A 68,218-nucleotide genomic window follows, 5' to 3' on the forward strand; every position below is an offset into this window, starting at 1 on the left:
GCTCAAACTCACAAACCGTGAGATCATGTCCTGAGCTGAAGTCGGACACTTAACCGACTGATCCACCCAGGCGCCCCATAAAACGTAACTTATTAACCGACTGATCCACCCAGGCGCCCATAAAACATAACTTATTACGCTCGAAGAATGATCTATTCTTTAACTTGTCCTTTTTCTAGGTTAAAATCCTTTTTTTTTTCTTCTTTTTTTTATGAAATGAAATGCTAGTTATTGTTTTAAGTCCTTTTTGGTCATTGTGAAAAGTTGGCAGCCCCTCTTTTTGCCTCCCTCAAATTTATTAAATACTTTCAAATTATAAAATGTTTTATTTTCACATTTTAAAAAATGCAGACTAAACACCCCTGTGCGCCTGGCATACTCCTAGGTGCTTGGGTTATGGTCACAATAAAACTAGAAAATAAATTGAAAAGGGGCACCTGGGTGGCTCAGTCAGTTAAGCGTCTGACGCTTGATTTCGTTTCAGGTCATAATCTCACTGTTGGTGAGACATGAGATCGAGCCCACATCTGACAGGGCAGAGCCTGCTTGGGATTCTGTCTCCCTCCCTCTTTTCTTCCCCTCCCCCATTTGTGCATGTGCATATGCTCTCTCTCTTTCAAAATAAATAAACTTAAAAAAAAAAAGAATTTAAAAGAAAGTTCCCACCCCCCGCTAATTGTCCAGCCACTGTCCATGAACACTTCAACTGTGTCTTGTGTGCTCTTCAGAAATTGTGCTTGTGTCTGAACATATCAGGAGTTTTCCTCCAGTGAGATCACACCACACTTTTTCTTCACAGAATGATGTATTTTGGAAACCTTTCTTGTCAATCCCTCATTCTTTTTAACATCAGCAAAGTTCTCCATTGGGTGGATAGACCAGGCTTGATTTTCCCGGTCTCCTCTGGATGGACAAGGGGGTCTCTAGCCTTTTGCCAGTACACACACATTGCAGTCTGCATCTTTGGGCGTTTGTCAATCCATCTGAAATTTCCTCAACATGGGATTGTGGAATCTGTGGATATGAGCATTTTGTATTTTGAGAAAATTTCCCCAGTTTTTGTTGTTGATGTTAGAAATGTCACTGGTCTGGGATGCCTGGGTGGCTCAGTCGGTTAAGTGTCCAGCTCTTGATTTTAGCTCAGGTCACGATCTCAGGTTTTGTGAGGTTGAGCCCTGCATAGGTCTCTGTACTGACAACATGGAGCCTGCTTGGGATTCTCTCTCTCCCTCTGTCTCTTTTTCTCGCCTGCTGTGTGGGTGCATACTCTCTCTCAAAAGAAATAAACTTAAAAAAAATAAATAAAAGAAATGGCACTGGTTTATAAACTTCTAAGGCCTAGGAATCCTGGTCACACCATCTTCTTACCCCTCCTTTTCCCTGACCCCTCTGACCTCCATTTCTGAAATTTTGTCATTTCAAAAATGTTCTAGAAGTAGAGTCATTGCTGTATGTAACCTTTGAGGATTGACTTTTTTTTTAAAGTTTATTTACTTTTTTGAGAGAGCTCATGCACATGCAGACATGCGATTAGGGGAGGGCAGAGAGGGAGGGAGAATCCTAAGCAGGCTCTTGTGCTGATGGCGGGGCTCAAACCCACGAACTGAGACCATGACCTGAGCCAAAATCAAGAGTTGGTCGCGTAACCGACTGAGACATCCAGGTGCCCCTGCATGTTTAATTTTTTAGGAAATTGCCAAACTATTTTCTAGAGGACCGTACTATTTTACATTCCCATCAGGAATATACAAATGATCCATTTTCTCCACATCTGAGCCAGCATTGGTTGATCACATTTTTAATTTTAGCCATTCTGATAGGTGTGCAGTGCTTCTTATTGTGGTTTTAATTTGCATTTTCCTAATGGCTAATGACGTTGAACATCTTTCCATGTCCTTATTTTCCATCTGTATAACCAGTTCAGTGAAGCATCTGTTCGCATCTTTTGCTTGTTTTCTAATTGGATTGTTTCTTTTCTTTACCGTTGAGTTTTAAGAGTTTTTTTTTTTAAATATATTCCAGATACCAGTTTGTCAGATATGTGTTTGTGAATATTTTCTCTCACCTGTGGCTTTTCTTTTCAGGCTCTTCATAGGGGCTTTCACAATCAATTTTAAATTTCGATAAGATCCAACCTATTGTGTGTGTGTGTGTGTGTGTGTGTGTGTGTGTGTGTGCGCATTGTATTTTTTGGTGTCAAGTTACCTTTTAGTTTTGAAACATGTAAATGTATTCATTTTCTAAATTTTTTTAAATGATTTTTTATTTTTGAGAGAGAGCACGAGCAGGGGAGGGGCAGAGAGAGAGGGAGACACAGAATCTGAAGCAGGCTCCAGGCTCTGAGCGGTCAGCACAGAGCCTGACATGGGACTCGAACTCAGACCGCAAGATCATGACCTGAGCCAAGGTCGGGCGCTCAACCAACTGAGCCACCCAGGTGCCCCTATTTTCTAAAATTTTTAATTAACAAGAATGATAAATTAAGAAGTGAATAGCAATGTTAAAATACCTGCTACATACTATTTCAAATCACCTTGCATACCTGTACACTGTTCCAGGGGCTCCTGGATGGCTTAGTCAGAAGAGCATGAGACTCTTGAACTCGGTCGGGGTCATAGGTTCAAGCCCCACATTGGGTGTAAAGATTACTAAAATAAATTTTAAAACTTTATTCTTTCTTTATTTACTTTTCTAAATGTTTATTTATTTTGAGAGAGAGAGAGCATAAGCACAAGTGGGGGAGAGACAGTAAGAGAGAGGGAGAGAGAGAGAGAATCCCGAGGAGGCTCAGTGTTGTCAGCACAGAGCCTGACATGGGGCTCAATCCCATGAACCCGTGAGATCATGACCTAAGCCGAAACCAAGAGTCAGATGCCCAACAGACTGAACCACCCAGGCACCTCTAAATAAAGAAACTTAAAAAAAAGAGAAAAACACTAGTCCACTGCACAGTAGGTGCCCCAGTGCATGGGTCAGGGGGAGAAGGTTCCCGGTGGCTGGGCCCTCCTGTAATCCCCTGTCATTCCCTTCCTGCAGATCAACATGTACCTGCTGTCACGACTCCTGTTTGCCCTGTGCCGCCTGGGCGTGGAGAAGGGCTACATTCCCGAACCCAGGTGGGACCCTTTCCCTTTGCTCACTGGGATAGTGTGGGGGCTGGTGCTGTGGCTCTTTGAGTACCACCAGCGCACTCTACAACCCTCACTGCAGTCCTCCATGACCTACCTGTATCAGGACAGCGATGTATGGCACGATATCTCAGACTTCCTCCTCTACAACAAAAGCCTTCCCTCAAAGTAACGTGCTCCCAAGGTGCTTATGGGGGCATCTACACCCGAGATTGGCTCTATCGGTGAATCCTCCCAGTGGATCCTTCTTCTCAAGATCATGGTTCTCAGACTCCAGATTCTATTGTCCCAGGGTTCCATTTGCTGAAGCAAAAGCACTGATTTCCAAGTCCCGTTAGGTACTCCCAAATGGTGGACCAAGTGGCGATTTGGGCTGTGAAGCCTTGGACATGATTCCAGCTCTGCTGCTGACTTCTGTGAGACCAGGGAAAGACATCCCCTCTGGGCATCAGAGGAGGGCCCTGAAGTCTCTTACTGGTGTGTACGGTCTTCAATCATTCTTAAGTAACAGAGTGCTCCTTGCTGGTGGGCAGTGGGTTGAAAATACGTTTTTAGAAAATATTATATTCCTTGCTCAGGTGTTCTATTGGAGAAGCTCTAGAATTCCACTGTCCAGTGGAAGCACAATGGGATCCATATATGTAATTAAAGCTTTTCTTAGTAGCCACATTAAAAAAAGTAGAAAGAAACAGGTGATTATATATTTAACCCAATATTTCTAAAATTTTATCATTTTAACATGTAATTAATATAAAAAGTAACAAGCTATTTTACATTCTTTTTTCTTGTACTAAGTCATCAGAGTCACGTTTGTGTTGTATGCTTATAGCATGTCTCAATTTGGGCCAGTCATTTTTCAAGTGCTCAGTCAGCCACATGTGGCTAGTGGCTACACAGATATAGAACACTGCTGTCCTTACAGAAAATTCTAGTGGACAGTGCAGATACAGAGCTGGGGATATGGGTTTGAGTCCCCACTCCACCACTATGTAACCTTGGGGAAGGTACTTAACCTCTCTGAGCCTCAGTTTCCTGTAAAATGAGGATAATCATAAAACACAGCGGGTGTCCTCATTGGACTTATATAACTACAACAGCTGCTATTACTACCAATTACTTCCATTTAGTGAGCTCCTGCTTCCTCCCGGTGCTTTGCACATATTATTTTTAATCCATGCAGTGACCTTGCAAGTATGTATTCTGATCCTTATTTCACAGATGTAGACACAGGATCAGAAAGGGGAAGTAACTTGCTGAAGGTAATACAACTAGTATGGTGGCCAAATCAGGGTTTGAACCCAGAGCTGTCTGAGTTCAAAGCCCATGGGTTTTTTTCAGTGCCTTATGTTAAATTTAGAAACCTAAGCTATGCAAACGTTAGCTGGTTATAGGATCGGTTCCAGGCCGGGGGTGCAAACTCAGGTGCCCACAGGGACCTGGCAAGGGGCATAAATGAAAATGTGCACTAGGGAGTGGTGGGGACACGGTCAACTGGAGACTCACGGGCCAGTCTGATTTTAAAAATCAGTGTGCTGGATAAATCAAACAGGTCTCCAGGAAGATTTGGTCCATGGCCCACCAATTTGAGACCCTTGGTCTAGTAAGAATACTTCAGTCTCTTTTTATATTTTAGAAATTACTAGTAGAAATGTGCACATGAGTCACTGGTGATCTTATTAAAATGTAGATTCTGACTCAGTGAGTTTGCGGTAGGGCCAGACATTCTGCACTTCTCACAGGCTTCCAGGTGCCGCTGGTGGTGCTGCTGGTCTAAGCCATACCTTGAGTAATGAGGCAGTAGGGAATGATATGCAACCAGCCATTATCCCTTGTTACAAGTGAGGAAACTGAGTCACAGAGCTGTTAGGTAATCATGGTGGCATCACATCTGATGCCAATAGCAGTGTTCTCAGCCATGGTGTTGTACTACACGTTTGGAGAAGGTGATCTGGAAGGTCTCTGAATTCACTCTGTGGAGGCTGAATGAGATCCCAAGGTTACGTGGGGGAAGGGGGTGGTCATCAGCAAGCAGATGCTGGGGGTGCTGCACCCATATCTCCTCCAATTTACCACTTCACTGCACACCAGCCAACTTTTCCACCTGCCACCCCTGTGTCTCTGCCTGAAGGCCCTCTCTTGCTACTGGCGTCTGCTCCGTCGCCCCACAGCAGGTCTGGAGGATTACCACATCCCAGGAGCAGCTCTCAACCAATGACTGATGAATGCCCCCCCCCCATTATCACCGGGTGGGGTAACTCCGAGGCACATGCTCCACACTGGCTCCCAGAGTTCCCCAGCGGGACTGAACTCGGGCTGCCCACAGTGGTCACTTGCTTGATAACGCTCCCTTCTCTGTCTCCCTTCCTCATGCCCCTATGAGTACTTCCTGGGACCATTTCCCAAATAAACCGCTTGAACTGAAATCCTTGTCTTGGGGTCTGCTATTGAGGAAACCCAAACTAAAATTGGCCTCCAGTTCAGCAGGTTGAGAGTCCGTATAACATGCTGATTGGGGACAGCAAGAGCGCCTGGGCTCAGCCCTGTTTCCTTAGGCAAATGGCTTAACCATTCTGTACCTCTGTTTCTTCATCTGTAAAATATGCAGTCTGATAGCACTCACCTCACAGGATGGCCTGGGGGATTAAAAAACATGACGAATATAAAGTAAGCACTCAATAAATGTTTGCTGTTATTTCTAATATAGCATCCCAACGTAGGAGGAAGTGTGGTCCTAAGAACTGAGTACCCCCCGCTTTTAGCCTGTCCTACCCACCCCCCCCAGTTAAAGGTAGAGCCTTGGCTGTGTGCCTGCCTAGCATCCCCCCACTGCTGTGGGGGCCTGGCCAGCTACACCAGCGACTGTCTCTGCTCTCTAAGAATAGGTTTCCCTCACAGATGGCATCTCTCTGGATCCTGCCAGAGCATCTGGTGCCTCCAACTGCTCACTCCAGGGAGGAAGGCTGTGTGGTCCTTGCTGAGGAGCAGAGCTCTGGCTTCCAGCAGACCTGGGAGGAGTCCCCACTTGGCTCCCTCCTAGCTGAGCTTCCATTTCCTAAGATCCGTAAAACGAGCATTGCCAAAGGGCCCTTGGCACACAGTAGGCACTCTATAAATGCTACTTCCTGAAATAGTACAATGGTTTAATGTGTTTATTAAGGACCTGCCACATTCCTATGAAGTCTTCTGACACGTAAGACTATACAAAATAATTTTTCAGCAAAACTCACAGTACAAAAGGTAGATCACAAGGAAAAGTCAAGTTCCTTCGTACCCCCAAGCTCCACCCTCAAACCCCCTCTCTTGCCAGGGGCATTCACTGTTAGCACTTACTAGTACAGCCTTTCTGAGATATTCTGTACACAGCCACCTATCTTTGTCTTATGAGAAACGTTTAAAAAAGATTTTATTTTTAAGTAATCTCCACACCTAACATGGGGCTCGAACTCACAACCCGAAGATCAAGAGTCACATGCTCCGTCGACTGAGCCATCCGGGCACTCCTGTCTTATGAGAAACTTTTATATCACGCTGTCATCTCAACAAGTCTTTGGCATTTCTTCCTTGTCCTCTGCGTGTTCTATTTCCCTTTAATCAATAATCTAATATGAAAGTGAGCCCTTTCTCTGAGCTGCTTCCCACCCCAACTCTACCCCATCACCCCCTCAGGCACGCTGTTACTGTGATCAGTGTAAAGGTGAACCTCCCTAGATATCCAGATATTACCATCGGTGACACCCCACGTTCAGGCCGATGGAGCTCCCAGTGAAAGGGAAAGGACAAAACGGAGATTAATTTGGGGCCTTCTGCTGCTCCACTTTCAAATTAGAGACGGGTCCGTGAGGCCCATGTGAGAGCAATGATTCATAGGCCAAGATGCCAAGAAACTGCCTCTTGTGACGCTCCCTGCTCCCTGCTCCCTTCTACGTCGCAGGCCCTAGAAAGAATTCTAGAGATGGTGTTTCTTTCTCCATCGTTTGCTCGGGTTTACAAGAATCAAGCTTTGAACCTGACGCTCTCCTAAACCAGAACATCGTGCTGCATGCATTCCACCCCCCAGAGCGAACCCCATGTCGCCACAATCTGTGACTTCAGCTGGGCTGCTTTCTTTAACGAATTAGAGGGTATTTATAAAAAGAAACGTTATTTCTTTTCCCCTCCCCTTGTCATGTTCCAGATGGATAGGGAAAGAGTGTGTCTTCCTTCAGCCCTGAAGAGCATTTGGGTAAGAGGGGTTTCGTTTTAACCAGAGAGTCTCCTACAGGACTCGCTCATGAACTACAGGCTGCAGGGGCCCAGGTGGACGACAGAGGGAAAGCTGGGCTCCCTTCTGGCATTGTTTTTAGAGACGCTTCCTCACGGAGGGTTCCCTGCTTTCTGCACCAGGTCTCCGTGCCCAGAGCTTTGCAGGTGTCACGATTTCACAAACAAGACGGGAAAACAGGCAAAATGGAAATGTAGGTCATAGGGTCTCCATCCAAAACCTTGTTCCCATTGCTTTTCCAGGCTTCCTCCGTCAGACTGTCCTCATGGGCTGGATGTCAGCTGAGGGAAGGATCAGGGCCAGACCACATCAGCTCTTATTACTTTCCTTTTTAGGGGGTCTTTTTAGTGTGTGTCATGAACCCCTTTGGCATCTGGTGAAGCCTATGGACTCTTCTCAGAATGCTGTATTTAAACCCATTAAATAAAATACATAGGGACGCCTGGGTGGCTCAATCATTTGAGTGTGTGACTTCGGCTCGGGTCATCATCTCATGGTTCCTGGGTTTGAGCCCCGTGTCGGGCTCTGCACTGGCAGCACAGAGCCTGCTTGGGATTCTTGCTCTCTCCTCTCTCTCTGCCCCTCCCCTGCTCACACTTTCTGTCTATAAATAAATAAATAAATAAATAAAACTTTAAAAATAAATAAAATAAAATACATAGGATTATTGGGGTGCCTTGCTTGCTTAGTCAATGAAACATGTGACTTTTGATCTTGGGGTTGTAAGTTTGAACCCCACATTGGGTGTGCAGATTACTTAAAAATAAAATCTTGGGGCACCTGGGTGGCTCAGTCGGTTGAGTGTCCGACTTTGGCTCAGGTCATGATCTCACAGTTTGTGAGTTCGAGCCCCGCATCCGACTCACTGCTGTCAGCATGGAACCTGCCTCAGATCCTCTCTTCCCCTCTCTCTCTGCCCCTGCCCTGCTTGCTCTCTCTCTCTCTCTCTCTCTCTCTCAAAACTAAACATTAAAAAAATTATTTTTAGGGGCACCTGGGTGGCTCAGTCGGTTAAACGTCTGACTTCAGCTCAGGTCATGATCTCGCAGTTCGTGGGTTTGAGCCCCACATCGGGCTCTGTGCTGACAGTTCAGAGCCTGGAGCCTGCTTCAGATTTTGTGTCTTCCTCTCTCTTTACCCCTTTACTACTCATTCTCTCTCTCTCTCTCTCTCTCTCTCTCTCTCTCTCTCTTTCTCTCTCAAAAATAAACATTAAACTTTTTTTTAATCTTTTTAAATAAAATCTTAAAAAATAATACAAATAAAATGCATAGGATTACAAAAGACAAGAATTATATTGACTATAGAGTTAATTATCAAAATATTTTTTAAATTTGTGATTTAGTATTATATGTTCTTTTTTTAGCACACTAAATAAATAGTAGCAGATCTAAAAGTGTCATGATTTCACAGGTGCATTAGGCATAAACAGTACCTCCAGATCCGGCAGCAGCTGTGACAGGGCACTGATGTAGTTGTGGTTTCTGTTGCTGATAAAGTTCTGGTGCTGCTAATTTGCCTCTGGTCTGTTGCCTGCATGGAGTTGAAGGAGATGTTACATTGCAGTCAGAGGCTGGTGAATTAATAGATGTAATATTTTTTTCCTGTCCAAGTTCCTGGAACTTGGGTTCATGGGTCACAGATTCAGAACTTATGTTTGAGAGTGACCTCAGCCTGACCACATGGCAGCTGTCCTTAACCTAGCCCTGAACATGGGAATAATAAAAATACTGGCTGATGTTGTCTGAGTCTCTGCCAGTACCAAGTACCTGGTGACATTGGACGCTAGGACTCGGCCATGGAAGAAGCCAGCTCCTGCTCACCGGGGGCTTAGAGTCAAGGGAGGGAAGGCTGCCACATGAATACACAAATACGATGAATTTGGAGAGCAGTGGGTGCTCTGAAGTCAATAGCACAGGGCAGTGTAATAGAATGACGTGGAAAGGGAGAACAAGAGGGTCTGTTTTCCAGGGAAGGTCTCTCTGAGATCCACGGTGAGGAGAGAGCAGAGATACAGAGGAAGGGTGTTCCCAGCACAGGATCTGCAAAGTGTGCAGAGGAGGGAACCAGCTGAAAGCATTCCAGGGCCTGGCAGGAGGCCCGTGTGGCTGGGACAGAGTGCAGGGTGGGGGTGCGCTGGAGTGCTGGAGTGAGTGTTGGAGATGGAGGCTGAGAAGCTGGCTGGGCCCATCAGGCAGGCTTTGTGGGCAGAATAAGTGGTTTGGGTTTTCTTCTAAGTGTTACGGGCAGCCTCTGGCAAATTTAAGCAAGGGAGTGATATGATGCGATTTACATTTTGGAAAGATTCTTCTAGCTACAAGTGGAGAAGAGTGTAGGGGGCCAGGTTGGCAGTAAGGATCCGTAAGGAAGTTACGTCATGGTCTGGGTGAGAGACCATGGCAGCCTGGACCAGGGTGGGGCTATGAGGTGGAGAGGAGTGGACAGATGTGGGATATAATTTGGAGAGAGACTTTGTGGCCCAGGGCTGGGGGCGGGGGGAGCAAGAGGGGTATAGTGAATGACCCCCATGTTCCTCCTCCTTAGGCCTTGCCCCCCCACCTGAGAAAGGAAAGCCCTGACCTTGCCCCCCCACCCTTGCCTCCTCAGCCCCCTACAGCCCTGGGGCCCCTGGCATGCGGGCTTCCCAGCTGGCCCCAATTGTTGTTACTCCCCAGGGAGTCATGGGAACACACTCCCCCTGCCCCTTTCAGCCCCCTCTTCCCAGACAGGGCCAGGCCCTAACAATGCCCCCTCAGCCAGCCAGTGGCCTGGACACAATGCCCCTGATTCGGTTCATTGCCAGCTCTAGGAGGCCTGCTGGGTTTCCTGGCCTGTTTGGCATATATATAACTCTGGCTTCCAGCAGGGATTTTTTTTTTTTTTTTTTTTTTTTTAATAACAACAACAACAACAAAAATCCCTGGCTCCTCCTTTCTGAATATCTTAATATATTAGAAAAAGCTTTTCTCTTCCTATCCTGAGCCCTCCGTACTCCCCTCCCTAACCGCACTTGCATGTGCCTGTCAACCCCCCCCTCCCCCGACCAAATGCAGGTCAGCAGGTGTCAGCAAGAAAACGAGAGAAAGAAAGAAAAGCCGCTTGCTCCACCATGGCCAACCTCGAATGTGCTGGTGATGCTGAAGATCCTGAGAATAATCTGAGGGCTTGTGACATGGCAGGCACGGCGCCCAGCGCGTTTTGTACACTATATCTCACTACTTCTAGGACACCATCAAAGATGAGCTACAACATTATTTTGAGCCCCTGAGAAAGAAAGGAGCTACCAATGAAAAATTTAGGATAGGCCATTGATTGTATGATGCACCTCAGTTTGAGAGGTATTAAAATATGGGGGGGGGGGGGAGAAGTCTTAGAATCCATGGAATTACGAGATCGCCTCATCTACACACCTCATTGCCCTCTGAACATATTTTTCTCCTCGTCTTTGTGCCTATCTGTGCCAACCAGAGTTTGGGGGGGCAGTGCAGGGATGATGAAAACTAGCCTGATGAAAACTCTCCTAGTCTGCAGCCTCCCTAGAACGATTTTCCTTGCCTCCTTGAGAGGAGATGTAGGCAAGCTGCCTCGGTGATTCATCTTTCATTCCTAATAACAGCTGACATTTACTGGGCCCTCTCTCTGTGCCAGGTACTGTCCTAAGCGCTTTAATGCCCCAACAGCCCTATCAGGTAAACACTATTTTTGTCCTCCTCATTTTACACATGAAAAAAACAGAGCCCCTCCCCTCTAAGGGTCCCTTACTGACACTGCAGCTCTGGTCCGGGCAAGCACAGCTACTGTGTCTGGTTTCCCCCCTCTCCTTGGAAAAGCATCATCCCTTCTCAGAGGTTGGAGATGATGTAGAGAATGGAAGTGACACTGGGTGAGCTTTGAAGGGAAGAGAGGTCCCCAGAGCCTGAGTTCAGTGGGTAGTAGGGTTTGGGGGAAGGGAGGATGGCTTACCAACCTGGGACCTGTCCACTTGCACTGTTGTACCTTGAACCCTCTGACCCACACCCTACTGAACTATGGACCGATGGATGGACCAAGAACTTGGCCAAGGCCATCCAGCTGGGTAACTGGTGGCTGGCACCAAGCCCCGTGTCTCCTGTTTCACCATGAATGCCCACTTTTTCTGCTCTTCCACACCCATGTCTTCTCTGCAAAACAGAGGGGCTGTGCAGGTGCTAGTTAGTTCCTCGACAGTAAGAATATCACTAATGCTAGTTAACATTTATTGGGCGCTTACTCTCTGCCAGGCACAGGCATCAGGGATTGCAAACTCAGATATCTGGAATGGCAGGGCAAGTAAGGTCACTAGGTGAGGCAAGCCATACAGGGACTATGGTGGCCTAGAGGGTCAAGGCTCTGGTGAAATGGGGCAACAGCAATTGCTCAGCACTGTGATGGCATGGCTAGTGTTGCCAGATACTACGGTTTTAAAGGAAAGCCAGACATTTGAATTTTTATATAGCATTTTCCGGTTTAAGAAAATTTTTAACTAATTCACAATTCAGGGAAAAAAAAAAACAAAACCTGTGGGCAAATTAAACCATACTTGTGAGCCAGTTTGCACATCTGCTTGTTTGCTTATTTAACCCGGACACCCATCCCATGAAGGAGCCTTTGCCCCTTTTTGTACAGATGGGGCGAGCTCTTTAAGAGCATAAATCATCTACTCAAGGTCATCTAGCCAAGCCACGTAGTTGGGGTCTGACTCCTGCAGCTTGCTCCTGTGTTTGATGGCCTCTCAGATGGGTAAGAGGCCTGTGTTCAGACACAGCCAGAACTGGCATGGTGACAGAACATCTCCAGGGACAGCAAACCGTCAGTCAGAGAATTCAGTGTAGCAGTGAGGGATCATTTGAGACAAATGTGATGTTGCAGACATAAAATTCCCCACCTCCCTCTGCCAGAACTCAACAATGGATGTCTCTGTGCCCCTTAATAAAATTCAGTCACCACAGAATCGTTTCTCCCAATTAGGCACTCCTTATAATGATGGGATGTTCATGTTTGGAGACTTTTTTTTTTTAAAACCTAAGAATGTATGTTTAGGTGAGGTGGTGTATGTGGAATAAATAGGCTTGAATTATTTGTGGTGTTTGTCAAACTTCTTAATGAGCATATTGTACACGTTCATGTAAATAATTCTGACTCTCCCACTGGACTGTGAGCTCCAGGTATGAGAGATGGGTCAGTTTTGCTTCCAGCTGTCTCCCCAGCACCTAAGCATGATGTCTGACAGAACTGCTCAATAAATATCTTGTAGATTGAATGTCTGATACAATTGCTCAATAAATATCTGTGGAAGTGAATTGACTTGTCCAGGGTCACACAGACCAATGTTCCCATTTATATCCACTTGATTTAGAAGTTCATGCTGTCACTTCTGCACAATCCTGCCTCTTGGAAAAACTCAAAGGAAAGATGTCTCCACACTGAGGATCATGGGCCCAGGAGCTTCCACACCTTTGGACTCTTTTAGAGTTAGATGTTGGTAGAGATGTGATGATGGGGGTGAGCGCCTACTAAGTTAGGCCACTATCCATCATGATACCTTTTGGAAACCTCACATTATAATCTTGACAGACCTGAGCCTGGCTCGTGGGGTATTTATAGTGGGTCTTGAGGTATAAAGTGCGGGCCCTAGGGTTTTGCCGTGGAACAGGCTAAGTTCTCATCTCATTTCTGCTCCCTGACCTTGAGCTGCGAGTGGCCCTCCCTGAGCCTCCTTCTTCCTGCACCATGTGGATAAATAAGCTTCACTTAGGGGATTATTGGTTGAAAGGATATCATCACTGGAAGTGGCTGCCCAGTAATTGTGGATTTTTTGGAAGCCTACCAGCCAGAAGAGAACTGTTGATGTTGAGAACAGCCTTATCAGTATCTCCCAGGCTTGAGGCCAAGGGGCCCATCTTTCAGGCCTTTGCTGCTTTCAAGTGGGTATTAATAGATACAGAAGGACCTTATCTCTTCCTTGAATTCACACTGGGAATTCTGGTCTTCCCTCCTTTCTGCTGCAGCAGGACAGGAGGGATTGTGGGAAGAAGGGCACCTGATTCTACCTGGGAGGTTGGGTACTTGAATACTTTGGGGAGAGCAGGGCTTTGGTAAACTTCTAGCTTTGACCTCACCAAGCATGAATAATAGCCTTTCATCTGCTAGGTAAGCTCATGCCCTTTGGGCCTCAGCTTGTCCATCATGAAATGGGGCAATAACAACATCTGTCTTCCTTCTCCAGCAACCAGTACAGTGCTTGGTGTATGACAAGTGCTCAATAACTGTTTGTTGAGTGACTATTGGGTATGAGAGGACTTTACAAAGAGAATGTTGCTGTTATTGAGACCCTTTGGGAAGATATGGAGAAAAGAAACTCCCATCTGGAATGGGACTGTTGCTGATTTCTCTTACCCTCTGTCAGAGTCTGGCTTGGTTATTTCAAATGAGACCTACCATTCTAATAATGATGGCTTATCTGGGGAGAAGGAACAGGATGATCCCATGGCTGGCAATCCAGCATAGGCCAGATTCTATCACTGGCTGGCATCACAGGTCTCTACTCCCGAATGGGCCTCAGTTTTCCCATCTCTACAGCAAGAGGCTTGTGCAGTCTCTATGGTCCCTTCCAATGCTGACACAATCTAAGATTTACAATGAGCAATTTCAAAAACTGCTTAGGAAACTCCTCCTGCTTACCTAAACCACCTCATAGTTTATAAAACACGTTCAGCTCCCTTATGCTTCTTATCCTCATGGCAAGCCTGGGAGAGGCCAAGGTAAAGTGCCCATTTTACAGATGAGGAAACTGGAGCTGAGAATTGTCCTCAAGGGGCTATAACTTGAGGCTGCACCACACATTTTGGTTATACAGGTATACTATTTGTTCTCAAACGTGAACCTGCATAAAAATCACCTGGAATTGAGGGGTGGGGTGGGTAGGGTAGTGCTTGTGAAAATGTAGGTTCCTGGGCACTTAAGAGACTCTAAATTGGCAAGGCTGGGGTGGGCCCAAAGGTAACAAGTGCCCAAGTAATTCTGAAGCCTGGTGCCTAAGGACTACTCCTGGAGAGTCAGGGCCTCCTTGTATGCTGGGTAGCTTCAGGCATCAGGCTGTTTCTTTCCTAACCTTTCTCAGCATCTGCTCCAGGCCGACCAGTGTTGGGAGGAGGCCCTAATGGAGCTCCCTGTCTTGGTAGGAGAGGCAGATGGAGAAATTGAGTGTGTGGTGAGTGCTGGAACAGAGGCAGCATTGGGCAATGGCGGCAGTGAATAACTAAGACTCTGGAGGGCTCTCTGGAGGAAGTCATGTTTATTCTGGGCCTCAGGATTTGATCCTTGTTTGTGTATTACTTGTTTCAGTTTTGTTTTTTTTTTTCCCTGTGGGTCATCCCCACCAGATGGCAGGCAAGTTCACAGAAACGATCAAGTCTCAGATCTCTGCCCTCAGAGCTGGCACAAGGCCTGGCACAGAGAAGAGGACAATATTGGTCAAATCAGCTGACCTGAGCAAAGAGAAATGGCTGATGGAGAGGTCACAGGGCCTCAGGATTAAATGCATTTTCATGCTCAGCACCCTCACTTCCTCCCTTTGTGAGATCTAACATGGAGTTAATGGTGGAAATTCCTCATCATGTTGTAAACATTTGTTACCTCTGTTCCTCTCCTCCTCTTTTCACTAGACTGAGCTGTTCAAAGTCTGAACTAGGAATGAGGCACAAAGCAGACTCTCAAAACGTTTGTTGAATACAGGAGTGAATGAATGAGTTCAAGGAGAAGCCGTGCATTGGCTATTGAAGATTCCAGCTAAAAGGGGGCTTATAGGAAAGCCCCAAGCTGTGTTGGGCCAGATGTCCCTCCCCATTTTCTAGCAGCCCCCTTCTGCTCAAGCTGACAAGGACAAGGCAGGTGCAGGATTTGAAAGTAAATATATAGGTGGGGCAAGTTGAGGATGGGAGCAGCAGCTGGGACTTTGGAGATGGGCTTGAGAAGCTAGAAACGCGGAACAGCAGCACCTAGTTATCTAGACCGAGCTTGTTGGGGCTACAGGTGGAGGAATCTGGGGGTCACATGAGGTCTGCGTATGGTGAGAAGTGCAGAACGGACCCTCTGTCCTAAAGGTCTCCACACACAGGGATCAGCAGGATGCGATGAGTCGGGGCGGGAACCTGGCCACCACGCCTGGGGTAGGGACAGTCCCCGCTGGGGGCGGGGAGTGCGAAACCTCCTGGCACCGCCCCGACAAAGCCTGCGCGCGCCCGGTTCCGCGATTGGCCGCGCCTCCTCGCGCCGACGCCCCGTCCCGCCCACCGCCGCCGGTCCGGTGCGCTGCAGCCAACGGGTGCTGTCGCCGTCGCCCACGTCACAGTCCAGACAGCCAATGATGGGAGCGCTCCGCGGCTCGTGGCTCTTTCGCGGCAAAAAGGATTTGGCGCGTAAAAGTGGCCGGGACTTTGCAGGCAGCGGCGGCCGGGGGCGGAGCGGGATCGAGCCCTCGCCGCGGCCTGCAGCCATGGGCCCGCGCCGCCGCCGCCGCCTGCCACCCGGGCCGCGCGGGCCGTGAGCGCCATGGCCGTGGCCGGGGCCCCCGCAGGCGGCCCATGCGCGCCGGCGCTGGAGGCCCTGCTCGGGGCCGGCGCGCTGCGGCTGCTCGACTCCTCGCAGATCGTCATCATCTCCACGGCGCAGGACGCCAGCGCCCCGCCGGCCCCCGCCGGTCCTGCCGCGCCCGCTGCCGGCCCCCGCGACCCCGACCTGCTGCTCTTCGCCACGCCGCAGGCGCCCCGGCCCACACCCAGCGCGCCGCGCCCTGCACTCGGCCGCCCGCCGGTACGGACAACACAAGGGATACTGGGCCGAGTGCGCGTCTGGACCCCCGTCCTGACCCGGGCGGGGCGCGGTTTTTGGCCAGGAGGCAACGGGGGCGGGGGAGGGGGGTGGGCCGAGGCTCCCGGGCTGGGCGGGGCCGAGCCTGGGTTGGGCCTCCGGGCCCCGCCCCGGGGTGCGGGGTGACCTCGGGCCAGTCCCCGTTTGCTTCTGTGCTCTGGGCCTCGGCTTCCCAGAGCCGCTCGAGAGTCAGACTCAGTGATAATAATGGCCCACGTGTATTCAGCTGGCGCTGCCTGTATGCCAGGTCTCTGGCAGACTTGGAGCCGGCTAAAACTCACAACCATGCTGTGAGCTCAGTGTTGTCACTGTGCCCATCTTGAATTGAGGCCCAGAGAGGGGAAGTGACTTGCCCCCGGTCCTACGGCTGCAAGTGGCGGGTCAGGGATTTGAACTGCGGCCTGCTGGCTTCAGACCAGAACTCGTGGCGGGGTAGTGGCCACGGCGCCTTGGGGAGGTGAAGGAGGGGTGTCCTGGAGCCAAACTTTTGAAGAGTCCTTGAGGAGACCCTCCTTCCTGCCTAGATGCTCCACTGCCAGGTGCAGGCCTGGGCCTCTGGGGACAGGCCTCCTGGCTGGGAGGCCTTCTCTGCAGGGGCGGGGTGGTTGGGCCAGCTGCTGATCCCCTCCCTCTGCCTGTCCTTCCATCTGCCACCCTCCACCCTCACAGGCCCTGGTTGCCATGGAACCTCATTAATGAGACAGGCAGACCCCTAGGCCCCCAGGGAAGTACTGGGTGGGCTGGGCCTCAGGGAGCTGGAGTGGAAGCCCCCAGTGCCAGGAGAGAGGAAACATCCCAGGGAGATGCTTTGATAAAGTGCTGCTGGAGCAGCAAGAGGCTCAAGACTGGGGGGGCGCAGAAGAGGTGGCTGAATTACAGGGAAGAAGGGAGTAGAGGCCCAGAGCTTGGACCCGTGGGCTTCAGGACAGGGTGTGGAGACCAGTTGGACTGGCAGAGCCTGTGGGCGAAGGTGGGGCTTGGGAGGCAAGCAGGGGCCAGGCCAGCCTGGCAGGATGGGGTCTCAGCAGGGGGCTTGGAACAAGTGGGAGGGGTGAGGCAGAGCCCAGGGCAAGGAGGTGGAAGCTGTCCAACTGCTTATGGGGGCCTGGGTGGCAGCTGGTCCCTGAGGCATCCCAGCAAGTCTCCCCTAACTCCCTTGGCCTCACGCCCAGTTCTGCCTTCCTTCCGGAATCACCGAGATGCTAATAATAATAACAATAGGAGCCACCATTGTTTTGAGACTGTTTTGTGTGTCAGGCTCTGTGCCAAGCACTTCACCCAATTAATTCTCAACAACCATCCCCTTTTACAGATAGAGAAGCTGAGACCCAGAGATGGTAGGTCATTCAGCTTAGTGAAATGGTGGGGCCAGTCCAAACTTCCTGAGCGGTTAACCAATTAACCACCGAGATGCCTTGCCTCCTGGAGATGCTAATAGAGGGCAAAGGAAGTTCACAGACCCTTCTAATGGGTGAAAGAAAGGAGGAGGATTCTACCAGGGGTGGGTCACCTATATCCCAGTGACCTGTCTCTGCCGGTGCCAGCTTGGGTCCTGGACATGAAAACTGCATTTAGCTGACTGAGAAGTACTTAGCAGGCCTGGGGCTGTAGAAGCTGAGCTCCGCGCTCAGAGGGACTGCCGGAGACTCGGCTGAGGAAATGTCCTCCACCTCACCCCCAGTGGTGTCAGAGGCAGCCTCTGTGAGCCTGAGCATTCCATTCATTCAGCTGTTGTTGGGTTAGTGAACACCCAAGAGGTACCAGACACAAGCAACTAAAAACCTCTGCCCTCAACAGGACTTAAGTGCTAGTAGCCACTTCCTGTCAGTGGATGGTAGGGGCGAGGGCTGGCACCATCCTGGAGCTAAAGCCCAGAAACATGGGCCCAGCCTTTGCCCTCCAATACCTCCCAACTCCTGTACCTCTGGGTAGCCACTGGCCATATGAGCTGTGGCCTCCACTGACCCTCTGCACTGACATTTGTTTGGGACAGTCTTTGAAACAAGCTACAGGTTCAGCTTCTGCATCAGTGAGCATTCATTGAGCATCTCTAGTGTACAAGTCTCTCTGCAATTCAGCCATTCCTCCGGGCCCTTCCTGTCCACCTCTATCCCGTCATGGCTATTAAAAAACAAATTAAATATAATGCACATTTACTGGGGTGCCTGGGAGGCTGTCGGTTGAGCCTCCAACTCGAAATTAATTTCTATTTAGGTCCTGATCTCTGGGGTGAGATTGAGCCCCACGTCAGGCTCTGCACTGAGCTTGGAGCCTGCTTGGGATTTGCTCCCTCTGATCCTCCCCCATGCGTTACTCCACGCGTGTGCGTGCTCACTTTCTCAAAATAAACATTTAAAGAAAATACACATTTACTACAGAAAAAGAGTTAGACTAAAAAGTTGAAGGGGGCAGAATGCCAGCCCCATCCATTTTTCCTTCTGTTTTCTTTTCCTAAGCTTTTTTTTTTTTAAGGTGGTTGTGACAGCTTTCTTTTTCTTAAATTTCAAAAATTGTAGTTTTTCCTTTATTTCTGTGTTCAAACAGTGGATCATCCACACCTTACAGATATGGTAACAGTCCCCCATGATTGTCCCCCACCCACACACCATACAGAGCTGGCTCCTAGAATGGATTCTAAAAAATATTTTAGATATTTAGAAACTGGAGAAAAATGTTTCGTGAGCTTTTTAGTCCAAAAAGGGATCATACAAATGCATTGCCCTCTAACGTTTTTCTTGTCATTATGTCTTCGAGAGGATTCTGTGTCACCCTGCCTCAGTCCTGGACAGCTGGGTGGTATTCTAGGGGTGAAAGAGCCATACTTTTTGTGCCTCCCCTTCCACGGATGGGTATTTGAGCTGTACAGATTTCCTTTTTTTTTTTTTGCCAGTGTTCTGTGTTTCTTCACCTCTGCCTTCCCAGGCCCCTGTGCTAAGATCTTTAGAGAGCAGTGGTAGAAATTGACATTTGCTTGAGGCCTTGGTTTAGGGTGTGGCATTGACCTGTCTTCAGGGTGGGCAGGGGCCTGCAGAACAGGGAGAAGAGGAGGGGAGGGGTGCCGTTGGCAAGAGCATGCTAGGTTCAGGCGCCAGGGGCAAGGCTGGAGAGGAGGTAACATTCTGGTTGGCTTTTCGGGGCTAGGTTCTGGACTAGGCTCTAGGGAGGCAGGACTCATGGTAGATAGGAACGTGGGCTCAGTGCCAGCCTGTTAGGACTCACATCCTGGCCCTGCCTCTCACTGTCTGTGCAACCTTTCCGAGGTACAGTTTCCTCGGGCAGTGGAAGTCATCATGGCCTCTGCTTGCAAGGTCCAGGCAGAAGCTTTGATGACCGAATGCAGGCAAAGCAATGATTTAGCAGTACCCATTACACAAGAGGCACTCAGCACGTGTGAGTGCTTCTGTCCCTGGGACACCTGAGGGAACCTGTGAATATGCAGTCAGAGGGAGGGTCTGTGTGGAGGTTCATATAATAAACAGTAGTTGATGCCAGGCACTGCATCCAGTGATTATTTAGGCCCAGTGCCTGCCTCCGAGGGGGCCCTGCCCTCCAGGTGAGACAAACACGTCTGCAGAAATTTGTATTGAGAGATAATGTGGGGGAAGATCAGGTATGAGGCACTTCAGTGGGCGAAGGGACCCGGTCTATTGCGGGATCAGAAAGTGATGGGGAAGGTGCCTGCCCCCGGAGGTGGAAGGAATTGGTGTGAAGAGTAGGAGGGAGGGAGGTGAGGGCACTCCCGGGAAGGAACCAGTATGGGCTAAGGCTTAGAGACCTGTCTCAGCAGAAGTGCAGGTGGAGAAGTGGCAGAGGAGGACACTAGGGTAGAGAGGGACAGGTGGAGGTGGGGAGATCGCTGAGTGGTCCACATGGGAGGAGATAGTGGCTGTGGTGATGGGCTTTCTTGGCAACTACACGTGATGAGGGCATGGCTGCCGAAGGTTCTAGCTGGGGTTATGCGTGAAGGAAGGGTATGGCTGGTTTGGGTCAGGCTGCACCTGAGAGGCCTGTGAGACTCCATCCTCCAGTGTGGGTGACTAACCCGTGGGGTGTTCTGGGCGGAGATCCTGGCTCAGCCGCTTCCGGGCAGTATGACGTTGGGCCTCTCTGAGCTTCAGTTACGTTATCTGTAAAATGGGGCCATTATTGTGCTGCTAGTCCCACAAGACGGACCGAACATGCAGAGCATGTGTGAGCACCAGCTGCCGCCATGTTCAAACAAAAACCAGAGAGAGGAGGCAACTCGCCCAAGGGACCTATATCCTAATGGCATAAAACAACAAACAACTAATACAATACTGTATGTGAGCTATACTAGAATTGAAATTAAAAGCTTAATTAAAAAAAAAAGAACTAAGCATTTATTATCACACAGTTTTGGTGGGGCAGGAATTCAGAGGAGATCTCTTCTGAGGTTGCAGCCCAAATGTCCAGCCAGGTTGCAATCATCAGAAGGCATGACGAGGGTTGGAGGACCTGTTCCCAGGCTCACCGGTGGTGCTACTGCAGGAAGCCTCAGTTCCTTGTCCCCCTGGGTCTGTGTGACATGGCAGCAGCGGTCCCCAGAGTGAATGGTCCAATTCAGAGAACAAAGAGGAAGCTCCAGTGCATCTCGGACCCAGTTTGAGAAGTGACTGGTCACCACTTCCATCACGCTGCTCATTAGAAGCAAGATACCAGATCAGAACTATATGTAAGGGAAGGAGAATTAGGCCCTGTCTTTTGAAAGGAAGAGTACCAAGAAATATGCAGACAGGGGTGCCCAGGTGGCTCAGTTGGTTAAGCAACTTGACTTTTGCTCAGGTAATGATCTCACTGTGCGTGGGATTGAGCCCCGCTTCGGGCTCCGCTCTGACAGTGTGGAGCCTGTTTGGGATTCTCTGTCTCTGCCCCTCCCCTACTTGTGCATGTGTGTGTGCATGCGTGCTCCCTCGTGTGTGCGCGCACTCTCTCAAAATAAATAAATAAATAAAAAAAGAAATTTGCAGACATATTTTTAAACCACCACAGGCCCCCAGGGAGGTAGTGGTGGAGCTAGAACTTGAACTCGGGTCTTCTGCCCTCCACTTGAGTGATCTGTCCTGTGTGGTAGGATTGTGTCCCCTGGGATCCCTCACACACTTAGATGTCCTGGTAGAGAAAGTGGGGCAGGGGTGGCCCAGGAGCACCAAGCCCTAAATTAGGTCTATTGTGGCCTCACTTCTGGTTATTGGGCATCATCCCATTGTTTCTACCACAGGTAAAACGGAGGTTGGACCTGGAAACTGACCATCAGTACCTGGCCGAGAGCAGCGGGCCAGCCCGGGGCAGAGGCCGCCACCCAGGAAAAGGTACCCACAGAACTTGGGCTGGGGCAGGCCCCCTTGACCCAGCCCAAGTTGGGGGTGTGGACAAATATGCTTGCAAAGTGAGCTCTGGTCTGTCAGGCCTGGACCTGAGCCAGGCCTCTGGAGGCCCCGAGGGGCAGCTGGAGTGGCTGCCCGGCATGGCTTTCCAAACCCTGGGGGGTGGGGAGTTCCCCAGCCAGAAAAGGAATGCCATGTGGTTGGCAGGCGGCAGCCCCAGGGCCTCCCCGTCAGCTTTGCCAAGGGGAAGGAGCCATCTATCCCTCCCACCCCTATCCCTCTGCCCTGCATTGCCAGGAAGGCTGGCCTGCCTGGGGTGGGGGGGTGCTGAGGGAGCCACCTCGCCTGGACCCCCAGGTGTGAAATCCCCAGGGGAGAAGTCACGCTATGAGACATCGCTGAATCTGACCACCAAACGCTTCCTGGAGCTGCTGAGCCGCTCAGCTGATGGTGTTGTTGATCTGAACTGGGCGGCTGAGGTGCTGAAGGTGCAGAAACGGCGCATCTATGACATCACCAATGTCCTCGAGGGCATCCAGCTCATTGCCAAGAAGTCCAAGAATCACATCCAGTGGCTGTAGGTACCAGCCAAACAGGAGGGCAGGCAGAGACTGAGGCACAGGGCTGGACCAGCCTGGAGGAGCTGAGAGCAATACCCACCGTGGCTGCCCGCATCCTTGTCATATAGCTGGGGAAACTGGGGCTTAGGGAGTAGAGGAAGGTACACAGATCTCACATATGCAGCTTAATGCACCTTCATGTATTTCTTTGCCTGGGGAGCCACCATCCAGATCAGGATAAAGAACACACCCAGCACCACAGAAAGTTCCCTGTGCCGCTTCCCAGTTGTTGCCCACCCCTCACACTGTTAGGTGATCACTCTTCTGCCCTCTGTTGCCATCAATGGGATTGTCTAACACATCTGTTTTGTTCTTGTTAATTCTTGTTTTGTTTTTCTCCTCTCCTCTCCCCCCCGGCCATCCTACTCCTCTCTCATTGACACATCTGCCTTTTCAGTTTTTAGCAGATGATTCCATTCTGCATCATTTTTTTTCTTTTTACTTGACTACGTCTTGGAAGTGCTTCCACGCCTGTACATCTGATGCATTCTCATCCTTTTATACAGCTTTATAGTATTCCACAGCATGCCTGCACCATCATTTACTTATCCTGCCCCCTGTGAGGGATATGTTGGTGTTTACAGACATTCAGGCCCAACTTTAGACCCCTGCCAGTCTGACTTGGAGCCCAGTTCAGCCCTCTGCTGCTTCCCAGCGAGAAGCCAGACCCAGAGAGGGACAAGGGCTCACTTAGATCTCACAGAACAGGCAGCAACAGACTGGGTGCTGAGGGTCCGGGCTCCTGGGCCAGGAGCTACAAGCCCTCTCTTTGCCTCCTGCAGAGGCAGCCATGCAGCAGTGGGGATCGGTGGGCGGCTTGAAGGACTGACCCAGGACCTCCGGCAACTGCAGGAGAGTGAGCGGCAGCTGGACCACCTCATCCATATCTGTACCGCCCAGCTGCGGCTGCTTTCTGAGGACTCTGACAGTCAGCGATATCCTTGGATCTTTGGGATGGCCCCCATGGAGGACAGGACTGGCGGGTGGGCATCCCATCCAAGTGGGACTGTGAGGTTACCCTGGGCCCTGGATTCAGGAGAGGGGTCTCGCTTTGGATGCAAGTTCTGGGCTCAGCATTTACTTGTTGTTATGCTGGACAAGTTACTTAACCTCTCTGAGCCTCAGCTTCATCTGTAAAAGGGGAAAGTAATCAATTCTGAAATTGCACAGATTAAAACAAGAAAACTTAGTACAAGCAATAGTAAACATTTATTTGGCAGTGATTCAGTACATGGCCATAGCTTCATAGCTAGATATCTAAGTTCTTGTTTGTCTTTCATCTAGAAAAATAGTAACTTATTTTTAAGATTTTATTTTTAAGTAGTCTCTGCATCCAACATGGGGCTTGAACTCACAACCCCGAGACTAAGAGTTGGCTCCACTGACTGAGCCAGCCAGGCTCCCCTAGAAACTTTATTCTAAAATAAGGGGTTTGTTTTGTTTTGTTTTGTTAGTAAATACCCAAATTATGTTTAAAAGTTTTGGAGACAGCCACCAATTGACACCAAGATCATGGGTCAGAATGAATTCTCAGCACCAGGCCTGGAGTTGTCTTATGTAACTTACATGAAATTATTGCAGGCAACCATCATTACTTTGGGATTAGATGGGTAGAATGCTCTCACTGTACACATGTGGAAATTGGGGCTCAAGGTGTGAGATAGGCCCAAGCACCAACTATGTGCCAGGCCCTGGGGTGGGGGATGGAGAAGACAAGAGAGACAAGGTAGGTGTGGGCTCTTATGAATCCTCTGGGTGGGTGGCCTCAGAGGTCAAAGATCACGTGGTCCTTGACTCCACCAACCCTGGCCTACGTGACCTGCCAGGACCTTCGTAGCATCGCAGACCCCGCAGAGCAGATGGTTATGGTGATTAAGGCTCCTCCAGAGACCCAGCTCCAAGCCATAGACTCCTCTGAGGTGAGACTCGGGACTCCAGACCTGACCAGGACAGGCTGGGGTGGGCTGGTGGTCAGCTGAGCCTCAATATACCCTGCCTGCTGCCTCCACCCAGACCTTTCAGATCTCCCTTAAGAGCAAACAAGGCCCCATTGACGTTTTCCTGTGCCCTGAGGAGAGTGCAGGCGGGATCAGCCCTGGGAAGACCTCATCCCAGGGGACAGCTTCTGGGGAGGAGGACAGGGCAGTTGACCCTGCCACCACAGTGCCACCACCATCATCTCCCTCCTCATCCCCTGCTGCGGATCCCAGCCAGTCCCTGCTCAGCCTGGAGCAAGGTGGGTGAAGGGTGGGTGGCTGGGTGGGGTGGGTCTGGGCTCCTCTCCCAGCTGGGTGGGCAGGCGTGACAGCCCCCTCTGCCCTCCCCGCGGGCCGTCCCCGGCCTGTGATGCTCCCCCATCTCCCCAGAACCTCTGCTTTCCCGGATGGGTGGCCTGCGGGCCCCTGTGGACGAGGACCGCCTGTCCCCGCTGGTGGCGGCCGACTCGCTCCTGGAGCATGTGCGGGAGGACTTCTCCGGCCTCCTCCCTGAGGAGTTCATCAGCCTGTCCCCTCCCCACGAGGCCCTCGACTACCACTTTGGCCTTGAGGAGGGTGAGGGCATCAAAGACCTCTTCGACTGTGACTTTGGGGACCTTACCCCCTTGGATTTCTGACGGGGCTTCGGGGGACCAGGGCCTCCTGAGATCCCACCCTGTCTCTGCAGCCCTGGAGCCCCCTGCCCCTGGCCGTCCCCCCAGCCCGATTGGAAATGTTTAATTTATACCCTATCTCCCCTATCTCCGGAAGCTTCTAGCTCTGGAGTCTGGCTATGGCCAGGAGGCTGAGCAAGCCAGGAAGGGAAGGATTCTGTTTGTGGTGTGTATGTGCATGCACCCAGCACCCAACATGTGTGTACACGGGGTGAGTGGTGTGTGAGCATGTGTGTGTGCATGTACCGGGGAATGAAGGTGAACACATCTGTGCGTGCACTGAAAACACGCCCCAGTGTGTCCACGTGTGTGTGCATGAGTCCATGTGTGCGCGTGGTGGGGGCTCTAACTGCACTTTTGGTCTCCTTGCTCCAGGGGCCCCACGAGGCCCAGGGTGGCCACCTGCCCCCAGAATCCTGCGTGCTGACCAGGCCAGGTGGAGAGGCCTTGGCCTGCTTGTTTGCAGGACAGCGAGAGCACTTCTGTCGTCTTAAAAGGTTTTTCTGATCGAAGCTTTAATGGAGCGTTATTTATTTATCAAGGCCTCTTTGGCAAGCCTGGGGCACCAGCTAAGGGTAGGAAGGATGTGGGACTGATGCCCCAACTCCCTATACGCCTGAGCGAGGGCGGGGGTCCCTAAGCTGTAATTTGCCCCACTCCGAAGGAGCTGAGGCCTGAGCGGTTTATTTATTGGGATATTGAGGGAGGGAGACAGACTGACTGACTGACAGCCATGGGTGGATTGAGGGGGTGGTCCCTTCCCAGGGGGTCACTGCAGGACCCCATCTGCCCCCCAGGATGGATGTGAGATGGGAGAGGTGAGTGGGGGACCTTCACTGACAGGGTGGGCAGGAGGGGTGGGTGAAGGGCTGCTCCTAGCCCAGACCACAGGGGCCCCTCCTGTGGCATTTGAAGTGCCCCCTCTACCCCACTTCTTGCTCTGCCCCACCCTCCAATCTGCACTTTGATTTGCCTTCCTAACTGCTCTGTTCCCTCTTGCTTTGGTTTTAATAAATATTTTGATGGTGTTTGGGCTGGGTTTTGGGACTGTGTTCTGGGAGCAAATCTGAGAGAGGGAGAGGTAAAGGCTGCTGGGAAAACACCCCTTGTCTACTTCCCCACTCCCTGCCCCTGCTTGGTTTCATTTCATTTGAGCCTCCCAGCCACAAGAAAGGTAGACTTCATCACCATTTTTGTCCTAACTTAAAAACTGATCCAGTGAAGTGGTAAGTGAACTCCCCTCCCTTTCCCAGTCCCAGAGAGGCCACTCTGATTGCTGTGTTCCTTCCAGATGTTTCTGGGCATTTATAAATATGGAACAAATAATTACAACAGGCTGATTATGTGTCAGGTTCTTTCAGGTTCTGGGGACACATTCCCTGCCCTCATGGGACTCTTGGGATCTGTTGGAAGAGACTTACACAAATGGGAAAATCAGAGGGTTTCCTGGAAGAAGTGGTGCTTGAGCTGAGAGCTGTAGGATAGTTACCTGAGGAGGAAAATAAGAACCCACTTAACAGACAGGGCATTGTGGTCAAAGGCCCCAGGGCAGGAGAGAGAGGGGCACAGAGGACCTCAGAGAAACCAGTGTGGAGTTCTGATGTGAGGGCTAGAGTGGAGAGAAGTTCAGTGTTGGGGTTTATTCAGGGGACAAGGACTCACTCGTGAGCCTGAGATAGCAGTGACATACCCTGTTTTATATTTTAAAAGCTCCCTTTTGCTGCTGTGTGTTGGATGAACTGCAGAGGGGCCAGAATGGCAGAGGGGAGGGTAAAAAGGACCGAGTTGAGTTTGAAAGGGGAGGGGAGGGTGACTGGGAGGCGATCCACACGGATCTGTTTAACCCTTAGGTGAGCTTTCTCTGAGCCAGGTCCTATTTTAAGCCCTTTACAGTCAGTGAGTCCCCACAACAATCCTATATGGTATCTACTATTACCCCCATTTTGCAGAAAAGGATACAGACGCTCAGCTGAAGTCCCTTGCAGGTCTTACCCACAAGGTGTCAGTCTGTTCTGCAGTTTGCTTTGCCGACCCTACAGTGGTGTGGGACCTGCCCTCGGTGCCCCCGCCCCGCGCAGCCCTCTGTTCTGTTGCTGGCTGTGTAGTACTCCCAAGCAGACCGTCACTTGTCATTTACGCAGCAGTCCCGGCTGACCGTGACCCCTCGGGTTGTTCCTTACTCCACAGTTGCCAACCCTCCGGGGGCCTCTGGTAACAGCTGCAGAGGTGAAAGGTGTTGGGAGTTCTACGTTGTGCAGCTCTTGCCCACCTGGAGGCTGGAGTTTGCCTTTCCAGTCGGGAAGGCGAGGCCCTAGAGAGGGGCGGGCGGGGAGGGGGGCCTCCGCGGCCAACGGGGCGGGGGGTGGAGCCGCGGGGGGCGGGGCCCCGGGCGTCCGCGCCGGCGCCGATGGGCGGGCGTCCCCCGGAGTCCGAGGCGGCGGCGTCCAGAACCCGGAGCCGCAGCCCAGCCCGAGCCGAGTGGGTGGCGGCGCCATGGCGTGCGCGGGGCTGCTCACCGTGTGCCTGATCCGGCCGCCCGCGCCCGAGCCCCGGCGGTCCCCCGCGCCCGTGCCTGCCGCCGGGCCCGCCGGACACGCGCTCTTCCAGGACGTGAGTGGGGAGCGGGCAGGGGGCGAAGGCTCTCTAGCCCTGGGGTTGTCAGTCTCTCCAGGTCTGTCTGCTCTCTCTCTGTGTCTCGCTGGGCTCTCAGTCTTTCGCTGTCTCTCCTTACCCCCGTCTCTGCATCTCTCAGTCTCTTTTTCTGTCAGTGTCTCTCTCTCTCTCCAGGTCTGTTTGGGGCCCTGCTTCTGTCTCTGGGTCTCTGCCTCTCACCATCTCTCTCTGACCCTGCTGTTTCCATTCTCCCTTATCTTTGTCTCCTTTCCTTTGTGTCCGTTCTCAGTCTCTCACTCTCCTTATCTCCTGGTTTGGTGTCACTGCCCCTGCTGCCCCCCCCCCCCCCCACCGCCCCGAGTCCACCCCATGTGGATGATGCAGTGGGGGCTGTCAACACTTGATCACAGGAGCAGTCCCCTCTATGGCAATCCCAGGCTGGGCTGACCCAGTCAGGGGAGGCTGGAAGAATAAACAGCCCCCCAGACTGCTGATCCAGGGCTGATCCCAGAGTCCCATAGATCTGACCCAGGGGCCATGGAGTCCCATGGTTCGTCAGGACTGCCCACAGTGGTCTGTACCTCCCTCCTGTGTGTGGCAGGTGGCCCTGCAGCGCCCCCAGGGGCACCAACTAAGGGCAGCCTAGCCAGGCCTCAGTCACTGCCTCAGGCCCCTTCCTCCCCTAGTGCTCAGCCCCATCCTGGCCCATTCACTACCCCCCGCCCTCAGCTTCAGAGGTCTCTGCCTGTGGGAAAGACAGAAAGACGGCACTCCTGTCCACTCCCCGCTGCCCCCAGTGACTCAGCACCTTGACCGCAGTCCTGGATTGAAGGAATCTGTCCATCCCGCTTCCCAGATGGAAAAACCAAGGCCGGAGGAGTTAGAAACATGTCCACAATCACACAGAGGCAGAGGCTTGTTTGAGTGTGGCCCCAGGTGCCCTCATTCACAGCATAGCACCCCTTCTTGCCATCTCCATCTGCCCCAGCCAGGCCACACTGGGCTGCTCTGTGACCCAAGACAGTGGCAGACCTCTGAGTCAGGCTTCTGGCTAGGGGTTAGATTCATCCCAGTGCTTCACTGACCCAGAGGTAACAGCTGGAGAGGAGTGGCATTCAGGACATGGAGTTGTTAAGGGTTCTTTGTCCAGACTTTGGCCGGCCCCTCCTTGCCAGGTGTGCTGGTCTCCCATTTGCTGGGCTGCTTTGGATGACCTGGGAGTCTCTGGTCCCTGATCATGTCTTGACTCTATCCCTTTCTGCCTCTGTTGCCCTTCATCTCTGCTTCTCTGTAAATACAATCTGTCCACCCTTGCTTTCTGCCACTCCCACTCCCCTTTGCACATGTGTGTGCGTGCACACACACACACACACGCGTGCGAGCCTGCCCAAGGCCTTCACACTGAATCAGCCTCATAAGAAGCCCTGGCCCTGGAATGGTTAACCCCAGACACCCACAAAGAAAGGACTAGCCACTGTTTGCATATCAGGGTCTTAAGCACACAGGGAAAGAGCCTTGAGTGGGCAGAGTCTGGGATGGACCATGGCCATGCTGCAGAGTTAAGGGGTTCAGGTCTGGGACAAGTAGTGCCCAGGAACTTGGCCCATTTCCCCACCTTCTTCAAGCTGGGACTGTGGCAAGGGCTCATACTTCGGACAGAACCCTGGGTAGCCTCTGGGTGTGGGAGGTGGGGGTGCTGGAAGCTGGTGTGGAGCACCCCCTGTGGGGCCAGGACCTGCAGGAAATGTGAGCAAGTGGTGAGACCTGCTGTGTGATCTTCCTGTGCTCCCCTTGTTGGAAAGCCTCCCACAGGGCTGATCTGGGCAGGGGTTTAGGACCAGGCTGGGCAAGAGGAAAGGCAAGGTTGTGGGGGGGTAGGCTGGCCAGCTGGGGCCCTGATGAGCTGGGTGGGGGCATCCTGCCTCCTAGGCGGCACTCACAGCTCCTGTCTGTGCCCCTTTGTCCTCCAGGTTTTCCGCAGAGCAGACAAGAATGGTGAGTGTGCCTTCCCTTGAGTCTACAGTGTGGGGAGGGGTGGGGGCCATCAAGGAGGCTCAGGGGAGTGTCACGGGTTTGGGAGCACAGTCTAGAATGGAGAAAAATCTTGGGAAGACCCAAATCAGGAGAATCAGTCAAGCCGTCCTTCCCAGAGGGGGTGCCATTTGGAATTCAGTTTGGCAGGATGGAGAGTGGAGGGAATGTGGTTTAGCCAGAGGCTGGAGGTGGGGGCATACTCTCCCACAATGCCCCGGGCACAGGTATGGATAACTCTTCTATATGATTTCATGTTGTCCTCACAACCAACAGCTAGATGGGAATTCTTCATCCCATTTTACAGACTAAGGAGCACAGGCCCAGAGAGGTGAAGCAGGTTGCTTGAAGTCACACAGCCTTTAAGTGGTGGGTCTTGAATCCAGGTCTGTGTGATGCTTGGTTCCAAGCTTCCTGCGTAAGGGGCTTGGAAAGGTTGGGTGATGGAGATGAGGCTGTGGGGGATTGTGCTGTTAGATCTTTAGAGGGCTCAGTAACTTCCCATATGACCAACCACCTGGACCCAGGGAAGGCTTGCACAGGATGCTGCTGGGTCCAGGGAATCAGCTTCCCCTGCTCTGGGTCCTGGGCAGTCTCAGACCCTGGTTTGGGAAAACCTTGAAAGCTAAAGCAGGAGCCCTCAAGGGAGCCCACGATCAAGTTGCTGCCCACAACTTGGAGCAGCCCACTGTGTCCTGATTGGCCAGGTGAGGGTCTGAGCTGAGGCAGCCGGTCAGCCTTGGCCTTACTTCCATCTGGGGTCTTCAGACCCTTTGGTGTTTCAGCCTCCTGGAGACAGGATCGTGTCCCAACCCATTGATCAGCCAGCACACATTTGGATCATAGCACTCTGTCTGGGGAGGCTCAGACCACCCCACCCCCCCAGCTCTGCTCCCCCAACCCCATCTGCTTAGAGACCTTACAGGCAAATTCCCGGTGTCTTTGGCCATCCCCCTGGTGCTCTTAGACTATTCCATAGCCGCTGTGAAGAGAAGGGCATTCCCTCCTGAGCCTGCCAGCCTGCGGCTTCTTGCAGGGGCTCCAACTCTTAGGAAGATCTCATCTGCCTCCTGGTGGCTTCTCTGTGAAGGGTGTGGGTACAGAGCAGCCTGGAGCCAGGCTTGGCGGGCAGAGACTGAGCCCCCAAGTCCTCCGAGTGATGTCTAGGTTCTGCCATGACCTGGCCATGTCCCAGGCTTTCCATTTGCTTCTTCATTTGGCAAGCATTTATTGAGTCCCTATGCAATGCCATGTGTGTGCTGCCTTGTCCTTTGGGTGCCTGAAGAGTGGGCCCTGTTGCCTTAAGTGAGCACCCCTGGAGACTCTTTTGTCCCCAACAGCCAAGTCCCCGCAAGCTCAGAATTCCATTCCACCTGGCCAAGTAGCTTTAGGAGGTCTGAAGCTGGTGGCAGGGGTGCAGCCAGGGGTCAGGGATACCAGCTCTGCTCTCTGCTCCCACCCCAGATGATGGTAAGCTCTCATTTGAGGAGTTCCAGAATTACTTTGCTGATGGGGTTCTCAGCCCTGGGGAGCTGCGGGAACTGTTCAGCGGCATTGATGGGCCCTCCACTGAGTGAGTACGAGAACGGGTGGGTGAGCTGGGTGTAGATGTGAAGCTAGGCTCTCCCAGCCCCACGGTGTCCCCTGCCTCCTTATGGAGGATGGGGGGTTGCATAGGGAGAGAGGTGCTAGGGCTTGATGACAGCTTTACCCGCCCACTCACTCCCTCCCTGGCTCCAGCCTTGTCCATCACACTCCTTCCAGCTGGGACCCCAAAATAGCCCGGTCTGAGTCACCAGCCGTGGTTCAGCCCACAGGTGTCCCCCCACCCCCCTCCCCATTCCCGCTTCCTGCAGGGACAAGGGGATGCCTGAGGATAGCTGGGCCTCACCTGCTTCCACGCATCGATGCAGGTTCATGAACACGCACATAACTCCCCATGTGTGCTCCCACATCTACGGGCCTTAGCAGGAGTCTGCATGCTTCCCTCCCCATGCTTCCTCATATGGGTGCATACACATACACAGCTGTCCCTCCCTCTCCCCCAACATCTCCTTAGAATAAATTTCAAACTCTGGGTCAGCGTTCAAGGCTTCCATGCCCTTCCCTACTCTGAGGCTTGGGCTGGACCTTTTATTTGCAATGTTGCCACCTCCCCACCACCAGACACTCTGATCAAATTCCTTGTCCTTGCAGGCCTAACTTAAGCACCCTCCTTCTGGAAGTCCTCCCTAACCTACCAAGTAATACCCCAGGCCTTCTCTGAACTTCCCCGGACCTGGTTTTCCCTTCCCGGCTCTGATTATACTCCTCTCTGGCCTGTGTCCACATTTCTCTCCCTGGTCCTGAGATCCCCTTGGAGGCCAAGAGTGGGTCTGAATTTTTGCCCTCAGTAATACCCTTGCTGCCCCCATTGGCCCACTGAGCAGCTTAAATTGGGTGGAGGCAGAAGCAGCCTCCTCATCAGGCTGAGCTGGGGTGGGCAGTGGGAGGAACATTGGCTTCAAAGTCTCAGGTCACCAAGCTTAAGTCTGTGGGACTGAAGCGTGCCTCCTCTTTTTCCTGCAGCAATTTGGAAACGGAGAAACTGTGTGGTGAGTAGGTCCACGGGAGCTCTGGTCTCCTGGCGCCCCTGGGCAGGTGGGCATGATGTTCCTTGGAGGCTGTTCCTTCTCTCCTAATGGAACAAGATGGGCTTGCCTCAGGATATGAGGCCTGGTTGGCTGTTGAGGAATCCCAGGTTGGGTAAATGAGGCCGCGTAGCAGGAGTAGGGCGTGGTCTGGGAACCTTTGAGCACCTTCTCTGCCTGCAGACTATTTCTCAGAACACCTGGGTGTCTACCAGCCTGTGCTGGCCGCACTGGAGTCACTGAACTGTGCCGTGCTCACTGCCATGGACACCACCAAGCTGGTGAGTGGTTGATGGTGGAGGGCCTGGAATGAGGGCAGGGTGTCTGCTGTCCTATGGGAGCCTCTACTGTCATGGCTCAGGGCTGTGAAGCTAGAGGCTTGGGTTCTCTCCCACATTCTGGCTGTGTACCTTTATCTCTCTGGGCCTCAGTTTTCTCATCTGTAAACTGGGGATGATAATAGAGCTTACCTCCAGACATTTGATGTGACAGAGAAATGAGAATGAAGGGAGGGATTTTTGCCTTTCGTGTTCTCTATTCCCAGCACCCAGAGCTGTGCCTGGCACACAGCAGCCACTTGCTACCTGGAGCTCCTGCTGCTGCTGTTTTTATTATTGGCCAGACCTAACTATTGTGGGGTATCAAGCCCAGGACCCAGCAGGGATGGGCTGGGAGGTGGGCATACTCACACACAGCCACAGGCCCATGCTGGTGTGTGGAACCTGGTGGGGCAGGGCCTGGCCTGAGGACACGTGTAAGGCAGGCAGGCATGTAGCACCCAAGTGTTTGTATGCATGCGTGGCCACATGTGCATACAAGCACAAACAGTGCTCACAGCCAGGGCTCTAGGCTCTTGGAGAGCGACTTCAAAAACACAAGCCACCCCTCCCTTTGTATGTTTCTTTTAAGAAATGTCTCCACCTCCCTTTGTCCCATAGCTCTTAATAAGGAGGCAAGGAGGGAACAGTCAGGATTGTGTGTGACCCCATATTTACAGAAGGGGAAACTGAGGCCTTCAGTGAGTCAATGATCAGCTAAGGACAGGGCTTCCTTTTCTGGTTGCTTCTCCATGGGTTTTAGTAGGTTTTCTGCTGTTGAGGCTTGGCATAGGATGGGAATCCAAATGGTACATGATGAGCAGTTGATGTGTTGTGATAATTTCCATATCTGTGGCCTGGACACAAGTGGGAGTGTTAGCTTCCTTGTTGCCATGGAAACGGGGCCCTGGGGGTAGGCACCTGGACTGACTGGCACTGGTTATGGTAGATCCAAACTGCAGGTCAAAGTGAGGGTCCTTGGGATCTTGACCACCTCCTCCTGGCTCAGTAAGGGGTAGGAGTGACCCATCAGCACATGATGACTCTGCCACCTCCAATCACTTGAGACTTTTATTTGGCACTCAATGCCTCTGATAAAGCTATAGCTCAGCCCACCGTGTCCCTCGTGTGGCACCTCCCCTCCAGTCCAACATGACTCAGTTGAACACTTCGTGCACCAGCCTGGAGCCACACTCCTGGTACATGGCCCGAGTTATCCAGCGCTGTTGGAAGGAACGCAAGGAGGCCACCATGGAGCCACCTGTCCACACTGCTGTGCCACGCCCAGGCTTGGCCACCAGATGAGGCCGCAGTGCCCCATAGCCGTGCCTCCGGCACTGCGCCTCTAGCTCCATTTCCAGGCGCTCAGTGAAGCCAGGGAAAAGCGTGGAACCACCGGCCAGCACCACGGTATTGGCCAGCCGCGTCCTTAGAGTCGCAGGGACCCTCTGCAGTGCCTGGAAGGCCAGTGCAGGCAGTCCTGGCTCGGCCTGGCCTAGCAGACTCGGCTGGAAGATGGGTTCCGGGCAGCGGAAGCGCTCGCTGCTGAGGCAGACAGAGCACCCGTTGCCTAAACAGAAACTGACCGGATGGTGGCGGTCAGAGTTATGAAGGTCACCCTCAAAGTCCAGCGACACATAGCAGCAGCGCTTCTTGAGCTGTGTGATGGCCTTACGGGGCAAGGCCCGCAGCGATGGATCAGGGCACGTTGCCACCAGCAAGTCCCGCAGGTAGCGCGACAGGGTGCTCCCTGCGATGTCCAGCCGGAAGGTGGCCTCGTGCCACGAGTGGCCCGCATAGAGGGGTGTGGCGTGGCACACGCCTGCACCTGCCTCTACGGCCAGCCCGCTGAACGCGCCAGTGGAACAGAGCGCCAACAACGCCGTGCTGGCCATGTGGCACGCAGGCACCACCAGGGCCTCGAACAGCAGCTCGGCCACCTTCTCGCGGCTCGCGGGCGGCGCCGACGGCGAGTCACTCACTAGCACGGGCCACTGCTCCGGGCACACCCGCAGGCCGCCCACCAGCAGGCGCTCCCACAGCCCCTCCAGTGCCTCCCAGTCCACCACCACACCGTGCTTGATGGGGTGCGCCCGTTCCACGCCACCCGCCAGCCCGCAGCCGGGTGCGCGGGTACACACCGGCCGGTCCCAGGTGGGCACCAGGCTGGAGCTCTTCAGCACCAGGCGGGGCTGGCGCTCGCCCCCGAAGCCCGCCTTGATGAAGCCCGAGCCCTGGTCTACCACCACCGCCACGCGGCCCAGCGAGGGCGGCCGACGGACCCGGCGGCTCCCGGACCTCCCGGACACCGACGCCACGGCGCCACTCCCGGCTCGACCCCGCCCTTCGCCAGAGGCCCGGCCCCCGGCCTCACTGGAGGCCCGCCTTTCAGCTCTTGGCTCGGGCCCCAGGCCTAAGTCTTGGCCTTTCTGGTTACAGAACTAGCGCCCTCGATTCTTGGCTCCGGCCTCTGGTCCTGAGCTCCCACTCTTCCGGCCAGACTGGACGTCTCTTTTCAGCTCTTGGCTCTGCCCACAGGCCCGAGCACCCGCCACTAATTTGAGTGTCAGTCTCCACTCCTGCGGGCTCCGGCCGCTTTTGGCCCTCTTTGCCCTCCTGTGGCTCAAGGCTCAAGACCCACCTTGCACCAGGCCCACCCCTCTGAGGACGCGCCTCCGCTATGTGGCTCCACCCCTTCAGTCCTGGTGGACGTAGACGTTGAGAGGGCCTCGTTCAATCCTTCTAGATGAGAAGCCTCTGGGAGCAGCAGGGCTCTAACAATGTTGGGGCCTTGTGGCAGTGTCCTCCGGACATATATCCTTACTTGGGTACCCAGGAGTCCAGCCCAGTCCTTGAGCCCCAGAAGGTCTCCTGGCACCTCTCTCTTGGCCTTGACTTAAGGTAAGAGGGGGTGGTCAGAGAAGGAAGGAAAAGAACTCGGATTGGACTCATTGTGACCTCAGTCCTGAGGACCCGCTGTATTCCACAGACCTCTCCCATGAAAACTCCCTGGACCCATCCTCTCTCCTGAGACAGGGCCAAGAGCAGTGATTTTGGCATCAGGGGATCTGGCCTCAGCTGTCCAGCACAACCAGAATGCTTCAGATTATCCGATGTACTCTGGCCGATGTGCAGCAGTCCCCTCCCCGCTCCCCACCTTCCTTCATGCTGAAGGGAAAGCTCTTAATCACAGATCTGTAGCGACTCATAGGACCTATGTGAGCTCAGCCCTGAGGGGCCCAGGCAGCCCACATAGGGACACTGCCTCCAGGGGCTTCCATGTATGGACTCCAGTGGACCCAAGGAGTTTGTGACTCAGTTCTGAAGATGACTCACTGTGCCCCCCTGAGCAAGTCCTAATCTCTCTCTGGGCTCACTTTCTTCCTCCAGAACGCACTAATAATCCTCACATAGGAAAAAGGCCATTTCTAGTCTCTGCAGAGTCTATTATTCTCTTTAGGACCATTTCGGTTGCAAGTAGAAGACCTACTCAACTGAGCTTAAGCTAAAATAGGGATTTGATTACAAGGATCTTGTAGGCCTTATGGACGCCAAGAACAAAGATGAAATCAGGTTTCAGGAACAGACTGGACGCAGGGCCTAGCTGCAGGATGTGTACAGGCTCTGCATTGTTTTATTCTTCTGAAGACTGGCTTCAGCCCATGCATGCTCACGTAGAAAACAGTCTCTCACATCTCCTGAATTACAGTCCCAGGAAAGAGGCTGATAGGACCAGCCTAGGCCAATCACGTATGGCCAGGATGTGTGGCCACATTGAAGGACATGGTTACCTTGATTGTAACCACAGGGATGGCAAGAAAGGGTATGTTTTTATAAGCATTTGGGGAGATGCCGTGGGTCATGCAACCTCCAGCCTGAAGCAGGGGATACAGAAGGGATGTCGATTGTGTTGACACTAACGGAAGTGCATCTGTAGCAGAAGCCGGGCCTGTGTCTTTAATGAGCTGGGACCTTCACCCCCTGCTGCATCTGTCCCCTTTGGGACATTCTGAGGTGGTCACCAGTGGAAGGCTGGCTACAGGTTCGGTAGGGCTGGGGCAGCACTCAGGTCTGGAGCTGGGTTTGGGGCCGAGGAAAATGAGAAGCAGCTGGGTCTTTCTCACAGATAACATGCCAGGCCTCTCCTGGGTGGATTAGGGAGGTGAACCTTGCATTGGAGACCACAGTGGCAATATAGCCAGAGCAAGGGTGAGGATATGAGTCACTCAGAAGCCCTAGAGGGAAAGACTAAGGCTGGGGGCTGAGCTTGCATTTGACAACAATAAGTTTGGGCGTTTCCCTCTGGGCTTTGGAGAAATCAGTGGGAGCTTAGGAGCAGAGCCAACTGTCCTACAGACAGCTAAGTGGTTTGGAAGAAGTCTCTGACTGCAATGTGGGGAAGGGGATGGCACAAGGTAGGGTGAGGGACAAGTGATGAGGTGGCTTGGGGGTTACCAAGCAGAGTGGGGTAGGAGTGAGGGGTCAGAAGCCCCCAGACCCCAGCCTCTCCTCCTGGGTGCTCTCACAGGCAGAATGTGAGTCTCAGGCCCCAGCCCAGCTGACTGTGGGACCCTCACAGTTTCTTCCAGGATGGTGGTGTCTGTTGCCTCCGCCCCCTGCCTAAGAAGGACTTGTGGATGTTGAGGACTCTTGAAGATGTTAGGTTTCGGCTGGAGGCAGGTCCCTCCTCCTAGCGTGCCCACACCGGGGTTTGCCCAAACTCATCTCCCTTGGGCCTGCAAACCTGAAGGTCTGACCCGGGCCTGGAGCTGGAGGAGGAGGAGGGAAACAGCTTCCCTCCACTGTGGCAGGGTGTCCGTCCCCACCTGGGGGCAGGGGTTCTGACGCTTGGGACACAAGGAAGAAGGCTCGGTTTTGGCGCCAAGCCATTGCCGTTGCTCGGCCCTCAGTTCTACGGTTTCATCCGCGTCTCGCTCTGGGCCCGGTTACCCCCGCCCAGCTCTGCGCCTCCTCAGACAGAGCCAGCAGGCGCCAGGGGTGCTATGCGCTCTTTATTGGGCCACGGGCCGGGCGCTCAGGGCCGCGAGCGAGGGCAGCGGCGCCGCTTGCGCGGCTGCTCCTCGGCGGGGTCGGCCTCGCGGTTCGCCTGAACGTCGGTCAGCAGGCGCGAGTAGAGCCGCTGCCAGCCCTGCGCGACCTTGGCCCCGCCCCCCGCTCCGGGCGCGCCGGCCGCGCAGCGCCCCTCCTGCAGCCGCGCGTCCAGCAGCAGCAGCAGGACCAAGATCGTCTTCAGGTCTCGCGCGCGTGCGCCCTCGCGCCGATCAGCACAGTCACCCGCTCCTCGCAGCGTGGGCGCCGCCGCCGGGGAGCCCACGGGGGCGCCCGTCGCGTCCTCGCCTGGACGCCCGGGCCGTGCGCCTGAGCCCGCCGCCACGTCGGATAGCTGCTGCTGCTTGTCCAAGGGGAAAAGCAGCACGATCTTGGCCTGGGGCGGGGCGGGAGCGTGAGGGGGAAGAGCGTACAGCGCCTTCTTCTTGAGGATCCTCACCCACCCAGATCCAGTCTCCCAAGACTCTGCCCCCTTTACATTTCCAGGACTCCCGCTCTCCTCCCGTGCTCGGGGGCGGAGTGGGTCTCTCCCGGTGCCATTGCCCAGGACACCTGCCTTCCCTCTGGAAACGTTCACCCACCGTAGCTGACCTCCTCAGACTTGCACCGTCTGCGATTGTGGGATCTTTGCCTGCCCTCCCAGCCTTAGTAGCGGGACTCTCACCCACCCGGACCCCCTCCAGGGCCTCTGCCCACTCGAAGAAGGGGAAAAGTAGCATGTTTTGAGGCTGGGAGCTGGAAAGGGGGCATAAAGGAGCTCCCTGTGCCCATAGCCCCTGCGGTACCAACTAAGGCTGATTCACCACGCAGAACCCTCTACTTCTCTGTGGGGAGTTGGGAGAATCCCTTCCGGCCCACCCTCCTGGACTCCCGTCTCCTAATTTCTCCTGGTTGCTTGAATCCCTGCCCTCCCTCTGGGCTTTTAGGACCCAACCACACCACGTGGGTTCCTGGGACTGCCATCTTCAGAGGGGTTATCCAAGCCCTTCCATGCGCCTCGGACTTATGCCCACAAGGCCTAGAATCCCAGCATCCCCTCCTGCCTGCCTGTTCAAGTTCCCCTGACTCCCACCTGCCCTAACACCCTGGCACTCACGTTTGGCTTCTTCCGCTTGAGATGGCTGAAGAACTGCTGTTTCCACCCAGCCTTGTCCATGTCAGGTGGCCTCTCCCTGCAGGCCTGCTTGGGCACTTTGGTTCTCTTGTGAGAACTGTTGTTTCCCATGGCAGGGCTGGTCACCACTGGAGGCCACAGCCCATGCTGCCTCTGCCCTGCCCTCTGGCTGGGGGAGGGGCACTCTTGTCCCCACTCTATCCTGGGGAGGCCACATTGTGACCTCATAGGTCAACCTCACCAGCTGTAGGCTCTAAGCTCCTCCTCCCAGAACCCACAGGCGAATCTTGGCTCTATTTACTCTGGCTGTGACTTCTGGCCTTGGTTTCTCAGCTGTAAAACTGGGCTGATAATCACAAATAAGGCAATGCTTGTAAGGCGCTTAGTGGTGAGTAGAGACGAATTTTTGTGGTCCCGGTTTGAATTCTGGCTCTGCCACTAACTAATTGTGTGATCTTGGCCCAAGGTAATTAATTGCTCCAGGCCTCAGTCTTCTCATCTACAAAATGGGGTCCATTATGGTTTTTATAAGTTGTTATGAGGATTAAATGAAATTCTGCTTGGAACAGGGCATGGCACAGAGTGGGTGCTTGTGGCAGCTGGGTTTTTTGGTTGCAAGCAACAGAGACTCGATCGACCATCTTAAGCGCTCAAAAGGGAATTTATTGGAAGGATTTCAGAGAGCTCAGAGCATGGCCAGGAAGTCTGGAGAACGAGGCTTGGAGACAGGGCAGAAACCACTGGCCTAAGAGTGAGAACACCTGGCCTCCATTCTGTTCCTGCCTCCCTGCTCATGAGCCTGGCCCAGCAGGGCCCATCTGATGGCTGAGCAGAGGCAGGTCATGGAAAGAAATGAAGCCCCTGATGGATGTTGCCTCTGGAGCCCTTTGTGGAGGGTGGGCAAGCACCTGGACTTTGGCTTCTCAGGACTCCCATCCTGGGCTGTGTCCTATGTAGGAATTAGTTCACTGAAGTTTTTCAACCGCTCGGTGAGACGGCTATTATCCTCCCTGTTCTCTAGGTGAGGAAACTAAGGCACAAGGAGGCGAAGGTAGTTGGAGAGTCTCTGAGCATCTCAAATGGGCAGTGTAGGGACTGGCCTGTCGGCCTTGTCTCTCTGCCCACATTGGGAGGGGCTGAGTGGAGGCTAGTGATGTAGTAATCAGTGCTATGTGTATAAGGACAGTGGCCTGGCTGTTTTGTATCTGCAGCTCCTAGTAGAAGTTAAGTATTTGTTGCATGGATGAGTGCATGAATGAATGCATGCATAGATCATGAGTTTAGGGCCAACTGGTGAGCATGGGGCCACATCACACCATCATTTTGCCTCATGCCTTCGGATGCCATGTGACCTGCCTTACACCCCCCTCTCTCCCCCCGCCGCCACCAGCCTGGCTAAAGGTGGTGGCCCAACAGGGAAGGGGCCTTAGGGCCCAGAAAATGGCAGATGCCTCCCTGTAAAGGTGGCCTTACACCTCCCAGAAAGGGAGGCCAGGCCCTGCTCCCAGTCCCAGAACTGTCCTGCTCTGGTTGCACGCTCTCTGCTCTTCATGCTGTACTATTGCTTGGATGGGCAAGGGTAGGGGAGCAGGACAGTGGCTCCCCATTCAGAAATATATGCTTGGGGCCAGGGTATGTTGAGCATGCTCCCTCTGCCCCCAGGAATATGAGCGGGCCTCCAAGGTGGACCAGTTTGTGACCCGCTTCCTACTGCGGGAGACGGTGAGCCAGCTACAAGCCCTGCAGAGTTCGCTGGAAGGGGCGTCAGATACCCTGGAGGCCCAGGCCCGTGGCCCACGGTACGTGAGGTGCCCTGCTGGTCATTGTCTCCACATTCCAGGGCCCTCAGCTTTCATCACATTCCGCAGCTCCAGCATCCCAGAGCCCATTATTCTTGTTCTCGGACAGGGAGGCCAAGAAGGGGTGAGAGGGAGCGGCTGGCTGGGCCTCAGTGTCCCAGGAAGCCTGTCTTGCTCCACCCAGGCCCAGCCCTGTGCAGGGGCCCCAGTCCTTGGCCTGTGGGTCTGGGAGCAATGGGCTGACCCTCCACTTCTCTTAGGTCAGATGAAGACAGCGAGGAGGTACAGAGCAGGCCCCATGGCTGCCGGAGGGCAGGGCGCAGGGCCCCGCGGAGCGTCAGTCGGTCACCCGCCTGGTCTCCTGGCTCCTCGGACACAGGTGCCCCCGGTGCCCACTCACCCACTGCCCCTCAGCTCATCCTGAGAGGCTTCCCAACCCGAGGGGGCCCATGCCTGACTTCCCCCCACGGGTGTCCCACCCCAGGGCAGAGCTCAGAAGCTGAGATGCAGTGGCGGCTCCAGGTCAACCGTCTCCAGGAGCTCATTGACCAGCTTGAGTGTAAGGTGAGTGACCAGGTGGCCAGTGCCCCAAGGGGGAGGTTCTTCCTGGAATCTACATAAGCCAGGCACACACCGGGGGCCTTGCCCACACTCTGTGTCCCTCATAGGCCCCCCGGCTGGAACCCCTGCATGAAGAGGAGCTTACCAAGGGGCCTGACTCGGTGAGTCCAGGAGAGGGACAGGCAACTGGGTATTGGGCCAGGACGAGGTGCTCATCAAATGAGGGGTTTCACGGGGCCTGCTGCCCGCTTGGCCTCTGTGTTACACACATGCCCATTTCTCAGGCTTGGCCCAGCCCTCGTCCCCCAAGCCTGGCAGGTGCTGGGTTCTGGCCCTTGCTCTGTGACCCTGTAGAAATCACTGTGTCTCTCTGGGTATTAGTTCACTTCATCTGCGTTCCTGAAAGCTGGGTCTGGGGTGTGTGGGTGGAGGCTAGAGGGGGAAGTGGTGGCATGCTGCTGGAGGGAGGGACAGTGGCCGGATCAAGGCAATGATCTTGGCCATGAGGAGAGGCTGGAGGCAGGGATGCTGGGGGCCAGGTTGGGGCAGGAGCTTGACCTCACGGTAGGCGGGGCTAGTGCAAGTCAAGAAGGGCGGAGTCCTCCTGAAGGCCACAGCCAGTCCTTCCCCTGGGCCCTGCCTCGCCCCGGCTCACCAGGCTGCCTCTCTTGCCAGCACATCCTCGTGGCCCAGAGGCAGGTGCACGTGGCAGAGGAAGCCCTGCAGGATTTCCACCGTGCCCTGTGCTGCTATGTGGACTTCACAGGGGCCCAGAGCCGTTGCCTGCAGTGAGTCCCTAGCTGGCTAGTGGGCTGGCCAAGGTCAGGGGAGGGGGGTGAGCAGGGCAAAGTGCTGGGGCTGGGCGTCCTTGGCCAAGGCTCCCGTCAGACACCCAGGCTGGGTGGGCAGTGGTGGTGGTAGCCTGGGCCTGGCCTGGCCATCTCTTTGGCCCCACAGTGTGTCTGCCCAGAAGATGCTGGACAATGCCTCTTTCACCCTATATGAGTTCTGGCAGGATGAGGCCTCCTGGAGAAGGTATGAATGGTATCTGAAAGCTAAAGTTTATTGAGTATGGGCCCTGGAGTGAGTCAGGCGTGGGTTCAAATCATCCTCTATTAATCACTGGCTGTGTGACCTCGGGAGAGTTACTCATCCACTCTGAGCCCCAGTGATCTTTCCAAAATGAGAGTCATAATAGGTCTACGCTTCTATGAGCCAAACGAGATGGTGTATGAAAAGCTGAGCACGATGGCAGGAACACAGTAGATGGCGGGCACTCAGTGAATACACACTGTTACCACCGTGCCACGGTCTATGCCAAGCACCCACGTATTATTTCACGTCATCCTCCCAGTGTCCCGGTACAGTAGGCACTATTGTCCCCATTTCACAGAGAGAGAACCGAGGCTCAGAGCCAATGTGAGGCAGGACCGGGATCTGAATCCAGACAGTAGGACAGGGTGGGGGTGGGGAGCTCTCAGCCATGTGGTCTTGCTCTCCGAGGGACCAGCTCCAGCCTCAGGTCACTCCACGGCCCTCCCCAGGCACCAGCAGTCCGCCTGCAGTAAGGCCTTCCAGCGCATCCTCATTGACCACCTGCGAGCTCCAGACACCCTCACCACTGTGTTCTTCCCAGGTATGCTGTGGCCCCCGACCCTGCTCTACAGCCCTATGGAGTGGCAGTGGGCCCCTGATGGCCTCTGACCCTCAACCTCTGACCCCTAGCCTCCTGGTGGATTATGAATAATAACTGAGCCTGACCTGCATAAGCCAAGGCCCTGGGGCCCTACCTGCCTCCTTCTGGAGCTTCTCGACTGGTCAACTCAGCACCAAGACCAAGGACGCTGCCACTCTTAGAACTGGGGCCGGGCTCTCAAAGGTCCCCCTGCCCCAGACCTAGCTGGTGGAGAGTCTCTCAGCCCAGGGATCAGGGACTGGGCTGCTCGCTTTCTATTTATTTATCAGTGTATTTTATTGTTTGTAGCTTTGGCCTCTGAGGCATTCTGGCCTCTGCCTGGCTCAGGAAGCTTGGATTTGGTCACCTCTGTCCCAGCCTTGTGTGACACAGAGGAAGGAGGTCGCTTCCCTCTCTGGGTGGGCCTCGGGCTGTCTGGCTGCCTAGTGGGTACCCTGCTTTCTTCCTGCTGTCTTGGGGCCAGGCTTCTGCTCTTCCTCAGCCAGCAGCAGAACCAGGGCTGATGCTCAGGGACACCACCCCCACCCCCCCACCACCAAACCTCGACCCCTGAGGCTGGGCCGGATCCGTCTGCAGTGTGGGGTAAGGACCTGGGTGTCCCCATCACCCTCCTGGGTTAGCAGGCTTCCAACTCTTCCAGCACCCTTGGCTGCACCAGAGACCTCGGCAAGATCCTGGGTTGGTTTGCATGTCATTTGCATATATTTTGCATGTTCATGCCTACCCACACTCAGGGCACTATGGGAAGTCCCAAGGTGACCTTGCCAAGTAGCAATAATTTGGGCCCAGTGTCACCTGCTCCCCCCAGATACCTCCAAACCCCAACCCCCAGCCCAAGACCCCAGCACAGAGGCAATAAAGGCGGTGGTCACCTCTGGTGTTGTGTCCTCTCTCTCCCTCTGCAAGAAGTCCAGGCCCTGGGGTTGGTTTGCATCTCAGATGAGAGATTTAGGGCAGACAACCTATCCTTAGGAATCAGTCAGTTCCTATCTTGAGCTCCCTTGTGAACAGATGATGATGATGATGATAACTTAAATCACAGCTCGTCTCCGTTTCCTCAACTCAGGACCTTCTCAGGCTCACAAGCCCTGGTTCTTGGGCCTTGTCTGGGAATGGGAGTGGACTGGATTGGGTCTCTGCTCTCAACCCCCTGAAAGTCAGCTGGCCGTCCTAGCTTCACCGCCACCCTCGTTGCCAACATGATGTGGTCTGAAGTTGGGGGCACAGAACCTTCTTGGAGTCCCAGATAGTGTAACTGCATGCCTGCGAGAAGTTCTGTCCCCTGACAGAACCTTCCTCCCCACGGCCCCCCTTCCAGACTGGGTTTGTCACCACCCATGTCACCTGACAGAATCAGGTGCAAAATGGCCAAGTTGATCCATCCAGGCACCAGGGGGCCCTCCTCTGAGCCATCTGGGGAGAGGCGACTGCCACAGTCGTGGGTTCTAAAGGGGAGGCACTTGGCAACACAAGAGCAAAGGATGGCCTCTGACCTGGTCTGGAAGGTGTTGGGGTCAGGAGTCTTTAGGCCGGAAACACACGCTCAGGCCCTGAGGGGGAAGAGAGCTTGCCTCACGAACTGAAGGAAGCCCAGCAGGGGGCTGAGGTCGGGGTGAGGGGGCAGTGGGCTGAGGCGAAAGTGAGGAGGCGGCAGGGCCTCAAAGGTGCTTCATGCTGAGGAAGCTGTGGTAGGTTTTAAGCCGGGGGTGACTGGCCAGTGGGCTGACATGTCACCGGTGTTCCGAGTGCCCCAGTGGTGCCAGGAAGACAGCTCAGATGTACGTCCTGGCCCGGGACTCTAGGCAGGGTCTTCCCTGAGGTGTCTCCCCGTGAGGGGGTACCGCAGAGCTATGCCGCCGGCCCGGCCACCCGGGCCAAAGAGCCAGCACGGGGGTCCCTGGTGGCTCGCTGGCCGGCACCGTGCCGGGCTGTGCCCCGCCACACCTCTTCGCAGGCTCCGGGCGGTTCCTGGAGAGGGCAGCCAGCACCGGTGCCGCACTGCTCTGGGCGGCCTGAGGAGGCTTCGGTGTCCTGGTTAGACAAGAAGCCCATCCGGGAGGAAACCGTCCTGCTTTCTGTCCTAGGTTCTAATTGCTTCTGTTCCATTTCCTCCACATGAACAGCAACAGCAAACCCTCAACACTAAAAAACACTTCCCGTTGGCATCTTCGAACGATGATGCTGAAATCCTCAAGCTGACTTCTGTGAAGCGAGTGCCTCCGGAGGGTTTTCGCCCTTGCCCGCCTCACCTGGCGGTGGCCTTCCTCCTTTACGGGAGCCTGCAGGTGCTGGGGAGGGCGCTGCAGGTGGAGGGGAGCGGGCCGGTCCCGCAGGGTCGGGGGTGGCCTCCTGGGTGGTGTCCTGGCTTTCAGCAGGGGTCTCTGACAGGGGTGGTTGGGGAGGGAGAACGTGGCACACAAAGGGAGCAGAGGTGGAGCCATGGAGTGTAAGGGATTGGAGGTGAGGCAGGGGGCCCGACCAGAGGGAATTTGCACGATGGCCTGCAGGTAACAGGGCAGCCTGGAAGCCGTCAGGAATGTCCGGTGGCTGTGGGGGCTGGACTGTAGACCCGGCGCTGGAGTTAGAGCTTACGGGGAGAACAAAGTTCTCGGCAGCCTGCAGGGGCACAGAGGAGCTTGCCAAGCCTTTACGTCGTGTTTACTTACCTCTTGAGAGCCCACCTTCATCTCCATCCGGTAGTCACCCTAAACCCCAGCTCGTGTCCACCATCACCTCTGGCCTAGAAGACTGTGGCAGCCTCTTCACTGGGCTTCCCATCTGCATCCCCCCCGCCCCACCCCAAATCCATTCCATAAGAAAACAGACAAGGGGCTTTCAAAACATTGACGTGGGGACCACACCCCTGTGGCTAAGACCCTTCAGTGGCACCACACTGGCTTCAGCATCAAGATCAAGTTTGGTTACTTGAATTGGCATTCAAGACCCTTAGCAATCAGCCCCCTCTCCCACTCTGTGGAGCCTCCTCTCCCTAAAACACACACAAGCTGAGCTGGGCTATTTGTGACCTGTCACTCCCTCTTGGCCTCCCCCACACCCCTGCCCCTGTCCACCACAGAAACGCCGCCTTAGCCTTTAAGTAGCAGGTCAAAGCCATCAGGTCTGGGTCACCTTTCCAGCCCTTGCCCTCAATGCCCTGCTCTTGGTGGCTCTTCATCTCATTTCAGCGGCCATTGGGCACCTGCTATGTGGCAGGTGCTGGGGACGGTGAAATGCCCCGAGCTGGTGACAGCACCCAGGTCAAGGGCAGGCAGAACACTGAAGCTGGGAAAGCTCCTGGGTCCTTCCACCAGCTGCCATCCCCGCCCTTTCACCCACTCCCTGCACCTGCCTCCTCACCTCTCCCACCTGTGCCAGTGACTCACCTGTACACATTCAAACCTGTCCTGGCGACTGGGCCAGTGCCAGGCCAGGTGTGGGAGAGACAGCAACAGTCTAAATGGCTGTCATTGCTCTCCAGCTCTCAGAGGGAAACACACCAAGTCCCCTTAACACAGCCTCTGATGCGTCAAAACAAAGAACCTGAGAATTAAGTGGGCCTTCAGGAAGACACACACGGATACACACACACACACACACACACACACACACTTTTCCAAAGCTCTACACCCAACATGGGGCTTGGACTCACTACCCCGGGATCAAGAATCGCATGCTCTACCAACTGAGGCAGCCAGGCGCCCCCAGCAAGTTATTCTCAAAACAAGTACATATGTAAGACACCATGCTCCAGGCAGGATACTGGGGCAAAGATGGATCCTCTCAAGGAAATCACATAGTGGCAGAGGGAGAAGCAGGCTATGAGAGCAGCCTCTGTTTACCGAGGGTCCTGGGCACCAGGCCCTGTGCTGGGACAACTCCCGTATCATCACATTTCACCTCACAGCAACTCAATGGTGTGGGCATCATTAGCATGCCCAATTTAAAGAGAAAGAAGAAAGCTCAGCTAGCAAACACTTTGCTCCAAGTCATAGCCGGACTTACTCCCTGGCACCAGTAGCTGCTTGCTGTCAAGCACGAACAAGGCTGAGGGAGATCCCAGGCATCCTTTAGCAATGGAAGCCAGCGCATGGCTGGAGGACAGTGGCAGCTAGAACAAAGGAAGGAAGGAAGGAGGGCAAGGCTTGGGGTTGCAGGATGGCAGATGGGGCAGCAAGGAAGAGCCATGGGAGCACAGCGCAAGGTGGAGGGTTGACCCGGTGCGGGCTATTCAGGACCCAGCCATCCGAAGGTAGGTGGTGGTGGGGTTGATTTACTCACTTCTGAAACTCCCTAGGAGGCACCCAGATAATGTTAGCCGAACTCATGGGGCGGAAAGGCAGAAAAGGGTGCAAAGGAGAAAGGAAAAGTTGCTGGGGTGCGCACCGGAGAGGAATCTGGCTTGCGGGCTCGAGGCAACAGAGGGAGCAAGTCAGGCTCTTTCCACAAGAGGGCGCCCAGCACCAAGACAGTGAAGCTCTCTTGGGGAATGGGGAAAGGGTCAGTGGGTGGTTTGTTGTGGGTTCCCCGCAACCCTCTTGGGAGGGAGGACAGCTGAGGAGAGGATAAACCCAACTCGGGACCCTAAAAACCCAGCAGTAAGAAACCAGCACTGACAGGCAAGAGGAGTTCACATTGATGCAATTTGCTCATACTGAGGTCCAATCATCTCAGGCCAATTATTTCCCTTTTCATGCTGAGAAGTCAGTAGGCTCCTTGACTCCACGCTTGGTAAAATTTGAAAGGGCTCTCCACTCGACACGTTCCGGAAGGAACTTTTTCCTGTTTTCCATCTCCTTGTCTATGCTTCACCCGCTTTCAGATTCATCTATGCTGCCTGGTAGTGCAGGGTATTTACTCTGCAGTGGTCCTCTCCAGAATTTGATTTTCACATCTGCCTGTTATTTAGTCTCTTAGTTTGTGCTCACTTTTTTCCAGCACCATCTCTAGAGATTTCATAGTTACATTCTGTATCTGGTACTATTATCTGAAGTTCCTGGGGTCTAAATCAATTGTTTACTCTTCTTGCTGACTCTTGCTCATAGTGGCTCATTTCCTCGGATGTTCAGTAATTTTTTTGGACACTTTATAATTGGTTGCTATATTATGATTTATATTTTTGATACTGTTTTTTTCTCTAGAGAATTTTCATTTTTGCTTCTGTCAGACACCAGGAGATACCTGCAAGCTTAGAATTATCTTAATTCCTCAGCCCAGGAGTGCTTTGGCCTCAGGAGTATGAAAATCTGAACCTCAGCCCCAGGAGAGAGCAGACATGAGGAGTCTCTAGATTCTCATCCTTCAGACGGGCAGAGAGTTCTGCATAGTTCCCTTTGCAGATTTTTCCCTGCTTGCCTTTTCACTGAGGTCAAAGCCAGAGTGACCTGGGTGGACAGATTGGCCCCAGATCTGCTTCTGCATTTTGTAGAGGCTCAAAGCCCTTCAGAGCCTCACACTGCCCCTAGAGGCAATTAACCTCTCAGACTCCACCTTCTTGAAATTTCTCCTGACCCAAGGCAGTACAAGTTTCCTCTTTTGTGTTCAACTACCTCTGTGGTTTTGGTTTGCTGTACTCTTCTAATTTTTTGTCCTGGCTCTTGGGGATTCCCTAGACTTCCTCATCTGTGACCTCAGCAATGCAGCTAAAAGACAATTCATTGGAATTTATCCAGCATCTGGGTTTTTTTTTTTTTTTTTTAATGATAACGGCAATTTTTTAGACTATTTCTATAGCCAATAGTTATTTTACTGTACTATCACTGGAGTCCCGAGGGTCTCTTTTTCAGAGCTAAGGCAGGCTGTGGATCGCTGACTTGTCTACCAAATGTGCTTTTGTGCGAGGCTGGCAGTCACAAGGCTGAGATCCTGTTATTGTTCTAGGTGCCGGATTGCAGCGCTGGGCAGCTGCCAAGAGACTGGCAGTTGGCACCATCTGCGTGAAAGATCACGCAGCGAGGCCGCCACCTTGTCTTCTGGGGCCATGGCCATGGCCCGGCCCTTTCCCCTACCCCGAGATCACTCCCTTTGCTTTTTGAGGGCCTGTGAAGCTGCTGGTGTCAAGTCTCTTCGGGCAAGGCCGCTTCGAAGTAGGTCTAGGGCAGAGGCCAGAGATGGGTATTCGGGCTACGGGAGGGAGGACGGGGCCAGGGCCCTGGGAAGTGAGGCCTTGGGTCACTAGCCAGGAAACTGGACTGACAGCCTAAGACTCCATACATACAGGTGTGCACGGGTGTGCCTGCACCAATCTGGGTCACGTCATGGCTGGTTAGACCACCTCAGAGCTGTGGAAAGTATTACAAACGGCCTGCTTGGGGGCACCACAAGCTGGTGGGCTTTCAGGAAAGCAGTCGGAACGTATTCTCCACGAATGCAAGAAATGGTCAGTTTTAGAACTCCCACTTTGGAAAATTACCCCAAAGAAATAAAGCAGGCAGAGGAAGATGTTCACTTCAGTATGTTGGACAGGGAAACCCTGAAGGCAATCGAATTACCTGACAGGAGGCGAAGAGTCCATGAAAGTATAACCCCAATTAAATCATACAACCACTGAGCAAGGGAGCATGAAGGAAACCGTGAACTCACGTGATTTAACATCGTGTAAGAAGAACAGGAATGAATATTCACAAGTCCTGGTATGTGAAAACTTTCTAAGGAACTACGTGAGAGCTGTTAGAAAAAAGTAGCTCCGAGGCCACTCCCCTATTTTTCACTTTCTGTACCAAAAGCTCACTCCCCAGTGAAGAACCGGGAGTGTCTGTAAGCTGTCGCTGCCCCGGGGCCGGGCCCCTCTGCTGGCCGCCCAGAGGTGTAGCAGCTGGAACCGTCTCCTCAGCAGCACCTCAGGCTTTCACTCCCTGGGGTGCTCTTTAGGCCACCGCGGAACCACTGGAGACCCCCGCCCCACAAAAGGGGGGAGCGTCTGTGGAAGCCTGCGGGAAGGATGTCTTCCGGTGGATATACCACCTGCCCTCCCAGTCCCCTTCCAGCCCGAGTCAGAAAAGGAATATAGCCTTTTTATTGACTACTTTAAGTAGAACAAACTAAATACATATTTAACAGTTTTGGTTCATTTATACAGTACATTAAATAAGTTATGCACAGAGTTAAGTAACAAAAATCGCTATCAGAGTAAAATGACAAAGCACAGAAAAACCAGACTACCGCATCCTGTGGGTGGTTTCACATTCATCATCCCCCTTTAAAATCCACGCTCGGAGGCATACTTTTTTATTTACATTATTGGCTTTCTTTTATGGATGGAGCTTTTGTAGCCTCATCAGGAACTTGGAAAGCCGTGAAAGTAGACCAAAGGCCGCTGAGCCAAATAGCACTTTCAATCATTCACCTATGCTTCTCTCCGCCAACTCCAATGCAGGGACGGGGCTGTCTCCGCCAGCCACCAGCCGCACATGCCCTATTTGGTATAAGCATCGACGAGTGCACACTGGGCAGCTGTGGGCCCGACCGGATGGGGTCTGCAGGGAAGTGCCATTTCTGGGGCTGTGGAGCGGAAGGGGGATGCAAGGTCCACCCTCAGGTCTCCCAACCTTCTCCTGGCTCACGATGGAAAAGGTCACCTGCACCATCATCTTTGGAAATGAGCATGTCAATGCATGTGGGCAAAGAGGCAGGTAGTCAATGTTTTGGTTTCATAAGAACTAGACACTTAGCCAGAAAGGCCCTATTCATAGCTCGCCCAGCTCCCCCTCCCCAACCCAGACAAGACTCCTCCCGGACACCTGGCCGGCTGGCCCATGCTGGAACAGTCCAGGTCCCTGTGGCTTTTCTTACATTTGGTTCAAACATGCCACCACCCAGTTCTCTGTAAATAGCTTCAAAACAAAACAAAACAAAAGAACCTAAGTTGGCTTGGTCTACTGACCTGGTTCTGACACCAGTTCTGAAGAAAGCTTCGAAGATGTGTTCTAAATGATTCATTCAATCCACAATCCCTTCTACAGTTTCCAGGACAAATGGCTACCTGGTCATTATTTCGTTCTGAAGAACTCACTACCACACAATTCCAATAGTGTTGCTGAACCTCCAACTCCACTTGCTGAGATAGCTTCTGGAACTATCCAGAATAAGGTCTACACCCTTTCAAGCAGGTGACAGCCCTGGGGATCAATCTGACTTTGGAACAAGGCCATAGAGAGTAAAGTGTAGATTTTCTGTCTAGAAGCTGAAGATGTTCATGTTGACACCAAGAAGTGAGGAGTTCCTGGTGGACTAGCAGGCCCAGATGGGCAAAGGATGTCCACACTGCAGCCAACATGACACCGATCTGTGCTGGGTAGATGCGTCTGGTTTCCAGACTTCGATTCGCTGAGACATGTATGACTCAGCACTGTCCAAGATCCACTCGCTCTGTGACCTCAGGGTCACATGCCTGTGCCTGAGCACATGTGCTAGAGGCCCACTCTGGAGCTGCAGGGACCCTCCAAAGCGGAAGTCCCATTCACGCTCACAATTCCTAGGGTAGGCTGCCTACTCCTGAGCAGGTGGAATTAGCCAACTTCTTCTTGAGTCCATTTTCACCACTGGGCGGAGTCAGACATGGTGCAGGTGGTGGGGACCCAAAGGGCGACTGAGGGTGTGAAGATTCAGCCCTCAATCATCCCTCCGAACATTTAAAGGTGGCTCCCAGTTTGGCCACTCTGGCCTTCCCTGGTTCCTGCAACCACTTCTCGCAAGCAGAGGACAGTGAAGTCCCGTCACTTCTCAGTGTCCCTCAGTGGGCGATGCTGAACACTGGCCTCATCCTCCAGATGTGCTCTGATGGGTGGGCAGGCACATGTCACATTTGCTTTTCATTTCTACGATAATATTGAAGAGCCCGGGACCGCCCCGACATCTCCAGTACCACCACTCCCATCCCCTCCGTCTTTTCTCTCTCCCCCCCAATATTAACTATGAAGATTGGTCCTCTAAGTAGCTTGACTGTATCAAGTTATTTTAAGCCTAACTAGATGAAAGCGGGAAGCCTGAACTTGTACTCCAAACCTGGTGGCTGGGATGGTGAGCAGACACTGGAGACCAAGTAGGGAAGCTGGACTCAGTCACCCTTGCCCCTTCGACCCCCTCCCTGCCCACCCCAAGGCAGTGCCCCTCCTTCTCCCAACCAGACAGCAGAATTTCAGAGGAGGGAGCTGAAGAAAGGGATTCTTTACACCTAAACAGGAAGTCTTGGACAGATACCCTACCAACCTAGATGTGAAAGTGACCAAAATGAACAGCAAAAGGTCTGAGAACTGAACTACAGTGTGGAATACTACCCAGGTTTTCAGCTTGGCCTCTGGGCAGCGGGTGAGCAAAGCGGTCTAGAACAGCACCACAGTAACTCTGCCAACACAGCTCTCAGTAGAACCACAGCCCACAACAGCCACCTAGGACCGGCACACTAAACTAAAACCATAGCTACAGAAATGGACGGTGGGCCCTGCTTTTGGCTCTTTATTCCAACCAGGAAAAACCTGGGCTACCCTGGCTGGTCCTGTGGCCAACTGAAGATTTAAAGAACCTGTCCAGGTGTACATCTTGTCAATGAAAAGGCAGGGACCTGGGGACAGACCCAACGGGTACCACGGGATACTCTCTTGCTCTGATTCACAGGCTCTATGACTTCCTCATGGGATACCCCATGTCTCAAGTAAATGTAGGCAAGTCCTTCCCGGAGTACTAATTTCATTCCTGTTGGTCCTGATCCCCCACCAACAACTGCAGTTTAAGGAATTCCAGTTTAATGGATAACATTATTCTGTTGTTCATTCTCTGGGAATATCTTACTTTACTTTATGCACTGGAAATCCAGGTATTTTAAAGGTGCCTGGTACTGAGTTCCTTTGCAAGATACAGAATCTTTAGGTAAATTAGGGACTTAGACGTTCTCGCAGTAAGACACCCCTGTATGTGAGGACAACGCTACTACGCTAATCCCTTTTCCTTGATGAGACAGAGCTTTTATTTCCCTCTGGTCAGCGCACAGAAGGTAGCCATCTAAAGCTGGGCTTTCACGGGCCAGGAGCAGGCCCAACCAACTCACCCCAACAGATTCCTTGGGGCAAGAGGGTGCTGGAGGCTTGGAGGGGGAGAGTGGGAGAGTCAGGGTCCTTGTGCTCCCAACAAAACACAAATGGCAGGGAAGAATGTGTGTGGCAGTTCCTGATATTTTAAAAGAGGTATAGGTGATGTCACCTTTGGAGAGCCAGGTAAGAATCTAGAAAACTTCCTGATGATGGCAAGGAAAATTGGTGAGCCTCTCTCAAAATGGCTGTCACATTTCACAGAACTTTTCTTAGCTCAGAGAGGGAAGGTATCAAATAGATACCATAAAGGAAACCGAGACTGAATGTCTGATAATAAACTGACACCATATGTACTATGGATGAGGTTTGAAGAATTCTTTCAGGTCCAGGAAGGCTGCTGAGATGTGAGCAGGCCTTGACTGCTGAGGCAGGTCCTAGCCACAACACATCACATCCTATGGGACAACCATAGCTTAACAGGGGCCAAAGAGAGACCACGAGAAGATCCACACAGTGATCTGGACGTGCGCGGTCTGAGATAAAAGGGACACAGAACAAGACGACTGTGCAAACAGCCAAGCGGTGACAAAAGGTTCTGCATTTCCAATAGATAATCCATTCAATGGTTTGACGATACTAGTTTGGCCAACATGCTCAGAGAGAACAGACTATCCACAGTTGAGTCTTTCTCCCTCAGACCAATCCATGCGCTGGAAACTATTTCTGCATAAGCAAAATCAGGTAAGAGAGAAAAAAATGGGTCCCAAACTAAAGTAGCAAGCCAGGTTGGAAAATCTTGTCCAAAATGATCTGTGATGCTTGGAGGAAGTTTTATTTGTTTTTCATTATTACGGGTGCTTTTAGTGAAATGGTGACTTATTTCCTGTGATTTCTGATACTCTTAACAAGTCTGAACAGCAGGGTCGAAGAGAGGGTCCTGAGTGCTGCTTCTGCCTGCCCATGTCCGGGGGCGGGGGCTAGTCAGTGGCATCTGCTGAGGGTGGAAATGGGGCTAAAGGAGCTGTTCCAGGGCAAGAGGGGCCACCCCCGTCGGAGGGAATCTCCTCCACGGCCTGCTGTCAGCTTCCAGGCCTCTGCCACAGGAGGACGGTGGAGTAGGCGGCAGTGTGTGGGGCGAGCCCCCTCCAGCCCGGTCGGGCACCTCTGACGGGTCTGCTGCCTGGAGAGGCAGGGAGGGGAGCTGGTGGTCTAGACTGAGAAGGGGACGGCCACGCCAGTTTCAGCTGGAACGGGAACAAACCTGGGAGCCAAGGAAGGAGGAGCGGCTCTGGCTAGCTGCCTGTGTGCAGAGAGAGTGGCATACTAGCTCCCCCAAGGACACAGACAGGAAACTGGGGCCAGTGTCCGGAGGGGCTGTGGAGCAGTGTTGGCTGGCCTTGCACTCTTCCTGCCTCCACTTCACTCCGTGCTGATGACCCAACAGCTAACTGCACTGGTTCAAACAGCCGGGCCCCCTGTGCCATGGTTTGCCGTGCTGTGAGGTCATCAGAGGGAAGTGAGTCTGGGGCTCAGAGTCCGTTGGTGTCGATGGCTGTCACAGAGGCAGGTGTTGAGGAGCGTGAGGTGGTGGCCGAGGTCTTGTCCAGAGCCGGGCTCGGCACGCTGCAGTCGGTGGACCTGGCCGAGGAGCCCCTCCCTCCAGGAAGCAGTGGCCGGCTCTGGCTGTGGGGACTCTGGCCGTGCAGGTTCTGGCCACAGAGGCGGTGGTGCCGCTCCCAGTCCTTGTGCTGGCAGAAAGAGCCGCAGTATCGTGCGATGTTGCAGCCGCTGCAGGTCTCGCTGGCCTTGCGGCCACAGTTCCAGCAGTTCTGCAAGACACGGGCACGGGTTAGTTGCTTGGATCTCGCGGGGCAGGCTTATCATCACTTGTCACCTGTGCTACATGGGGAGAGCGCGGCATTTGGAGCCACGTGTACCTATGCTTGTCCCGCCTCTACTGCGGTTTGCTCGTGCGTGGGAAACACACACTCCTCTCTGAATCTCCTTCATCTGTGAGGAAAACCACCTACCACAGGCCGGAGGGACAGCAAGACGAAGGGTGCCAGGGGAGGGCAGGTGGGAGGTCTCACACCGCCCACCAAAGGTACCTACTCATTGTTTTGAGTCCCATTTAATCCTCAGCGACCAAACCAAACTCTGTCCTGGGGTCCCCGATACCACGCATGCAGACGTGTGTTTAGGTAATGTTTCTTCTCTCGCTCCTCCCAACAGAGGAATGACCTTGGGTGTTTCCACCACCAACACCTGATCCTTTCAAGAAAAGTCCCCTGTCAGGGGACCAGGATGGGCGTGTAAGAGTGGGTAGTTGTGCTACTTCCTCTGTGCCTGTTCTCCGTCAGGGATTTGTCGTGTCAGGGGTGGGCTGGGAGTCACGGGACTGCTTCTGGCTCATTTAGGGGAGTCCTACAACTCCTCAGAACTCAGCGGCCCAGAAGGTTCCTTGCCACTCCTTCCACTTGCCGGAGAAGGGGCAGGTATTGCTGGGGCTTAGCAGAGATGCATGGGGGTAGGGGTGAGGAAGGGAGAACACCAACCAAGAGAGCACTAATTCCGCCAGAAGGGATGAGCCACGCTGAGACCTGGTTAGCGCTATAAAGAGCAGTCGTGAAAGGCGCCGAACAGTTCTTGAACAGACAGCGTTGGGCTTCCCCCAGTCAGCTAAGGCAAAGCAGCGTCATGAAGAAAGCTGACACCAGTGCGACTCCTGGCACCTGCCCCTTGGAACTCTCTCTTCCCTTAGGCTCCCATGAGGACCCCACCAGTGAGCCTGCCCCTGACGCCTTCAGGACCCACCTACAAGAGAAAAATCCTCTGGCACTGGCCAGATGAAACTACCACGAGCAGGCAAGGCTTTGTCAGGTGTCACAAAGGACTTGAGCACCAGCTGGCTGGCACCCCCCGCCCCCTCCACAGGTTCTCCAGAATGGCAGAGGCCGGAGGCCGGGCCTGACCACTCTGTAGTCTCCTCAGGGAAGAAAGACACTATCCCCAGTGAAACCTGACACTTGCTCAAGTATTAAACAACAGACACGTGCGTGGTGCCACCTAGCCCACCTTTTGCACTGTGCAGATGGGACACCGAGAGCCAGCAGGCAGGGACGTGCCTAAGGCTATGAAGTGATCACGTGTCTGTGTCAAGCCTGGAACCTGGACCTCCCGGCTCAGCCAGACTCAATGTACAAGTTTAGTTCTGAAGAGCTTACAAAGGATTGCAGACTCCCTTCAAACACAACTGGCTTGTCAGGAAATATACTCGGGACGGCCCAAACTTGCCCAGCACCAACAACAGAGGACCAGGATAGGTGACCGATGGCTTTCCCAGGTTACATTTACAGAACCTCAAGCAAACTACAGTTCCGGAGAATTTCATCCTTTTGAGCCTGGTAGGCTGGCCCCAAGTGATGCCGTGGCAGAACATTATCACTTGTGGGGAAGAAATCGGTTATTGCCCACGTGGGGCTGCTGTGGAAACACAGGCCAATGAGTCGGCCCCAGCCGAATGGGAGAGCCTCTACTAGTTCTGTCCAAGCCTGCAAGAGCATCTCAAACCGGGAAAGAATATTAAAAAAAAAAAAAAAAAAAAAATTAATGTTTATTTTTGAGTGAGAGACACAATTCAAAGCAGGCTCCAGCTGAGCTGTCAGCACAGAGCCCGATGCGGGATTCAAACTCATGAACGGTGAGATCATGACCTGAGCCGAAATCACTTAACCAACTGAGCCACCCAGGAGCTCCTGAAATGGGGAAAGAGTATTAAACCACTAGTTTATCATCTTGGCTGCCCTTATATATTTAAAATAGATTATTTCTGAATTTATGGGATACAATAAAACAAGGCAACTGGCCTCCACAGAGGCAGGATCAGAGAATGCAAGAACAAGGTGGTTAGTGCCAGAGCAGCTAGAGTAAAAAGGATACTGTAGGTTCCCTTTTCCTGTGGCTTCTCCCCCCTGACAATCATGAGGCTTTTTGCCAAGATATAAGGCAAAACTGTATTATTGTACATGCAGTTGCCCTTCAGGTCGGCACTCCTCAATGCTGGAGGGACACATGTGGCAAAAAGTCCTTTGTAGCGAGTGGGGAGAGATTATAAACCTTGTGAGTTACTGGCCAAGTCAGTCAGAAAGGGGACTGCAGAATTTCCTTTGTTAAGCAAAGATCAGTCTATGCCATTATTTCGGGTTCCCCTGCTATCTGGAAGTGGAGCCTTCCTCTGAAACCTTCTGTAAGCGGAAATGGTGGAAAGTGGAAAAGCAATTAGCATTAATTTACGTGGAAAAATTTCCAGACCCAAAAAATAACTTCTCTTAGGCTTTTCCTTAGGACACATCTTGCTAATGGATGCACAAAATAGAGATAAAGCACAGATGCTCACAAACCCAGTTCAAAGCTCTCACAGCTGGATGCTGAGGGTGTAGTTCCCAAGGAAGGAGCTTGGCAGGGCCACTCTTGCTGCTCAGGGCGTGTGCTGCTTCTAGAACAGCTCACTGCGTAACAAATGCTGAACGCTATTTTTGCTTTTTGCCTTTTCTCATAAAAGTGAAAATCCTCCTCAGACTTCTTTTGGCAAGTGAAAACAGGTACTATCGTACATCTTTTGTAAAAGCAAAGGCGTAACGTGAACTTTCAAAAAGCAGGGATACCTGTACTCTAAGTGTGGCCCGGGGACCCACCTGTACCAGAATGACCTGGGGCTTATCAAAATCCCTGGGATCCTTCCCAGGCCTTCCTGACCTTATTGCAAACTTGGCCCAAAGGAGAAACGACTACCCATCTTACAGTCAATAGCTAGCTCATTAGGTTTGCAAGGAAATCCAGGCTGAGGACAGAAGGTGTCTTTTGGCAGAGATGAGGACACATCTTACTGCATCCCTGTGCCCGAGAGCAGACTCTTAGGGTCTGGCCTCAGAGGACGCAGCTGTTCTGTAAAAGCAGGAGCTGCCACAGCTTATACCTGTGTTTTTACACCATAACAAAATCCTTTCTGTCTACACAGTGCATTACAATTTAAAAACACTTGCACAGTCACAATTTTGATCTCGTTATATTTTGTAAAAACTATGAGACCAGCAGGCCAGGAGCTACTACAACACTCACTATACAGAGAAGGAAACTGAGTCCTTAAGGTACGGTACACTGCCAGTGTGAGGGGGGAGTGGGACTAGAACTCAGGGCTCTTAACCTCCATTATACCCCACCACTTCTCAGAGAATGAACAAGAATCCCAGAGATGCCTGCTGGACTTCAAGTAGAATTTTCTGGATGGGATAAAGGGAATTCAGCCCATCTGGACAGATGCAAAATTAACACACAGCTTAGGTCCTGCTAACACTCCCGTTTTGGAAAGTTGCCTGGGATGGATGCTGGTGCATGCCTCACCTGCAGGCCTCTTTGTGCACTGTTGAAAATTACAGGTCCCAACACCCCAATGCTATAAATGGAGAGCTGAGATTTAAACCATGCAGTCTAGATCCAGAATTCATGCTCTTAGCCAAAATGTTACACTTTTTTTGGAGGCAGACACAGTTAAGGGTAAACACAGATATAAAAGCAGGTAAATATGAACAGATAATGATATTGATAATAGACAGCTACAGATACAGAAGTAAATACCACAGAGATATCCCTGCTCAAAAACAATTCTAAAGAAAAAGCTGCCAGGGAGAAAGGCAAGAAGAGGGTTAAAGGAACCATTTTCTTACAGTTCAGTGCACTTGTTAGGGTGCTACAACAAGCAATTTTCCAACATCCTCTGTGACAGCCACGTAATGCCTAGGCACATTCACCCTTACACAGCCATGCTTGGCACTGCTACGCTGATGGGGATCATTTACGTGGGATGAGGTAATAATGTTTCTCCAGTTTAAAAAATTTTTTTAATGTTTGTTTATTTTTGACAGAGAGAGAGAGAGAGAGAGAGAGAGAGAGAGAGAGAGAGAGAGAGAGAACGAGCGGGGGAGGGGCAGAGAGAGAGGGAGACACAGAATCCAAAGCAGGCTCCAGGCTCTGACCTGTCAGCACAGAGCCCAACGGGGGGCTTGAACTCACAGACCGCGAGATCATGACCTGAACTAAAGTCGGATGCTCAACTGACTGAGCCACGCAGGTGCCCCTGTTTCTCTAGTTTAAAAAACAACACAACAACAACAAAACCCCACCCAGTTCTTTATGTCTCAGTTGGTAGATGGATCTGCCTACTTAAAGAAACAGGTTTGTTTCAGGACTTAAGTTTATCCCAAAGCTGAAAGATGACAGAAATGAAAGTTACAGAACTTTACATTCCAAAGGACTGTTAGGATGTTTGTGTTATATGCTTTTTTCTTTCCAGTTAGTTTACTTTTGTCCTCACTGCAGTACAAGAGTATCCTGTACACAAACATCACTGAGTCCTGGGCTTGGGGTCTTGAAGAGGTGGGCACATCTGCCCAATCTGTCACTTTATCCATAAAAGAACTATCTTCTTTATAAACAGACCAAATGCTAGAGGGCCCCACATCTCCTTACCCCTGCACCCTGGCTTTAGCATTGTGGGATTATGACAGTTAAATCCTCCTAAGCTCCCATTTCCTTTTGGGAAAATCGGAACCCAACAATACCTACCTTACAGGGTCATAGTGAGGATTAAAAAGGCAACATACATGCTTAACTCTGTGTCTCTGGCACGCGGTGAGCCCACTAGTCAATGGTAGTCACCATAATCATGCAATTCCACAAACTCTGTCTTTAGGCTGGTTTTCAAAATTTAAACTGATAAAATGAGCCGATTTGTTTAAGAATATAATAATTAAGACAGAAAGTTCTTCTGGTACTAGATAAAAATTACACTCATCTAGTTCAAGAGCACTGTTGTGTCTTACTGCCTAGCACTTGAGAAAACCGTGAGCTTGGTCACTGCAGCTGCCCCAGCCCCAGCCCCCAGTCCCCAGGGCTAGCAGAACTCTGACCTCTGTTGACTCTTCTTGCTCATTTATGACGAGGAAGGCGTCCTCTGCGGCCTGCCGTTTGACGTCCGCTATGGTTTGCTCCATCCGAGCTCTCTCTGTTGCAATCACTTCAAAGGCTTTTTGCTCTGCCTCAGCAACGGCTTTCTGTACTTCTGACATGGCCTGAATTTTCACCTTATTCACAGCTTCTTCTAGAAGAAAGTGACAGTAAAATTAACTGGCCGAGAAATCTTTCCCCTCCCACTCCCTATCGCTTGCAAGAAGAGACAGAGCTGAAACGAGAGGACTTTTCCAAAATTACAGAGGGTGTAACATACGACATACTCTTTCACTTTTATTCTTATACTCACTTGCCTGTTCGTGTATTCATTTGTTGGGTGTGTAGATGGAAGTAGGCACTGTGCCATGGGTTGGGGATACCTAGAGGACTAAGATGGACTCTATATTCTCCTAACTGTGATCAAGTAGAAAAGTGGTCAGCTCTACAAGTGGCAGGGGAGGATCAAGAAAACGTGTCCTGGTTGAGACGGTAAGTGGAAATGAATTTTTGGACAAGTCTCACATCCTATGCTAAGGACTTTGGCCCTTTTTCTAAAGGAAACTTGAACTCCTGAAGGGTTCTATGCAAAGAGAAAAGACTGGAGGCAGAGACAGCCTGGGAGAGGCTGGGGCAGTAGACATTCAGCTGACAGAAGAGACTGAATTTAGGCGGGAGCAAGTGGCACAGAGGAAGGGATGGGGCAGAATGAGGCAGGTGGCAGCTATGGGTCTGGAGGTGAAGTTGAAGATGGAGAACGCTAGTGCTATGAAAGGCAACGGAGAGTAAGCAAAATGCCAGGTGGAGGCTAGTGAGAAGACTGAAGTGCTCTGGGACGTCCAGACACAAATGTCCAGGAGGCAGTTAGGGTCAGAAGACTGAACTTGGCAGAGAAGCGCAGGCTGAAGATACAGATTTGGGCACGCCAGGAGCCTGGGTTTCAAAGCCCGGTCCAGTCACCATCGCCTCACTTGGTTCCTGATCACTTCTTCCCATCACTGCCATCCTGCTTGGTCTCCACAGAACGGACACTCCAAATGGCATACTCTTCGCGTTGAGCCTCATCTCTAAGTTCCCCAAGTGAATGACCTCCTTCCCGAGTCCACACAACTGGAAAACCCAGAAGCCTAAGGAAACTCCTTTACTGCTTGGTTCTTTCACATGGCCTAGGCTCAAAGAATCAAAGAATGTTCTAGGCTGCCATCCTAGACTTCGATCTTATCACTCTAGCCTTAAGAAAAAACCTGGGACGCCTGGGTGAATCAGTAGGTTAAGTGTCTGACTTCGGCTCAGGTCATGATCTCACGGTCTGTGAGTTTGAGCCCTGTGTTGGGCTCTGTGCTGACAGCTCAGAGCCCGGAACCTGCTTTGGTTTCTGTGTCTCCCTCTCCTTTTCGCTCTCTGCCCCTCCCCCACTTGTGCGTGCTTTCCCTCTTTTTCTCTCTCTGTCTCAAAATAAAGAAATGTTAAAAAAATAAAATAAAAAAAAAAACACATTTTTACTGCAAAGGACAAGGGACAATGCTGAACTGACTTGACACTGACCTCTGTGCTTCCTTTACTCCTGGTATCCAGACAGGTCCACTGTGGCCCACCACAGTTACCCATCATAAGCCTCTTCTTAGTTACCAGATATAGGTGTCTTAAGCCAACATAATAATGTCCTGAAGTACCTTTTTTCCTTTCAGGTTAAGGACAATCAATAAGAGTCAGAGTTTGAATAACTACCTTGCTAAAGTCATCTAAGGTCACAGATGACACTATAGCAGAAGAAGAACTCAAATCTAGCTGGTTCAACACCAAATTTTGGCTCTTAACCATAGTTAACCCAACGTTATCTCGCAGTCAGGAAATCACTAGTTATCGAGATCTTGTACATGGTAATCTTTCTACCTTAACAACTACTCTCTTCATTTCCCATAATTCTATCCTACTTCTTGATGATATACATTTCCCTGTTTCCAACTGCAAAGATTTTCCAAGTTCCTATGTAGTTTTGCAAATTATTTTTAATGGCAAAATAAATTTTGATAACATGCTTTTGAAAGGAAGAATTCAAAAGCATGAAACAGGAATGATTTTAAGAATTTGCATGCACTGGGGTGCCTGGCTCAGGCAGTAGAGCATGCAACTCTTGATCTCAGGGTTGTGAATTCAAGCCCCATACTTACAAATAAAATCTTTAAAGTGCAAGCAAGGGAGAGGGGCAGAGGAAAAGAGAATCTCAGGCAGGTTCCACATTCAGCATGGAGCCTGAATGTGGAGGGCTTGATTCCATGACACCCTGGGATCACGACCTGAGCCAAAATCAAGAGCCGAACACTCAACCGACCTTGCCACCCAGGTGCCCCCATCTTGTACCTTCCTGATTGCCAGTAAGAACAAAAATCTATAGCATGTCTATTCTTGTTTTCCACAATTTGTTCCTATCTTTTGTCTGTTTGTTTATTACGGTCTTGATGCTTCTAGAAGAGTCTTGTGAAGGTCAGGTATTAACTTTTGTAGAAGTAAATTTTATCTGGGGCACCTGGATGGCTTAGTAGGTTAAGCGTCTGACATTGGCTCAGTTCGTGATCTTGCATTTTGTGGGTTCGTGCACTGCGTCAGGCTCTGGGCTGAGAGGTCAGAGCCTGGAGACTGCTTCAGATTCTGTGTCTCCCTCTCTCTCTCTCAAAAATAAATAAACATAAAAAGAAAATCCTCAATTAAAAAAATGGTACTGGAAAAGGGAGGCTAGAAGGAAAAGGCGGCTCGGGGCACCTGGGTGGCTCAGTTCAGCATCCGACTCTTGCTTTTGGCTCAAGTAATGATCCTAGGGTTGTGGGATCGAGCCCCATGTTGGGCTCCACACTGAGCATGGAGCTTAAGATTCTCTCTCCCCCTCTCTGCCCCTTCTACACTCACATTAATTAACTAATTAATTAATTTAAAAAAAAGGAGAAGAAGGCTCATATCTGGACAAGGGCAGGATTAGGGACATGGTGTTAATCGCCCCATCTTATCACAATAGGCAGACCTACCCTCCTTTAGTCTTCTAGAAAATAAGGCCCACCAAGAACAGTCTTGACAAAGTTAGGGACAATGGAGGTGAAAGGAAAAGCAGGGGGCTGTTCCAAGACCAGAATGAACGAAATGTGGTAGTGCGTGGACATAGTGTGTGTAGATTTGAGTGAAAACAGGCAGAAATGAACTGAGCTATATGTTCAGAAATAAGGCATATAAACAGGGAAGGAAAAGTTGGTTACTTAATGCCTCAGGGTGGTGCAGAAGGGTGTGCAAAGGACTTGGACAGACTGTAGGGAGTCATTCCAAATTCTTGACCTGCAAAGTGACGTGAGAGGCAATCCAGATGTATGGGAAAGCTGGGGAAGGAGAGGCGGGAGCCCCCAAATTTGTGCTCCATGCTCGCACAAATTAGTGCGTATATGTGATCTAGAACCAGACAGACACGTACCAGTTTTTTTCCAAAACTCCACAGGTACATATCCTGTTCCTGGCCTACTGTTGAATTCTCGCTGAGAATCTACAGAAGAGATAAATAGCACAGGGTTAGAAGCTGTCTATAACCAACATGTTTTATTTTTATGAAAATTTTTAATGAAAAATAGCGCCTCTCACTCACCACATAGATTCGAAGATACATGTTCACTTAGTGCAAAAATTATTCTGATAAGGGATAAAATCAGATAGTAAAGTATACTTAATATTTAGTTGTAAAACACATACATGCATGCACGTGTGTGCGTGCCTCAAATAGTTAACAGTATTCCAATTCAAAGGAGTAAGATTAAAAGTGATTTTCACTTCCTTCTCTTATCTATGTTATCTTTTCCCTATGAACATGTATGTATTTTTATGATACTCCCTAAAAAATAACTACAGATACTTATGCATATGTATGTGTGCATATCATATCCAGTTTAACTTCCCATCATGCACAGTTCTCTCTCAGCGGCTCTGTAGATATGTCAGAGAATATGGCTTTTGTTTCTTGGCAACTCTGAATTTTTACATGTGACTTAAGGCAGTTTCCTTCAAAGTTTCTTAAAATGCTTACAAACAAATAAAAAGCAAGTAGTAAAGAAAATATTCTGATCTGGAACAGTGCATTTCAAATGTAGCCCAAGGAGGCGACCTACAGGGTTGCTGTGAAGGACGTAAGGGTGGAGGGTGACTTATATATATGTATATATATTTTTTATTGTGATTTTTAAGATATCGTGTTTTATAAGAAGTGGTTCCACTGAGTTAAAAAAAATTTTTTAAGCAGTCAATCGCAGAAGACTTCTCCATTTCCGTATGTTTTACTGAGGCTAATATACAATTTTATGCTCTGAATACGCACCAAACCATGATGCAAAGAGGAATCAGGGGACCAGTCAGTTGACAGGGGAGGGTAGCCCGGCATGAAATGTTTGCCAAAGGAGCTTTCTAAAACGGTTAGTCCTCATGGGAATGTCTAGGAACTGGCTGTGAGGCAGGAAACTCCCTGGGGTAGGGAAAGGATCTCTCCCATTCCAGGGGCTATCAGCACAAAGAACCTACATCTATATCTCCTACAGAGATAGGAGGGGATAGGGAGGCTTTTTCTAAATCGCGTAAAATACAAATAAAATTACCATTTTCAATATAATTCAGAGACATCCAGTACAATCTTTTAAGTTTATTTATTTTGAGAGAGGGAGAGAGCACAAGAGCGCACACTGGGAGAGGGGGAGAGACAGAATCTCAAGCAGGCTCTAGTGCTGTCAGCACAGAGCCCGATTTGGGGCTCAATCCCACCAACCACGAGATCATGACCTGAGCTGAAACCAAGAGTCAACGCTTAACCAACCGAGCCACCCGGGTGCCCCGTAGTATGTTCACAATGTTGTGCAACCATCCTCACTATCTAGTTTCAGAACATTTCTATCACCACAAGAAGCAATCCCATAAGTTTAAAATATTGATAGGACTAATACTTTTTTGTGACACTGAGGTCTCTAGAAGAGCTACCAGCACTGTCAATAAAATACAAATGGAAGGGCTCTCTTCAACACAGGTGAGGTGCCTGTTTCATGCAGCCATTTGTCACATACCTAGAAACTCAAGGATGAGATTCATGAAATAAATACAGGGAAAAATCTAGGATCAGAAGAAACAAAGTGGCACAAGCTAGAGAAGGCAGTGGATCATTTTCAACAGAATCTTCAATAAGGAAAATCAGTGAGAAAAAAGGTCTGAGTATATAGACAAGCTGCCGTTGGTATTAAATAACAGAAGAAACACTTGTTCACTTGTGGGGCTATGGGGGAAGTCTTGACCAACCAAAAGAAAAGCCACTTCACTTCAGTTAGCAATATGCCTTGGTCATATCCTTTATATCTGCCTGGTCCCAGCATTTTATTTCTCTAACAGATGAAAAAGGTGAGATGCACTTGACCCTAAAGGAACTTCTCAGCTTACTCAGGACATAGCTGGAAACTAGGGACATTTTCATGACATTTCCAGAAGCCAGAGTAACTGTTTTTATATCTCTAACCCAGAAAGGAACAGAAATCAGTATTTTCAGCTGGTTCGCTAAAAAAACTAGAGTGTCAGAGGCACCTGGGTACCTCAGTCGCTTAAGTGTCTGACCCTTGATTTCAGCTCAGGTTATGACCTCACAGTTGGTGAGTCTGAGCCCCATGTTGGGCTCCATGCTGACAGCATGGAGCCTGCTTGAGATTCTTTCTCTATCCCTCCCCTACTCATGCTCTTTTTCTCTCTCTCTCTCTCTCTCTCTCAAAAAAAATAAATATGGGGGCACCTGGGTGGCTCACTCCGTTAAGTGTCCGACTTCAGCTCAGGTCATGATCTCGTGGTCTGTGAGTTCGAGCCCTGCATTGGGTTCTGTGCTGACAGCTCAGAGCCTGGAGACTGCTTTGAATTCTGTCTCCCTCTCTCTCTGACCCTCCCCTGCTCACACTCTGTCTCTCTCAGAAATAAATAAACATTAAAAATTGAGAAAATAATAACAAAACAAACATAAAAAATAAAAACCTCTATAGTCTCAAAGGCTATTGTAATCGAAGGCCAGACAGATAATGCAAGTAAATTGGGTCAGAAATGGGCAACTAATGGTATTGTGGTCATGTAGGAGAATGCTCTAGTTCTAAATTTTTTTTTCTTAATGTTTATTTATTTTTGAGAGAGACAGAATGTGACTGGGTTAGGGGGAGAGAGGGAGGGAGACACAGAATCTGAAGCAGGCTCCAGGCTCCGAGCTGTCATCACAGGAGCCCAACGTGCGGCTTGAATTCATGAGCTGTGAGATCGTGACCTGAGCTGAAGTCGTACACTCAACCAAATGAGCCACCCAGGTGCCCCCAGAATGCTCTAGTTCTTAGAAGAAGTAGAACAAAACATTTAAGGCTAGTGTCATGAATATTTGGGGGAGATTGTACCTATCTACCAATCTATAACGGGGTAAAGCAAGTATGGCCAATGTGGAAAATGGCTTAGGTATAGGACATATATATGAGTGCTCACTTTTAACATTTTTGTGTTTGGGTAACTTCAAAATAAAAAACTGGGAAAAATGTTCTTTTAAGTATATGCATAGAAAATTCTGTACGAACAGACTAATTTGTTAATAAGTGAGCTTATGGGAGGAGAGAAAAACTGGGTGGCGGCAGGATTTTCACAATTTATATGTTCCTGTATTGCTTGACTTTTATACAATGCAATCCATTAAAAAAATTCATTTTAGATAATAAACAAAATATCCAAGAAAATGAAGTGGATCCAGCATTACCAGATATCAAAACACAACCTAATGCCATACTAATTAAAAGTTTGATATTATATTGGGAAGTGGTATAACATAATGGCTAAGAGTGTGTGCCAGTTCTGGAATGCCAAACTTACAATCCTGACTTAACTATAATATGACCATTTTGGCCAACTTTTTAATTTATTTAAGCCTCAGTTTTGTCATCTGTAAAAGAATATAATAGTTCCTATATCTCAACAGGTAGTTTTGAAAATACACGTGACAGGTTTAGCATGGCTAGAACACAGTATAGAGCCCAGATAAACTATAACTGATAAGTGATATAGTCAGAAAGATTAATGAAGGGGATGCTGAGGTGGCTCAGTCGGTTAAGTGTCTGACTCTTGATTTTGGCTCAGGTCATGATCTCACAATTTGAGTTTGAGCCCCTCGTCGGGCTCTGTGCTTACACTGCAGAGCGTGTTTGGGATTCTCTCTATCCACCTCTCCGCCTCTTGTACACATGGCTCTCTCTCTCTCAAATAAATTTTAAGAGAAAGATTAATGAAGAAAACAGACTGAAGTATTTAACAAAATGTAGCGTCAGATAATTACGTCATTTCAATATTTAAAGGATAGGCATCAGTTAATTGATAGGAAAACTTAAACAATTTGGGAAATTTTAAGTGAGCTAATTCCAAACACACAAACGTGAATATAACATAGATGAAATTTGTTGTACCTTGGATAGGGGTCAAGGTCAAGTAACAAACTATAAAGGGAAATGATGAATTTGATTCCAAAAATATTAGCTATCCCATCGCTCAAAACAAACCAAGATGGGGTGGGGGAGAAAACAAAAACAAAACCAAGATCAAATATAAGAATGCCTATATTCACAACCCATTAATTTTATAGCTGAGAATATATCCTATGAGAGAAATGCAAGATGTTTGAAAACCCTTACATATGAAAAATTGTAAATATTGGATTACACACTGAAAAACAAAAATAAAACAAGGAAACAATATGTAATGTTTAACAACAGAAACGGCATAAGGAAATTATGAGGTATATTCATGTTAGAATACTGTATAGTCATTAAAATTATGTTTATAAAATCTTTAATGAAGTGAGAACATGCTTAATATGAACTTATGTTTTCAAGGAAATAATACAAAGTTGTAACAGGATTCTCAGATACATTTCAAAATTCTTCAGTGTGGGATGATGAGCCAATAAATTCTTCATAAATTCCTGTATTTTCTACAATGAGCCATGTAGTTTCAACTAAAAAATGATACTTACTCTGAAAGACTGTTCTGGGAATTAAATGGTAACATACATAAAGGAATGGTTCCCAATTCTGGGAGCCCTGGTCCCACTTTAGTCCAATTAAATCAGAATCTTGAGGTGGGGCCAGGGCATCAGGAATTTTTTCCAAAAGTCCCCAGGTGGGATCTAATGGGCACTGAGGGTTAACCATTAAAGAAAAGTGCCTGACTTAGAAGCTGGTGCTCATGGTTAAGGTTTTCCAAACCACAGCAGGAGCACTACCTCTCTGTCAGTCAGATATATTTTCTGTTGTACAAAGGTGAAGTGTCTTTATTTAGCTGATTCTTCCAGTATTGCTACATCCTGATTTTTCAGTTGTGGGCATTACAGATTGACCAGACATTTCACTCTCTTTTAACCCCCACCGCCACTCCATCACAATTCCTTCCTCTTCTATTCCCCGCA

At 51.4% G+C, this 68,218-nt stretch overlaps 6 protein-coding genes across 18 annotated transcripts in view; 3 read left to right on the forward strand and 3 right to left on the reverse strand.

Annotated features, from left to right (window-relative positions):
• Window positions 1-12,699, forward strand: part of PXMP4 (peroxisomal membrane protein 4) — a 23,377-nt gene extending 10,678 nt beyond the window's left edge. The window contains exons 3-4 of one of the 6 annotated variants that reach the window (XM_007073581.2): window positions 3,037-3,116; window positions 7,632-7,860. In XM_007073581.2, coding sequence (XP_007073643.2) covers window positions 3,037-3,116; window positions 7,632-7,816 — 265 coding nt within the window. In that variant the 3' untranslated portion in view covers window positions 7,817-7,860. Of the gene's footprint in view, window positions 1-3,036; window positions 4,604-7,631; window positions 7,861-10,442 lie in introns of those variants that run through there. The other 5 variants (XM_007073580.2, XM_007073579.3, XM_042980594.1 and 2 more) reach the window with 5 other exon arrangements.
• A 3,243-nt stretch (window positions 12,700-15,942) lies between these two features.
• Window positions 15,943-25,358, forward strand: E2F1 (E2F transcription factor 1). Its single transcript, XM_042980593.1, has 7 exons — window positions 15,943-16,218; window positions 21,515-21,605; window positions 21,978-22,197; window positions 23,023-23,175; window positions 24,045-24,159; window positions 24,254-24,476; window positions 24,607-25,358. Exons 1-7 carry the CDS (start codon window positions 15,958-15,960, stop codon window positions 24,852-24,854), a joined length of 1,311 nt encoding a protein of 436 aa, XP_042836527.1. The 5' UTR covers window positions 15,943-15,957; the 3' UTR covers window positions 24,855-25,358.
• A 1,971-nt stretch (window positions 25,359-27,329) lies between these two features.
• On the forward strand, window positions 27,330-43,598 carry NECAB3 (N-terminal EF-hand calcium binding protein 3). Of its 2 annotated transcripts, XM_007073676.3 has the most exons (13): window positions 27,330-27,500; window positions 29,474-29,498; window positions 30,999-31,107; window positions 32,103-32,128; window positions 32,348-32,445; window positions 40,328-40,464; window positions 40,725-40,843; window positions 40,949-41,028; window positions 41,133-41,186; window positions 41,701-41,813; window positions 41,983-42,060; window positions 42,570-42,661; window positions 42,751-43,598. In XM_007073676.3, the coding sequence occupies exons 1-13, from the start codon at window positions 27,384-27,386 to the stop codon at window positions 42,777-42,779; spliced, it is 1,077 nt and encodes a 358-aa protein (XP_007073738.2). In that variant the 5' UTR covers window positions 27,330-27,383; the 3' UTR covers window positions 42,780-43,598. The 2 variants fall into 2 exon arrangements, with proteins under 2 accessions (XP_007073738.2, XP_042836530.1); XM_042980596.1 differs by lacking the exon at window positions 41,983-42,060.
• On the reverse strand, window positions 33,535-35,492 carry ACTL10 (actin like 10). The gene has a single exon (XM_042980597.1). It carries the CDS (start codon window positions 34,374-34,376, stop codon window positions 33,639-33,641), a length of 738 nt encoding a protein of 245 aa, XP_042836531.1. The 5' UTR covers window positions 34,377-35,492; the 3' UTR covers window positions 33,535-33,638.
• On the reverse strand, window positions 37,477-38,866 carry CA3H20orf144 (chromosome A3 C20orf144 homolog). Its single transcript, XM_042980598.1, has 2 exons — window positions 38,648-38,866; window positions 37,477-37,927 (listed from the first exon to the last, which is right to left on the reverse strand). Exons 1-2 carry the CDS (start codon window positions 38,774-38,776, stop codon window positions 37,517-37,519), a joined length of 540 nt encoding a protein of 179 aa, XP_042836532.1. The 5' UTR covers window positions 38,777-38,866; the 3' UTR covers window positions 37,477-37,516.
• A 6,112-nt stretch (window positions 43,599-49,710) lies between the features above and the next one.
• Window positions 49,711-68,218, reverse strand: part of CBFA2T2 (CBFA2/RUNX1 partner transcriptional co-repressor 2) — a 141,345-nt gene continuing 122,837 nt past the window's right edge. For 4 of the 7 annotated variants that reach the window (XM_042980602.1, XM_042980603.1, XM_042980600.1 and 1 more), the window contains 3 exons: window positions 63,200-63,268; window positions 59,709-59,899; window positions 49,711-54,572 (listed from right to left, as the gene is read on the reverse strand). In XM_042980602.1, coding sequence (XP_042836536.1) covers window positions 54,273-54,572; window positions 59,709-59,899; window positions 63,200-63,268 — 560 coding nt within the window. In that variant the 3' untranslated portion in view covers window positions 49,711-54,272. The remainder of the gene's footprint in view (window positions 54,573-59,708; window positions 59,900-63,199; window positions 63,269-68,218) is intronic. The other 3 variants (XM_042980604.1, XM_042980601.1, XR_006215516.1) reach the window with 2 other exon arrangements.

This window comes from Panthera tigris, chromosome A3 (genome assembly GCF_018350195.1).
Source record: "Panthera tigris isolate Pti1 chromosome A3, P.tigris_Pti1_mat1.1, whole genome shotgun sequence".
Classification (NCBI taxonomy): domain Eukaryota; kingdom Metazoa; phylum Chordata; class Mammalia; order Carnivora; family Felidae; genus Panthera; species Panthera tigris.

Excerpts from the sequence above, each read along its gene's own strand:
- NECAB3 (XM_007073676.3), top strand. The coding sequence starts at position 27,384 with ATGGCGTGCGCGGGGCTGCTCACCGTGTGCCTGATCCGGCCGCCCGCG. Across the intron at positions 41,187-41,700 it reads TTACCAAGGGGCCTGACTCG|CACATCCTCGTGGCCCAGAG; the intron begins GTGAGTCCAGGA and ends CTCTCTTGCCAG. Across the intron at positions 42,662-42,750 it reads CACCACTGTGTTCTTCCCAG|CCTCCTGGTGGATTATGAAT; the intron begins GTATGCTGTGGC and ends TCTGACCCCTAG.
- ACTL10 (XM_042980597.1), bottom strand. The coding sequence starts at position 34,376 with ATGGCCAGCACGGCGTTGTTGGCGCTCTGTTCCACTGGCGCGTTCAGC.
- E2F1 (XM_042980593.1), top strand. The coding sequence starts at position 15,958 with ATGGCCGTGGCCGGGGCCCCCGCAGGCGGCCCATGCGCGCCGGCGCTG. Across the intron at positions 16,219-21,514 it reads CTGCACTCGGCCGCCCGCCG|GTAAAACGGAGGTTGGACCT; the intron begins GTACGGACAACA and ends TTTCTACCACAG. Across the intron at positions 23,176-24,044 it reads GAGGACTCTGACAGTCAGCG|CCTGGCCTACGTGACCTGCC; the intron begins ATATCCTTGGAT and ends GACTCCACCAAC.
- CA3H20orf144 (XM_042980598.1), bottom strand. The coding sequence starts at position 38,776 with ATGGGAAACAACAGTTCTCACAAGAGAACCAAAGTGCCCAAGCAGGCC. Across the intron at positions 37,928-38,647 it reads TCAAGCGGAAGAAGCCAAAC|GCCAAGATCGTGCTGCTTTT; the intron begins GTGAGTGCCAGG and ends GCCCCGCCCCAG.